The sequence below is a fragment of the Oryza glaberrima genome, chromosome 1 (assembly GCF_000147395.1).
Source record: "Oryza glaberrima chromosome 1, OglaRS2, whole genome shotgun sequence".
NCBI lineage: Eukaryota > Viridiplantae > Streptophyta > Magnoliopsida > Poales > Poaceae > Oryza > Oryza glaberrima.
Window position 1 is genome coordinate 25,876,590 of NC_068326.1, and position 71,109 is coordinate 25,947,698.

The following is a 71,109-nucleotide window of genomic DNA, read 5'->3' on the forward strand; positions in this document are numbered from 1 at the left end:
CCATGACAAATGTTGATATTTAGGAATGTGACCAACTTATCGATCATATGATAGGAAAATTCTATCTAGTTGATGCTGGATATGGAGCCAAACAAAGATTCTTGCCTCCTTTTCGTGATGTCCGGTACCATTTGAAAGAGTGTGATGAACCCTGAGTTCCTCTCGACACTCAAGGCTGTTGTTGGCTCGATCTTTCGATGAGTTGTGATAACTACGATTTGGGAGAAATGTTGATGATCCGACTACAACCGTACGAGACATTGTGTTGCGCCTTAGCGATCGATACACCTCTCCGTGGGTTGTTGATCTTGCCGGTGCAGATCAACCCTATTCCTGCAAGCAAATCGAAGAAACAAGCAAGAACAAGATAAAAGCAATCTGATATTGCAAATAGGAATTTAATACAAATGATAAGTTGGGGTTCCGAAGAACAAGCAGACGGACGGTCTAGCCGACACGCGCGCTGCAAGCAAGTAGCAATGGCTAAACTTTAATCTATCAAAACCCCAGAAACCCTGAAGGGGTAACTAGCTATATATAGGGGTGGGAGGACGACCTAGGGGTGCCTAGGGTCATGCTCCACCAGCTTGGGGCGCACCCCACATGGGCCCCACCTGGGCCGGGGTCCCAAATGAAGTTACAAACCCATAGGCCCATTATAGGTGACGCAGCACCTTGTTCCTGTGATTCCGGCCACACGAGATGGAATTCAGAGAAGAGGCTGGATCCGTTAAAAAGAGGGCTCCGAGAGCTTTCCATCAAGTATTCACGGGCCGAAAACGGAGGTCGTATGCAGATTCGGTGGCCGTTTGAAGTCAGCAGTGTAGTAGGTGGCCGAATCGGATTCCAGCACTTGGAGTACTTGATCTCGATATCTTCTTGTTCATCCATGATATGAGCAATGGTTGCATCCGTGGTAGCCATGGTCACATCAGAGTGGGGGAATAATCCGGTGCAAAATGAGAAGGAGTTGTTCAAACCTTAGACACTCATCCCTCCGTATAATGGTTGAACGTGCATTTGGGTCACTAAAGAGGAGGTTCAAAGTTCTAGATGATGCCACTCCATTCTTCCCATTTCGAACTCAAGTAGATATTGTTGTAGCTTGTTGTATTATTCATAACTGGGTCATAAATGACGGAATTGATGAGCTTGTAGCTCCGTCTGATTGGTCAAGTGAGGACATTGATGAATCATCAACCGGCCAAGCGAATGACCATGCATTGATGGTTCAGTTCAGGCAGGGTTTAGCTGATCAGATGTGGGCTGACCGTAATAACCATCATGGAGTGTAATATGTAGCTATGCAACTTGTATTTCTACCTTATTTGCTACATTTCATTTGTATTATGAACTTCTTTATTTATTTATTTCGTGTGGACAGCTTGTTGTAGTCCATTTGCCAAATCTCAGTTGTATGGATAAATGTATTGTTGTATGCTGAATTTCTGGTTTGATGAATTGATGAATGTTGAATTTCTGGGTTAATATGTTACTGGATGCTAATATTTTGGGTTGATATGTTGGTGAATGGTAATTTTTTGGGTTGATATATTGCTGAATGGTCATTTTCTGGGATGATGTGTTGGTGAATGGTAATTTTTTGGGTTGATATATTGCTGAATGCTCATATTCCCGGTTGATATGTTGGTGAATGGTAATTTTTTGAGTTGATATGTTGCTGAATTCTCATTTTTTTATTAGATATATTGCTGAATGGTTATTTTCTGAGTTCATATATTGTTGCATGCATATTTTATTGATATATATATATTACTGAATGGACATTTTTGTTTCATTTTATGATAGGTAGGAAATGGACAACAACAGTGGCAAGGGAGGAAGCACCCATGCTTCATGGACCTCAGCTATGTCCTCTTTCATGCTTTCTCACCTAGCTAATGTTGTTGCTGGTGGCACAAGGACCTCATCTGGCTGGTGGCACAAGGACCTCATCTAGTTTCAAGGCAGTCCATCTCAATGCATGTGCTAGGGCGGTTAATGAAAGGTTCAATAGTACTCTCACGGGTGAGCAAATTAAGAACCATTTGAAGACATGGCAAAGAAAGTTCTCGAAGATAAATAGGCTTAGGAAAGTGAGTGCTGCTGGTTGGGATGAGAAAAACTTCATTATTACTCTCGATGATGAGCACTATAATGGTTATATTGAGGTATGTGTCTTATTTTTTGGGTTCTTTGCTTTATTTTTATAACTTTTTATTGCATTTGCTTATACATTAACTTTTGTTTCATGAAGGATCACAAGGCTGATGCAGATTATTTTAACAAACCTCTCGCACACTATGGTGAGATGCTTACAATATTTGGTAGCACCATGGTTACAGGAAAGTATGCAAAGGACTTAGGAACAGAGGATGTCCAAGATGACAATGATGAAGAAAATGATGGTCCTGCCACTACTGATGATCGTGCGGAGGCATCATCTGCAAGTAAGCCAAAGAAAGCAAAAACACAAGAGAATGAAGATGGTGGGCTGATTGGTGCATTCACTAGTGTTGGTGACAAGCTTGCCTCTGCTATACTAAAGGTCGCCGAGCCGGACAATAAGCTTCCAGAAGGTTTATTTGACACATTGAAAACCCTTACTGGTTTTGAGGAGGTCCATAGATCATTTTACTATGCTCATTTGGTTGCCAACCCTCACATTGCTAGAGCTTTCGATAGACTTCCATTTGAAAACAAGATGTATTGGTTTGCTATGTTCATTAGTGAAAAGTTCCCTGGATCAACATAGGCTTCTTGGATGAGTTGGATAGTTCTTTTGGTGTTATGTGTTGTTGGTTGGCTTATTTACCTATTATATGTAAGACTTTAAACTGCCAATATGTTTGAGGCAGAGAACTTACTAGACTTAAAATTGCTATCATGTGCAAGAATTAAATGTGCTATTATGTGTAAGACCTTCAGTTGCTAATATGTGTAAGACTAAAATTTGCTATTATTATGTGTGGCTTGTATTATATGTGCAATGTGGAGCTTATACTGTTGCAGCAATTGGTATGGGCATACATGAAGTTTTATTAAATTCTTTTAATAACTTATGGAGCTATATTGTTTGCGAACAAATTCACAATGGTCATTTTCAAATAGTGTGGTGTTCATGAGTAAGTATTATTTTGCACTGTGTGGTATTCATGACTAGTTGAGGGTAACCTCACCAACTAATATCAATAGGCAACCCTATCAAGCATCCCACCTTCATCCCTCCATCCAAACAATGTATAGGATCATTCCATCCATTATATCCCTCAAACCAAACAAAAAAACAGTGCTCGTTCCATCCCTGTAACCAAACAAAAAAACAGGATCATCCCATTCTAAAAAATAGGGATGGACCTAACCCATCTCACCCTGTCCCCAAACTAAACACTACCTTATTGTACAAGAATTCCTCGAGCAAATTCTTCGCCTTGATCCTCTCCTTCTCCTCATCCGCTGCCATGTACTCCTTCGCCTCCATAGTCATCCTCTCGATGTCCTCCTTGCTCAGCTGACTCTGTTCCATGACCCTCATCTGGTTCTTATGCCCGTTCACCTTGTCCCTCGCAGAGACCGTCAAGACGCCGTCGGCATCGATGCTGAAGCACACAGACACAGAGAGCTTCACTCCGGGCTTTGCTTTGCTGTGAGCCCCCGGAAGTTTCGATCTCGCAGAGGAGAGTGTTCTCACTTGCTTGTGGCCTCTCTCCTTCGAAAATTGAGATAACAATACCTTTCTTGTGATTGGGCTGGATGGAGATAGTATTCTCCCTCGCCATGACGGGAATCGGGGTGTTCTTTGGTATCATCACTGCCATGGCGCCTCCGGCCGCCGCCACGCCGAGCGAGTGCGGCGTGGCGTCGAATAGGAACAGGTCCACCAAGCTGTCGTCGCTGCCGAGACTGGCCATGGTGGCAGCACCGCACGCCGCCGCCTCGTCAGGGCTGATGTCCTTGCGGAGCTCCTTCCCGTCGAACAGGTCCTGAATCAGACGGCGCACGCGAGGGATTCGGGTTGATCCGCCGACGAGGACGACGTCGTCCACGCTGCTCCTGTCCATCTTGGCGCCCGTGAGGCACTTCTTGATGGGATCCAAGCACTTGCAGAACAGGTCCAGGTTGAGTTCGTCGAATTGGTCGCGCGTAATGGTGGAGTAGAAGTCTGCGCCATCGTGCAAACGTTCGAGCTCAATGGCGGCCCAGCTCGCCGACGAGAGCGTCCTCTTCGCCTGCTCGCACGCCGCCCTGAGCCTCACCATAGCCCTCGCGTTGCGACCGACGTCTTTCTTGTGCGCTGCCTTGAACTGAGCGACGAAGTGTTCGACCATGCGGCCGTTGAAATCCCAAGGTGGGGGTCGCCGGCGGTCGCCCTGACGGCGATCTTGCCGGACGCGACGGCGAGGAGTGACACGCTGGTATGACCGCCTCCAAGATCAAAGAAGAGCACATTCTTGTCGCCCGCGATTTCGTGGATGCCAAAGGCGACGGCGGCGGCCGCGGGCCCGTGGATGACGCCGAGGACGTCGAGCCCCGCGACGGCGCATGCGTGTTTGGTGGCCCGGCGCTGGAGGACGTCGAACGACGCGGGCACCGTGACCACGGCGTTCTTGACTGGCCCCCGATGTAGGCCTCGGCCTCTGCCTTCATCTTTGAGAGCAGCATGGACGCGACCTCCTCCGCGGCGAGCAGCTTCTGCTTGCCCTTGTAGCTCGCGGCAACCATCGGCTTGTCGCCACGGCCCGGGACAACCTTGAACGGCCACAGCTTCAGGCCGTCCTGCACGGACGCGTCACTGAATCTTCTCCCCATCAATCGCTTCGTAGCTAGTAGACGGCAGGCAGTTGAATGTCAGGGCCGGTCGAAAGAGTACGAGACGATATGCAAAAAGACAAAGAAGGGCGATACGACAACGGACTCACCGAAGACGGTGTTGGTGGGGTTCCGGGAGGCCTGGCTCTTGGCCGCGTCGCCGACGAGCCTCTCCGTATCGGTGAACGCCGCGTACGACGGCGTGGCCCGCCCGCCATGTTCGTTGGTCACGATCTCCGCGCGGCCGTTCTGCCACACGGCCACGCACGAGCACGCCTTGCCGAGGTCGATGCCGATCACTGGACCGTGCTGGTCGCCCGTCTCTGCCATCATGAGAAATTCAGGGGAGCCGAAGCGATGGGGTTGGGGAGAGGTGACAGTGACACCGAACCACCGAGCAACTATTAAAGGAAGATTTGAGGAGAATCAATTAGGAGATGAACCGATCGAGAGCTGGGTTTGGGTATGACGCTTCGGCCTCTCAACGGATGCCCGTTGCTACCAGCAGCGTACGTTCGCATTTCGCAATCAAAGCGACCATGCATTCCACAGACGAACTCTAGCCAGCCCCGGAATACAAAACGCCGAAGATACTTCCTGGTCAGGAGATGACTCGTGTTCTGGAGCACGCTGCCTTGTTGCATGTACTTACTCCGTTTCATATTATAAGGGCACCCGCAATAGTTATTTATAGTCTCTTTACAAGAGGTCCATGTCAGTATATTTTTCTACTTGAAAAAGATTAAATGAAGAGAGAGAGCAAATCTATCTACTAACCTGGAGATAGTCTATAGAGAAAAACGAGGCAATGCATTAGAGAGCTATAGATACCCATGTAGACATACTATTGAGGTGGTTTACTATTAATCTAGTCTATTGCTGAGATGTACATGTTTCATAGAGAGCACCTTACTTTACCATTGCGGGTGCTCTAAGACTTTCTAGCATTGTCCACATTCCTATGTATGTTAATGAATCTAGACACATTCATTAATATTTGTATAAATATGAACAATGCTAGATAAGAAGCATTCAGGCTCAAAATGATGCGCTCCTCCAAACCTCAATTAGATAGACTCGTCCTGGTATACATGGCTGTAGAATGAAGTGAGATAGATCAAAAACCTGGTAAGCATGTGACTTCACTGGACGTCTAGAATTGTTGTTTTAGCTTGAAAAAATGTTTTATCCCGCTCCGTAAATTCTGATGATCAGTAATGGCATGCCGCTGGCTGTGCCCGACCTCATATATAACCTTGTAACCTACTCCCTCCGTCTAAAAAAAGACAAACCCTGTGTTTGCATGAATGGAAGTAAACATTACTCCCTCCGTCAAAAAAAAAAAGACAAACCCTGAGTTTGCATGTCCAGATTCAAACCCAGGGTTTGTCTTTTTCTGAACGGAGGGAGTAGACATGCAAACTCAGGGTTTGTCTTTTTTTGGACGGAGGGAGTAATGTTTACTTCCATTTTCAATGGAAGATTCATGTGAGGAATCTCTCCCCTCTGATAATTTCTTCAACAAAAAAAAACATTTTTACACTAAACAGTCTAAAGTTCTACCGAGTTGTTTAACAAAGAAATTGTTTTGGCGTATATGTATGAGATTCAAGCGTAGTATATAATGTGATGCTACTACTCTAAGCGCGACACTTTAGCACGTTAATTTGGTCTGTTTCAATTACACACCGTGGCAAAGTCTATTTGTCCTTAAGGAATGTAGTCTAAAAAGATATTATAATTGATAAGATACTAGATCAATACTTGCTTTTTTTTGATAAATTTGTGATATTAAGTTAAATCTGCTGTTTGATAAGATAGAAGTCGAATTTATAATTACATGTTATTGATTGATTTTCTTTTGAACAAAAAATAATGATAGACGAGTCTTCGAGGTAGGGATGTAAATGGGGCGGATAAGCGGATTTTTTTAGCCCGCTTATCTCACTCCTAGTTTATTTTTTCTTCTAAATTTTATACTATCATATGAGAAATAAACTAGCAAACGAGTTTTTACGTGGATAGCGTTACTATCACTTGCATCCCTACTTCGAGGTACGATCGAAAATAACGATCTCCATCGTTCTCCCCGGCCATATGCGCGATGCTTCCCCCAGCGTGCGTGACCGCATGTCGACCGTGGTCTTTTCGAAGGAACCACGTGCAGGTGCATCCTCTGCCTGCAAACAACATCTAGCTAGCTCTCCAATCCATGCACCACTCACGGTCCACGGCACGGTTACTCTTGCAACCAAAGCAGCGAGAAGAAGGTGTCCATATCAACCGTGCAAATCCAAGCCACCAGCCGCAACTGCAGCTAGAGAAACCCGGCTAGCGAGAGGCAAATTAGGACATGTTCAATGGTAGAGACGAGTATGGTCTCTTAAACAATACAAAATTATTTAGAGATCATATCTTTATAATAATTGAGACGGTAAATGCTCTAATCATTAACTCAAAAAATATTCCTTTTGTTAATATTCTTTCCATATTTATATCCTCATGCAACCATATTTCCATATTATAGTGACTAAGAGTCATTGTTAAGCCGTTGTCATGCATAACAATGATGTTTTGTATCTCCTCTTTCTCTTTCCTCCATATTAACAAGTATTCCTAATTAGCAACGCTAAGAGACCACTATTAAAAACCATTGTACATGCCCTTAAACCAGATCGAAGTTTGACGCCAGCCATGAGAAACGACGTGAACCTTTGCAAAATCTTACCGGCGACAACGCCTCCATCCATCGATGATCGATCACCCTTTGGCGTTCTCCATCGATCGTCTGCGAGACTGCGATGCATATATGCTGTGCCTGGGATGTGGTGGTTGGTCTCGAGCCTTGACGCAACATACGCAATCTGACGCTGACGGCCTGACGAGCGACTTGTACACGCACGTACTGATGCCGCCCCGGAAGAATTAAGAAGGACGTACGACTACAATTCCTCGGCCGGGGTTAGGTCGTGCTTGGCGTTTAATTTGTGGCAAATGCGACGTTGATTGGGCTGGCTAGCTCTTGATGATCATAACCTGCGGCACAGAGGATTATCCTGTTGTGCTAGGCTGACTGAAAGGGAGATGCCTCCCGAATCCGATGGAGGAGTTGCTAGTAGTACTAGCTTGTTGTTGATTGTTGGTGCCTGTTCACTTTGATGCTATTTTCAACTATATTATTTTTGATAAAGTTGTCAAGAAAATATATACGTTTAGTTTGTTGTCAAATTTGATAAATGCGTAAGAAATTCTATAAAATTTTGATAATATTGTCATCTTACCAAAATTTTGGTATTGCTAAAATTGATAAGGTTTATTTTGGCTATAATCTGAACAAGTCCTTGATGTTGATGGTTATGATATCTGTCTGATGATTCATTTTCTCTTACCATCGGAGACTATATATAGGACGGTTCTGTTGTCTTATCAAGTTCATTAATAGCATGTCTACTTTGGGCTTGTTGCTTAGCTCTAGGCTTAATCAGACGTACTGTAGGACGAAATAATCAACAAAGATTGTGTGTGCTCATGTATGATGTATCAATGGATAAAATGTCAATGGATATATGATATAGTAGTACAATATAAAAGCTTGCGAAGTCGTTTTTTTTAAAAAAAACTTGTACAATCGCATATTTGCTCCTATAGTTATAGTACTCGCCGCTAGCGGTGCAGGCTGATGACAAGCTAAACTTTCAAGCTATCCAGATCGTTCGCTTTTTTTTTTATAACCAAGAAGCCCTTAACAAGATGACACGACGATATAATCCACATAATTTTACAATTCCCTTCAGCTCCCAACAAATAACACACTTGGCGCGCCATCACGTTCCACACTATTGTTGATCATCAGACAAGCAAAGCTTTTGCAGGGTGCTTGCTAGTTAGTTGAGGCTTTACACCAACGTGACAGCGCCGTTCCTAGCTAGTAGCTCAGCTCGCTCTCCCGTTTTCCTCCCATGCACTTCGCCGTTGGTAAACTTTCGCGCAATTTGCATACGGCAATTTTTGCGAGATCAAAATTAATCTTTCCGTACCCGTTGCATACTCCTCGCCCCCACCTGGTTACGTACAGTACATAGCACCTTGCACATGCTCGAATGGAGTACTGTAGTACTCCACTCCTACTAGGGTAAACATACTAAACTCCTAGTACTAGTGTCCATCTAGCTGGAGCGTGCTAGCTAGGCCACTGCACAAAAGTTGGGTGCTGCAGCGACTTATACGAGGTGGTTACGTGTTGCCGTGCAACCAACCACGCAGTCGAAGCAGAGGGACGGCAGAGCAGGAGCTTTTCACCGTGGGGGCCACACACGGAGAGCCACTGTGTGGTGGGCCCGGTCCGAGGGCGGGGTGAGCCAGACAGACGGCAGTGTGCCGCACGGCGCACATCCACCACCCGCCGCACCGCCGGAAATTCCAGGTCCACCGTGTGCTTCGTTTTTACTGACCTCCTGGCCCCGCACGGAAATTCCCAGACGAAAATCCACCGGGGCCTCGCCTCGCTGCTACTCACACGCGGACCCTCGCGCGTGATCCCTCGCTGCAGGTTGGGCCCCCTCCGCCGGCGATTCGCTACACCCAGAGACCCCGACGCGCGTGTCGTACCCCCCGCGAGGAAAGAATTACCCGAACTACCCTCCTCTCGCGACGCATTCCTTCATCACAAAACGCGACGAGACGCGGACCCGACCCGTCTCTCTTTCTTTCTTTCTCTCTCTCCTGTGTTTTGTCTACCACGTTCTCAACCCACGCCTCGCCTGACTCCCTCTTACTTGTCTCCGCCGCCGCCGCCGCCGCCGACGCCGCCGTCTCGACGGCGACACGGCTGCGTGCCGGGCTGTTACGTAGGCTGCGCCTGCCTGTGAGTCCGCAGGAGCCGCGGTGGGCGGCCGCCGCGCGCCGACCGTAGGTGGGGTTTGTGGACGACCATGGCGGCGACCGCGGATCCGAGGGCGAAGCCGCCGACGGCGCACCACCTGAAGCCGTGGGTGCCCACCCCGACGCCTCGTTCCCACCGCGTGCCGTCCTTGCCGGCAGTCTCCGGAGGAGGCGGAGGCGGCGCTAGGCCCGCCCGCGATCGGCGCCGCTCCTCCTCCTCGTCGTCCCACCGACGGGGCGGCACCACCACCGACGCCGGCGCCGTAGATGAGGAGGAGGTGGTGGAGGCTTACGACGGCGGGCTAGAGGATCTACGAGCGAAGCTCATGGGCCACATCAAGGACGTCGCCGACCGCCTCCACCTTCCTCAACCGAAGCCGCAGCCTCGGTCGCCGGAGCCCGAGACGCCTCCGGCACCGGCGCCGCTCCCACCGCCTCCGCCTCCTCCACCTGATACATCTGTGGCGGCGGCGGCCAGGCCGTGGAACCTTAGAGAGCGGAAGCGCCGTCCCTCGGCCCGCGGTAGCACGGCGGCGTCGCCCACGACGGCGTGGGCGAGACGAGCGGACACCACACGGGGTGGCGGCGAGCGACCGCCGTTCGCGGTGGCACTCGCGGCGGAGGAGATCGAGGAGGACATGTACGCCCTGACCGGCGGCCGGCCGCGGCGGCGGCCTCGGAAACGGCCTCGCGTCGTCCAGCGGCAGCTCGATGTAAGCCCAATTCCCCATTCTACCCCTCACCCCCTCCTAATCTCCTAATCACCCTCATTAGAGAAAAAAAGAACCCCATATTTTATTGCTCTCCTCGATATGCTTTCAGCCTCCGCTTAATACTCTAATCAATTCTTGTTCGCGAGCGCGAGAATAATACCACTAATGATCCAGCTAATAATAACACTAGCAACTGTCTCGTGCAGTCGCTGTTCCCGGGGCTGTGGCTGACCGAGATCACCGCCGACGCCTACAAGGTCCCCGACGACTAGCACCACCACCCCAGCACCAGCTCCGGCTGGCCGGCCGGCCAGTCAGCTCCACACTTTCTTCATCACATCCTCCTAGCTTTATGAATTGAAAAGAAAAATGTAACTAGGTTTAGTGCGTCGAGTTGATGATAGGTACCTGTGCTGTGCTTGCAATGTCCCATCTTTTGAACTTTCTCCTCCTACGAAAAAAGATCTGATCGATCAGGGCTTTGGTTTCCAGCTGATGTATTTATGCACAGTGGAGCGCATGTGTGCTTGTATTGTTGTAATCTAGTCCTAATCCATCAAAAGGCTGCCATGCCTTGCACTGTACTCGATCTCTCTTCCATCTCCCAGGTTACATGGTTTGGTGATCGTCTGCTCAATGCAGTACGGCACGAGCTGTAGCTTTTCCTGGTTCTTCGATCGCTTTGCCCTTTGTTTTTTTTTTCCATATTTGTGTGTTCGATCTGTTTGAACTTGACATAGGTTTGATCCATGTTTATGCGTGTGTTCGTGGGGGGTGGTACACACGGTGGCCCGTAGTTATAGCCGTGGTTGGGTTAGGCTTCGGGTACTTGTGGGAATTGGTGGTTGGGTCGTTTTGGGATTCGTTGGCCCCCGCCACCTGTTGGGGTTAACGTGGGACAACCATGACGCGACGTTATCATCGTTGGAAGCTCGAAAAGGCTAGTCCAACTGTAGATTTTTCTAACCTGTTGTATCTCTCGGACGCAACCCGATCGCAAATCAGATGATGAAAACTGGAGAAAAGATCTGGAGATGGGAGCTTAGTACTCGTGATGCTGGCATGAGACACTACAGTTCACAAGATCGAGTGTGTGTGTCCCCAATCACCAGCATCAAATTCAAACAACGCGGTCACATTGAGGGAGAGGCAGGTGTGGCAGTACAAACCGCCATCGAAGCACGAGCCCATATGATTGGTCAGCCTCACACGACGTCCTTGGGCTTTAAATGAAAAAAGAAATGGGATGAAATGTGCCAGTGCCTGGACTGGTCGATCGAGTAGCAGCAAATGTCCTGTGTGTGTGAGCAATGTCCTGTGTCTGTGTGCGTTGCTCCTGCCATTTCGTGCCCTTAAATTGGAGGCTTGGATCTTCTGTAACGGGGCATGCGCCACGCACGGACCGACTGGAACTGGACTACTGGAGGGCTATCCGTTTTTCTTTTTTCAGTCCCGTTCGGTATGCGTAAAGCGACGGCGCCGGTACTGGGCCCAGGTGTCAGCCGTACAGGCTGCTAATAAATGGCTAGAGCGACAGGCAAACTGCACGGGCCTGTGGAGCCAGGTTTAAAGGAGGAGGCCCACATGTAAGTGTTCTTGTTCCGTGGGTTTTGTGCGGCCTTAGATAGAAATGGTGGAATCTTTCATATCTCGGGTATATGCATACGTATTTGAGGTCGATGGATGGATAAGCCATTTGTGTCACCAACACGCAGATGTCCTCATGTCCAAGTCCTAACATTCTCTATTTCTAATAAGAAGTCTTTCGCAGTTTATTAATTCCAAACATTTTCTCTCAATTTAAAGGATAACTATAGTAAGTTGATTATCATAAGTAAAATATCAGTAGTTTTTGAGAATTATTAGGTTGTGTTATACCCTCACCTTTCCCAACTCACCCTCTCATTTTCTACGCGCACGCTTCTCAAACGGTGTGTATTTTACAAAATATTTTATATAAAAGTTGTTTTTAAAAAATCATATTAATATATTTTTCAAAAAGAATGGACTGATACTTAATTAATCGCTAATGAGTCATTTCGGTTTGTGTCGGGATTAGTTCTCATCCCCAACCAACGAACGCAGTCTTATAAGTTTTTTTTTTCATCCGAGGTTATTGATTTTTAGATGCAAGATTTGTGGAGTTGAACAACTTTGTTTCAATTGTGGTGGCTAGCAATTCAGTTATGCACACAGTATGAATCCATAAAAATCGTCCTCTTTGTCCTTGCTATCTTGCTTATAGGTGTTGTTCAGCAATACGACTGAAGATGACTGACTGCCTTGAACCGCGCTACACGGTTGCAGCACAGCGGGTGCACTCCTGTTGCCAATGTTCCCGAAAGTCCCATAATATGTGACGATTCTATGAATACAAATTAAGTATTTTGTGCACATGTGATCAAAGTAGCGAAGTGAGCACAGGAACATATAGACTTTTAAGGTATAAAACTAATTATAGCCAAATTTATCCCAATCTGCAAAGACTAGTCAAATATGTATTTTCAAGGACACACGGACATCCATTTGTATTACTCTCTCTTTCGTGAGACAATTAAGAACTACAAATTACAAATTAACTTGTATCTCTCCAAAAATCTAAAGATGCTTTCGTTGTGAAAGGTTAGGAACATTTCCCACCCAACACGTAAAACGGAGCGGCAGATTGTGTTCTTTTAAGGGATTAGGAATCCTTCTCCCTCGACAAGCAAATAGAGTAGTGGATTAGCGTATGATTAATTACTACCTCTATCCCAAAATGTAACTATTTCTAACACAGTAACTTGTCTCAAAACGAAGCTATTTCTTTACCTACCCTCTTCTTTCAACCAATCACAACCATTCTCTTCACTTACTTTTTCTTCTCCACCAATCACAATCCTTTCTTCAATTATCTCCACCTACTTTCTTAGTAACCGTGTCTACCTTAAAAAAATGCTTACATTCTGGGATAGAGGAAGTAAGTATTAGCTTAAAAACACAAAAATAAATTAATATGATTTTTAAGACAAATTTCCTATATATATAACTTTTAAAAACACAACATTTAGCAGTTTGAAAAATGTACGTGCTGAAAACGAGGGAGTAAAAGTTAAAAAAATTGTGTTTCTAGAAATCCCCTTGTCACGATAGATTGAAACTAGTGAAGTATTCTGAAATCTGAATTAATAGTGAATAAGTATGGTGGTAGATTCGTCACACCTTAGTACATGAATCCATTCATAATTAAGGATTTAATCCTAGCGTTCACATATGAAATTGTGTATGTTCTTAGTAAAAAAAGAAGTATGATTATAAGTATGGGTCCGCTAGCTAAGATGATTGGGATATCCAGCGGCATGTTGTGGCCCAAAACGATTCATTCAGATTGGTCGACGCTTTGGAACGTTGGAATATCAGTTTGGCCTTTAAAAAACCTGACTTTTCATCGCCAGCACGTGCCCTTCCTTGGTTCCTTGCAAGTGGTTTCTGGTGCCATCACGGCACGCCGTTTCGCTGGACAAAACGGCGCGACGTGTCACGCCGTGACGTCACGTAGGGTCTCTCTCCGACTCTCCGTCACGATAGTACTATACTGCCACGGTCTCCATTTGGTGTACGACGCGACCCATATGTGGGGCCTGTTCGACAGCCACATAGGGAAATGCGGCGCAGAGCCTAGCGAGCTGGTCAGACCGGCGGTTCCACTGCCATGTGGGCCCGGTGCTCTGCCGCCGGCCGCTCACGCACGCTCTCGGTATATATATACGTCGTGGATCACGTAGCAAAACAGCCATGAATGAATCAGGGCTTAACATGGGATGATGATGGTAATATGCTACTGTTACCGCAAAAAAAACATGCATGGATGGATAAGCCTAATTACAATTATACTAATTTACTCTATCCGTTAGAATTTTTTAGAGAATTTAAATAGATGGACATATGATTTATTGTACTCCTGTTAATTACAAATTGCATCCCCTATATAGGTCACATATACTAGCAGGTATTTAAAAATACGTTAACTACCCTTAGAAATATATTCCATCACTACCATATTAGTTAAAAAAAAACATTATCTCGAAGAAAATTTGGTAAACCATGGAGATTGGCAGTAGGTAGAACAACAGATTATTCCGTCTCCCTTTTTATGTGTTTATTTATTGTTTTCATTGTTACCGTTTCTGTAAAGTTACATACTCCTTTCTACTAAATAAACAAATATATTACATTATATGATACATCCTAATACTATCCATCTAAATAGGATTAGAAATTTAGAATGCATCATATGTCATACTAGATTTGTTTATTTTAAAGCAAATAAAGGATGCAGTAAGAAAGTGGGACAAGTACAACTACTGCCTGCATAATGTGGTATGCCGATCTTCATGTCATGCGATGGTTTCTTACTAAACTGTCAACTCTACTCAGGGAACCACGACAGGTTAGAATCGTTAGGCCCCATTTGATTCAAAGGAAATTTATAGGCATTTTAGAGGATTTTATTCCTATAGGAATTTTTCCTATATAGCCCTTTGAATCAAAGGAATGGATCCTATGAAATCCTATAAAATTCCTATGGAATGCCTCTTCCCATGCAAGTTTTGGAGAAAATTTAACATGAGGTAGAACCTCTTGGTAATTTTTCTGAGTCTGTCTCTCTCATCCAATTCCTGTGTTTTTCCTGCGGTTCAATCAAACGGTCATTCCTGTATTTTTTCTGCGTTTTGCAATCCTATGTTTTACACTTACATTCCTATCTAAATCCTACGTTTTTCCTATTCATATGTTTTCTCAATCCTGCGATTCAAAGGGCCCTTATGCCGCCACCAAAGTCAATTCGATCGGTGGGGATTGGGGAAAGGCATAGGCTATGCCAGCGCGGGAGTGCCAGACAAGGACAGAAGAGAAGACAACCTGATCATAGCCAGACGGGCTCAGGATTCACCTTGTCGATCGCGGGCTCGCGGCCTTGGTGCTTCCTCCTGCGTACGGGCCTCTCACACCGTACGCTGTTTTAAACGAATCGATCGGCAGGCGGCATGGTTCTGGTAATCTGGTTGGTGCCCTGCGGAGCGGCGCGCGTCCGTGTGTGCGACTGTGCGGTGCGCCGAAACTGCCAACGTGCACCGAGTACGCGGGACGAGCCAACTGCAGTGCATCACGGACTCGCGACGCTGGGCTGGGCCGCCGGCCGGAAGGTGCAACGGCGCAAGGAGAAGGATTTCGTTCTTCCGTCGCGTGGGCGCGACTGCAAGAGAATGAGAGATGGGGGTCGCGTCGTCGCGCGAGTAATTAGTGAGTTACCATGCGCAGCTGCCCCATGCTCGTGACGGAGTTGAAACCACGACTATTATAAGGAAGTAGTAGGGATTAGAATGTCATTTCACGGCGGTACCGTGGTGGACGAACTCCTGTTGTTACCTAAACGCGCACGGTTTACCATCCGACGTTGCCAGTTCCTCGTCTAGGTGTGGTTTGAGAAGTTCCAATTACTTGCGCACCAAAGACTGCCACAGAACGTACACACAGTAAGGGCCCCTTTAAATCGTAGGATTGAAAAAAACGGAGGAATAGAAAAAACATAGAATTCTAACAGGAATATAAGTGTAAAACAGATGATTGTAAAACACAGAAAAAACATAGAAATGATCGTTTGATTGGACCACAGGAAAAACACAGGAATCAGATGAGAGAGATAGACTCAAAGGATTCTTACCAAGAGGTTCTACCTCTTGTTAAGGCCCCCTTTGAATCAAAGAAAATTCATAGGAATTTCAGAGGATTCCATTCCTATAGGATTTTTTTCTATATAGCCCTTTGAATCAAATGAATGGATCCTATAGAATCCTATAAAATTCCTATGGATTGTCTTTTCCCATGCAAGTTTTAGAGGAAATTTAATATGAGGTAGAACCTCATGGAAAGAATCCTTCGAGTCTTTATCTCTCCTCAAATTCTTGTGTTTTTCCTCCGGCCCAATCAAACAGTCATTTCTATGTTTTTCCTGTGTTTTTCAATCCTCTGTTTTACACTTATATTCCTGTCAGAATACTATGTTTTTCCTATTCCTTCGTTTTTTCATTCCTGTGATTCAAAGGGGCCCTAAGTTTCCTCCAAAACCTATATGCAACAAGCCATTCCATAGGATTTTTGTAGGATTTGGAAAACTTCAATCCTTTGAATCAAAGGGCTACATAGGAAAATTTCCTATAGGATTTCAATCCTATGAAATTCCTTCATAATTCCTTTAATTCAAAGGGGCCCTAAGTGTGGTTCCTTTTTCCAGTTGTAGGGCCCTTTGAATCACAGGAATGAAAAAACAGAGGAATAGAAAAAACATAGGATTCTGATAGGAATGCAAGTGTAAAACAGATGATTGCAAAACACAGGAAAAACATAGAAATGACTGTTTGATTGGGCCACAGGAAAAACACAAGAATTTAAGGAAGATAAAGACTCAAAGGATTCTTTCCATGAGGTTCTACCTCATGTTAAATTTTCTCCAAAACTTACATGGGAAAAGACAATCCATAGAAATTTTATAGGATTTTATAGGATCCATTGCTTTGATTCAAAGGGCTATATAGGAAAAAATCCAATAGAAATAAAATTCTCTAAAATTACTATGAATTTCCTTTCAATAAAGGGGCCCTTAGTACAGGTCTCAGTCCGTGTCTCTCCTGCTGCTGCTATCACAATTCGCAAGTTGTCTGCTGGACCACACAGCACCAATATACTTTGGGTTTATCGCCAGTAACTGCCGCCTTATCATCGACATTTTTATTAACGCTATGTGTTGGTAATTAATGGAAAATGAGGGGGGCGATCCGGCATAGACAACATTCAGCACATTCGCATGACCAAGCTGTACTAGGATTGCTTCCAACAAGATCGACAAAGAAAAAGAAGGTATGCTTCAAGCATAACTCAGTTACACTAAAAAAGTTTAAATTCAGGCAAGTGCGCTTCCATATGCATGCGAGGTACTTACTACAAGTTATTTTCTCCATAAAAAGGGTTTGCTCTCCGTAACTCCGTTTACTTTCTTCAATACCTTATTCCAAAAGAAGTAAGCTTACGTTGTTATTAATTTAGACAATGTTGAAAATGCAGGACATTTGGCTCTCCGACATTAATAAAGAAAAATGTTTCAGACAGTGCCTAACGGGTATAACCATACAAGTCAACACGTCAAGTGTTGTAGTCAATTTAACTTTAGATTAGCGAAACTTCTTCGAGAGGCAATATGGATAACTTTGTTTTTTTTTAAATACGCAAGGAGCACATATTTGTGTTAAGAAGAAATAAATGTATGTACAAAGCGGGCCAAAAAAACAAAGCGAAGGGGACAGGGTACAGGAGGAGAACCAAAAACCAAAGGAGCCTAATCTCTAACTAAATTTTGTGACCCATCTCCACTAACATGGGCTACCAAAACAGGGATTACAGCTCTAGCTAGCCGCCACAGCTCTGCTTCACCCGTCATAACCCTTGCAACCTCCGTCCAAGTTCTGCTCTTCTGGTTAAAGACTCGATTGTTTCTTTCCTTACAGATTGTCCATGCAACCAACGTTGCGATGGTGTTGAAACCTCATCGATGTTCCTTGACCATCTTCTTATGACAGTCACACAACCATGAGAAGAAAGAGTGTTCATTGAGCGGTAAACACTCCGAATGCCCGATAGCTCTGAGCGCACCCCACCACAGTTGCTGCGACTCCGGGCATGCGACCAAGAGATGATCAATCATCTTTTCGCATTGATCACACAGAACACATCGATCCGGGTGCAACAAACCACGGCTCCGGCGGCGGTCCGCTGTCCAGTAACGGTTAAGAGCTACCAACCAAAGAAAATAGCGACAGCGAGGGGGCGCCAAAGATTGCCAAATTGGCTTGTGCTGGAGACGAGTTCTTCCAAAAAAGAGAACACGATAAGCCAAGCGGGAAGAGTATTCTCCTGAGGTCTCCCACTGCCAAGATAGAGAGTCCGGTTTTTTCAGAAAGCTGCACTGACCGAAGGCAATCCCAAAGCTTGAAATACTCTAGGATCGCTTGAATACCTAACGCCGAATTGATGTCCTAGATCCATCTTCTGTCAGTCATTGCCTCGGCCACCGTGCGATGATTCCGGAGACGAGCAGGGACGACTGCATAGATAGCCGGCGCCAGCGACCGAATGAAGGAACCCTACAGCCAACAATCCTCCCAGAACAGCACCGAATCCCTATCCCCCATCAAGCATACCATAAAAATCGATACTAGAATGGATAACTTTGTAGTCAGGCCAGGTCAAGATAACTACGTGCTACTGCAATCTTGTTTATTGCTGGGTCAAGTTACACTGTGCTAGAAAGCAGACTTAAAATATTTGGTCAAGCATTGCCTTCAAATTAGAGGTGATACGGAGCCACATAGGTGAAGCATATATATATAACTCTACTCCGATGTCAGTTGGACTGGCTCCATCACCATCAGTACATTCTTTATGAGATGCACCTTGGGCGTCAGAATCAGATCAGTGAGTTGTCATCCTAAAACCAGATTGTAGGATGCATCGTGTAAACCAGATTGAAATAGAATAAAGTGTGTGAGTTGTTGAAAAGGAAGTGGCTATACGATACATTTTCAGTTTTTTTTTATAAAATCTTTCAACTACAAGTATAGTGTAATTGAATCATAATTACACTATAATTTATATGTAACCGGTATAAAATCTACTTAAAAAACGTGTGCCCGATTGACTAGCCCCACACTCTCCTTCACCTGAGATCGTGGGTTCGAAAACCCCTCAGCACCCACATGTCGCAAAAAAAAAAAATTCCCTACTCCCTTGAACAAATCTTAATGCAATCTGATGATTAACAAATTGAGAGTTTTCAGGAAAAAAAATTGTTAACGGTTTTGTTTATGACGCCTGTAGCCCGGCCCTAAGATTTCTCACTCTTGGGCTCACCTCCCACAATTTACTAATTTTTTGATCAGCCAAACAAGAAAATGTGATGTTCCATATTGATATATCACGGAAAAAAACTAACAAGACTATAGCATAGCCCTGAGAGGCTATAATCAGGAAAGAAAACCACAAGCCATGCCTCATGCCTATAACAAGATCGTTCACTAAGGGAAACAACCAGGAGAATGACAACCCGACGCACCTGACTGGCTTTATACACATCAAAGGGTGAGAGAGAGAGGGGGAGGGGGTCAAGAGAGAATGGATCCACCCTCTCTCGTACTGGCCCGCCAAGGCGCCAACATGGTCATCTTGTGGCGGTCCACCGCAAGAGGATAGTCGTCTAGAAAAGAATGTGGTAGGAAAATATCCTTAATGACATTTTCAATAAAGTTGCGACGCTGAGAAAGACGTTAGCTTAGGGGTCACTGCAGAATTCCACCTTGACCACCACCCAAAAATTAAATAAGGTTGCTTATGCTAGAGCAACCTCGTTGCAGAAGCACTATCATGCATTTGAATGTGAGAAATTTGATAGTTTATGAAAAACAAAATTAGTAGATGACCATTATTCAAAATGCATCGCATGTTTGGTTCACTTCTTTTTATAAAAAACAAAGATACAGTACCAATTACCCCCTTAACCTATCGAGATTGATCGGATCATCACCTTGACTCGAAAACCTAATATTTTACACCCTAAACTATATAAATCGGATAAATGATCCCCCAAACAGAGTTGTGAACGGTTTGGACTTAAAATACACATGTGGCTGTCCAACATGGTGAAATTTGATACGTCAGCAATGCCGCACGGCTGCAATATGTGCATGACCGTCCTCTTTCTCTCTCCCCCCACTAAATTTTTCCCCTTTGTCCCCGAATCCCTAGCACAGGGTGGCAACGACTGTGGCGATTATATTAAGCCATTAAGTGAGGTCCCCAAATCCCCTTTCTCATTAAGCCATCCGCGCACCTCACTTTTTTAGAGAGATTTTATATTTGGATGCGCACTTAACACACACCAAAGACATCACCCTACACACAATACACACACGCAAGCACGTCTTGTACACTTCAAAATAGGCAAATTTTGCTACAGGACACTGCTTATATGTGGTTTTAGTTCTAGGACACTGTCTAAACTAACTTGTGGGAAAAACACTTCATAAACATGGTAATTTGCCAGTAGACATCACGCCGATTAAAATAATGATTTCCGGTTGAAGAGAAGAGAGAAATAACGTGAAATATCAAAAATACCCTTAGACCCACATGTCAGCTTTCCATCTCTCTTCCTCTCTTTTCTTTCTCCCTTCTTCTTCTTCCTCCCGGTAATGAGGCCGGCCGGTCCACGTCATCATCGTCTTCCCAAATGCCGGCATATGGAAACAAACAATTGAACACAGCACCGGCCGTCACGTCTCCCTCTTTAAAGCGCGCACACACATATGGATGGATCAGCAGCGAGCTGCACAAGCAATAGCAATACATCGCCAGCAAGAACACGAGCTATCTGCATTGATGGCGGCGGCGCACTTCGTGTTCGTCCCCCTCATGGCGAGGGCCACCTCATACCGGCGGTGGACACCGCACTGCTGCTGGCCACCCACGGCGCGCTCTGCACCGTCGTCGCCACGCCGGCCACGGTGGCGAGGGTGCGCACCCACCGTCGACTTGGCCTGACGGTCCGCCTGGAGGCCGTGCTCAAGGAGAAGTCCGGCGAGCTCGCATTTCCGAGGATAAGGCAGGTGTTCATGCCGAACAACACGCATGCCATCGTGCGCCGCGCCGTGCGCTCCAACCTCGCCATGTTCCTGCCGCCGGGATGGGCACGTGCCCGGGAGGAGCACATGGAGGGCTACGTCAAGAGCTACCTCGACATGTCGTGGGCGCCCATCGTATCACGCCTCGCCGCCGGTGCCGCCACCGCGGCGGCGACAAAGCCGGCCGCCGTGAGCGTGCTCCGGCGGCAATGAGACCCGCTAGCGGCGTTCAACTCGGCACTGGAGAACGCCTGCAGCGTGCAGAGGTGCTGGAAGGTGCTCAGCCCGGTGCTCCGCCACGTGCTCCAGCGAACCGTGTCGGAACACGTCGTGCGTGTATCGCCAGTGTCTCGAGGAAGTTGAGACGCCCGCCGCTGCGTGCACCGTCAAGGAGCTGGAGTGCCAGCTATCAGAAGGAAAGGAGAAGAGAGATAGGAGATAGAGCTGACATGTGGGCCCAAGGGTATTTTTGACATTTCACATGATTTCTCTCTCCTCTTCAATCGGAAATTATTATTTTAATCGGCATGTTGTTCACTGGCAAATTACCACGTTTATAGAGTGTTTTCCCCCAAAAGTGAGTTTGGACAGCGTCCTAGGGCTAAAACCACACATAAGCAGTGTCATGTAGCAAAATTTCCCTTCAAAATATGGCCCAGGCTTATCACTAAATACACAAGTCTGTGCACTCTAAATTTGTAGTTGACATTCTGGAAACGTACCATATGCATACAAGTCTTTCGTGTACATATACACAAAATATCAACAAAACTCTTGAAAAAAATATTTATATACACTCTTATATTAGTAGTATTATATCTACATGTAAAATCTCACCTTCAAATTCATTAAATATAGGGAGAGAAAAAGAAAAAATTGATAGATTCACACTTAAATATATCAAAATTTATTTTTTTTATCTTTTTCATTGCGGCTAAAATATTATGAATTTGAGGTAAAGACTTTACACATTAGTGTAACACTATTGAAAGTACATGTACAATTTTTCTAGTACTTTCGGTGAAATTTGTTAGTTGGTGTGTACAGTTTGTACATAGGAAACTTGTATGCACGAGATATATTCCCGTGGAATAAATCTATTTTTCCTTACTTAACTATTGCCCTTGGACAAATCACATCCCTCAATTGTAAAACCGGGCATATGACATCTCCCATCTTTAAAAATCGGTGCAAAACTTCTTTAGTGGTTAGGTAAGCAGTTTTTGCTTACGTAGAATGTAGGACCCATATGTCAGCGACACTCCTCTCTTTTCTATCCCTCCCCCGAGGCCGGCCACACAAATCCCGTCGGCGGTGACCACAAGTCCACAACCTCCCTCGCTACCTTGTCATCTGCACCGCTGGTCCTACATGTCATGTGCCGCCATTGGCCATCCACACCCTATGACATGAAACCCAAGCACGCACGGCGCATGGCATTGACGCCGTGGAGGAGTGAGGAGCCACTCTGCCATCGTGGAGGAGTGAGGAGAGGGCTTCGGCGCCAACGAAGTAAGAGACAAGGAGCTTCTCAAGGCACGCCCGCTCCTCCCGGTGAACCGCCAGCGCCAACACATCCGATCCGGACACCACGCCATGCGCACAGGGAGGAGGATGCTCCCGTCGCCCATGACAATCGCTGATGTGTCCACCACGAGGTTCTGCGTCGCACCACCACCACTAAGCATGTCGAATGGGGAGCTGGTCATGTGTCGTGGACGGGGAGCTCGTCGGGCATAGCAAGTGACCGGCGCGGCCGTGCGACAGCGTCGAGGCACACCCGTTCCTCTCGGTCGGCCGCCAACGCCCCCACCTCCTCCACCATCGACCGTGCGCCAGTGCTGGCATCGATCGTCATCACCGCATCACCTCTTTGACCAACATGTCCACCATGCCGAACGCTGCTACTTCCATAATGGATGTCAGGCCATCCGCACAGGGAAGAGGACACCCCCGCTGCCCACGGTAGCCACGGTCCCACCACATGCTAAAACGCGAGCAACATCGCCGTGTTCACCGCGAGGTCCTGCATCCCCCCACCACTATCGAGCATGCCAGACGGGGAGCTGGTCATGTGTCGTAGATGAGAAGCTCATCGGGCACAGCGGTTGACCGGCACAGCCACACAACAACATCAAGGCGCGCCAGCTCCTCTCGGTCAGCCGCCAGCGCTAGCATCTCCGCCGTCTCCACCATTGGTCGTGTTGGCTTTGGCTAGCGTCGCCATATCACAGATGCTGCCACTTCCACCACGTAGGTTGTGCCATCCACACGGGGAGGAGGACGCCCCTGCCGCCCACAGCAGCTACAGTCCCACACGAGACCGAGGAGCTGCTTGCGAGGGTGGTCGGGTGTGATAGCGCGGTGCCTAGCGAGGCCATCGGCGCATGTGGGAGAAGAGGGAAGATAGGAAAGAGAAGGGGGGAGAGGTGAAGAAGAAGATGAGATTAGGTGAAAGTCACTAGCATATGGTCCCACCTGCTGAGCAAGTCAACCACAACCAACTTGCCACGTCAACAGAAACTACTTCCTAAACCACCAAAGAAGGTTGTTTGCACTGGTTTTCAAAAAGGGAGAGATGTTATACCCGGTTTCGCAATTGAGGGAGCCGATTCAATCAGGATCAAGACATGATGGAGGCAAAGTAGACTTATTCTTATTCCCGGACATCCTTGCCAGATCTAGAGCCTGTTCAGATTGTAGCCAAAATAAACCTTACCAAATTTTGTCATTGCCAAAATTTTGGCATGACAATATTGCCGAAATTTTGGCAGAATTTGTTATGTATTTACTAAATTTGGTAATAAATTAAACGTAGACATTTTTTTTGGTAATTTTGCTAAAAATAATAAATAGGTATGGTTGAAAATGTCATCAACCTGAATAACCCCCTAATATTCAAATGGGCTAAATATGCTACACCACCAAGCAACTGGCTGACTAACCGGCCGCAGTGGGCCGCATGCCATCTTAGCCCACTTCTACTTGTGGTAGAACCAGCTGATTGGATCAAGTTGATAATGGGCTGGTTTTGGGGGTGTCAGCCATGCAAGCGACAAAATCGATACAACTTCACAAGAAAAATTAAGGGAAAGGGTTGGGACTGACTTACCTTTAGAATATACGTAAAACGTTCAAGAAGCAAGAGAACAACCCTGGAAAACAGCATTTTTGAACGCGTCGAACGATGAAAGAATACAGGCATAAACGGATCATGAGATATTGAATCGGATCAATCTATAGTTATATACTGTATACTTATGCGTCGAAGGGCTTCAGGGGGCAGAAAGGAAGGTGCATGTAGCGTCCATTTTGACAGCTTACACTAGACCTAGTAGATTGCAGCTAGGCTTGACAAAAATGAACTAGCTAAGGGATGAAAAATATGGTAGCTATGCTACAACTACACGATGTATTGTAAGTCTATATTTACATATGCCAAAAACGAAGAAAGAATAATTCCCCACTAGTTTGGCGTAGAACAATCTGCTGTATCGGTCTTGATAACTCTGGTATTATAAGAACCACAGGAGCCGCATTTATGGTACAACCAGTGAAATCGAGACCTCCCTTTTCTTTCACAATCATTACAAAGTATATCCTGAATGAGTAAAACAACAAAGGAATAAATAACGCAGCGGGTGAAAGAGCGAAAACCAAGAATAGAAGATCTGGGATACCTGACACCGATCACGGTATTCCTCAGGAAGCTCTTCAGCAGCCAGCAAGGCGTCCAACATGCCAAAGTACACCTGTATATCGACAAAAAAGAACATGTATATTCGTTAAGATTCACAAGCGTGTTTTCAAATCTAGACTGCTAATCAATAGCACTCATTATGGCATGACATATTGTAGGAGATACAGCTAAATTGTTTGGATAACTCCAAACAGATCACAAATCATCCAAGAAGCAATATATTCAAGATCCCTCAGCAGCATGAAGCCTATAACAGACTAGGTTAAGAAACATAGTAAATCATGAATCTGGATCACAGTTCCGTAATATTTGGACAGAACACTGTAGGGTATCACATGTACAGGACAAGATATCGCATTAAGTCATCTAATTGCAGCTAAAATTCAAACAACAAAAAATGAAACTAGCAGTATTTGATTAGTTTCACATATCCCCACACAACAAAGATCAGTTTCTCACAAAAATGAAAGAGACTGTAAAGTTTTCTTTTGGCCTTTATTCTTTGTCTGCAGGCAAGCAAAATATTCTGCAAACAATCATCAAATGATGGTACTCACAGTAAAACACCCTCACCCCCTAACTCACAAATCACAATAAAGAAACGAGTTTATAACTGAGGGACTGGTAAACTATAGCCCTTAGGAGTCATCAGGACTAGTGCAGAAAAAAAATCCTTTATTATATTAACAAACAGAACAATGTTGTTGTTTTATTTTTGTAGAAAAGGTGCATAACATTAGTATGATAATAATGGTGCTAATTTCTTGTTCCATGAAGGCAGCTTAGCAAATACTCTCTAGATTTGCACAAGGAGAAATAAGCACTTTCACCAAAGTATGCAAACTAATCAAGCATAGAACTCATGTCATTACTGTAAAAACAAAATAGCCACAATATTGTAATAGTGATGTAGCTTACCGCCATATCTCCCAAGGATTTGCAGCAGATAGGACAAGTGTAGTGACTACAAGTGTATGCCTGCAATTGATAAATTGATTAATTAGTCAGACTCATTATTGACAGTGTGAAGATAATGTCAGCAAATTGCATCATGATCCAACTAGATTTAGGGCCTGTTCACTTTGATACCATTTTCAACCATACCATTTTTTTGGTAAAGTTGCCAAAAAAATGTCTACGTTTAGTTTGCTGCCAAATTTGGTAAATACATAAGAAATCCTACCAAAATTTTGGCAATATTGCCATCTTGCCAAAATTAATTTGGTAAGGTTTATTTTGGCTATAATCTGAACAGGCCCTTAACACACCTGAAAGCAAGCTGAATGCATGAAATGGCCACAGGGAAGAGCTCTAACTGCCGCGCTTGATGTAAATAGGAAATCACAGCAGATTGGACAGTTTGTCTCTAGCCCTTTCTCCCGGCATTTGTGTTCTGTTAATTTCATCCCAAGGCAGCAATTGCACTTCATGCAATGGAAGAAATCAACACCAAGACCTTTCCCAAGACGGCACAAATTACAAAATGGGCAATGATAAACAGTCCTGAAAAAGAAGTCCCAGCATTAGAAGAGCCTTATTGGTGTGCCAATCAGAATGACTGCAATCCAGATTTTGAATTCCAAAGTGTTCATGGTAAATGAGAAGACATAATAAAGGCACATGAAAAACTGAGATTTGTCCTGTGCTTTGGAAGCACCCAATTACTCAACTTAGGTGCTCTGGAGCACCGAAACGCACACACACACAGCAAAAAAGTCATGGAAGTTTTTGTAAGATAGGTAATGGTGTCATCTATCACTCTGCCAAGCATTAAAGAACACATGATTTGTTTAAGGATATTAAAAAATGAATTTCAGTTTAAAAAAAAAGCCTTTCTGTTTCTTTTTTTTTCTCGGAAAGCAGGAGGGCTGCATTTCATTGAATTAAGAAGGAAGAAACATACCTACAAAGAAAAAGGGAAAAAAAAAAGAGCACAACTATTCCATCTGTTCTTTTAAAACAAATCACAATGTGGCAAAATTTGTTCTAACTAGTTCTATTTCATTTTTGAATAAAATGAACGAGCCTAACTATTCCATCTGTTTGATTGTTTTTGTGAAATTCTCACACATCTCAAGATTCAAAACTTTGAAATTTTGCCAAATGATTTGTCCAAAAAATATATAAACTGAGGCCCCATTTCCATTGGGAACACAGAATTTCACAGAATGTTCTCAAGGATTTAACAGTTAAACTTGGGGAAAAAAAACATGTGCCCTAAAGGGGTGGCATTCAAGACATGAGATGCATATTTGAAAGTATTATCTTATGTCTAAAATTTTTTGTTCTTAACGTTCTATTGTACAACAAAATAACAGTCAAAAGTTCAAAGCTGGAGAACCATTTCTGTTTTAAAACAATGGAGATACCTAGATATCTAAAAAGATAATAAGGAGACTAATAGTGAAGCAATATTTTAGTTTGTAATGAAGATAGAAAAACACGGCAGTTATTTAGTGCCAACCCAGAGATATCTCAACAAACTCCGTCTTAAGGCACATTTAATAAGTCTGTCAGTGTAGTCGAGAAATATTACCTTTCATCATCAAAAAATTTGCAGATGTTACAGTAATACTTTGCCATGGATAGCCCATTGCAAGACGGAGTTTGACAATTTGGACCAACAGGTTGAACTTTTAAGCATACCATGCACATCATCTCCTGTGTCGCTTTCCTACAGGTAGCAAACAAGTTTGGCACATTTTACTATCTGATATGATTGGAAGGTCTATAAGTCATCAATATGCCATAACAGATATTATACTAACTGGCTTTGCCAGTTCTTATTGCTTTTTATCATCATTCTATATTGTTTTTATACATTGCAGCAGAGTTATGCCCCGTAAAAATTAGAAGAGCAGAAAGGTAACAGAACCAAACATTTCAGCTGAATCAGAATCTCTACTTGTTACACCATCTTAACACTACAACTATGGCTACCTATCAAGCTAAGTTTTTGTTCATCTGCATCAACTCATTTCAATATAACCAATCGATGAGCATAATCGAACAACTTATTTTATGCCACATTAAACAGGCAAAGCCATAAAAATATGAATAATAGTGTGGGAGAAAAGATATTTAAAGGATACCAATAAAGGAGATGATCAAACACACCATTGTGCTTATGTCTATGAAATTTAACTGCAAGCTCTCTATTTTCTACACGTTTATCTTCTTTTTCAGACATAGGGTAGCCAACTTCTAGCAAAATCAGGTATACTTACTCTAGTATGATCAGGCAACATAAGTATTCTACAATAGTAAAATGATGCAGTACAGACTCTACCTTTCCATCGTATGATCACTAATTTTATCATGGCAGAATCTGCAAGTGAACAGCTTGTTGCAGCATGCAGCAACAAGCTTGCAGTTCCTTTTGTAGTGCTCACAACCAAATATTTGCTTCTCCTGGTCTCGATATGAAGGAGCACATCCAGGGATACCGGCACCTTCACTACACTCTTCTGATTTTGGCTCTGGTAGCTTCTGCTGAGCAGCTATCCAGCGACTGAAATATACATAATTATGATCAGATTTTTTTTCTATAAAAAAAGTTATTGCTGAAATATTCGGATGACAAACCTGGTCATGAGATTTTGGATAAGATAGGCCTTCCGCCTTGGGTCAAGTGTAGGATCTCGTGAAACCTTTCGCACCTCAGCCTCAAGTTCACTCTGGTTCATTCGAAATATGTCCTTCCATCCAGGCTTGAACATCTGATCATTCTGGTCAATCTTGTCCTGTAAATGACTATCTACAAAAGGGCAAAGAAAAGGCAACTGAAAATATTTTCAAACGAAAAAAGGGAAACGAGACTAAACAGCCATCAATAAGTCATGTTTATGATAAGCTTTTCTCTAGTATAACTTTACATCCCACTGACCCACTCTACCAGTTTGAAATATGGATAGCCTATCAGGGGCAATGAAACACTTGATGAATTGTCTTGAATTTTTATTCTAACGCGCCCTAGAAATTAGCTAGCTATAGCTTCAATTCTTCGTAGTTTGAACCATAGCAAAGAGCCAAAGATATATTAACACTTGCTAGATCTTCTTGTTTTTTTTTAAATGGTTTGGTCCAACTCTAGCCCAATATGTATGTATAATTCATTCAAGCAACGTAGAGCCTCAACTAATAGATACCGATTTGCCCCATTTTTTTTAGAAAAAAACATGATATTTATAATGTTATTGTAATGAAGCTTGCTTACCATAACTATTCAAATATATGTGATATTAGAAAGAAGGGCCCAATCCAAGTTGCAAATACTCCCTCCATTTCAGGTTATAAGACGTTTTGACTTTGATCAAAGTCAAACTACTTCAAATTTGACTAAGTTTATACACAAATATAGTAATATTTACAATATCAAATTAGTTTCATTAAATCAATAATTGAATATATTTTCATAATAAATTTGTGTTGAGTTGAAAATATTATTATATTTTTCTACAAACTTGATCAAACTTAAAGCAGTTTGACTTTGACCAAAGTCAAAATATCTTATAACCTGAAACAGAGGGAGTAGCAATAAGATAACAAGATTAGAAACCAACTGCACTAACCTTCTGGAGCAGAGGATGCCTCTTCTGAAGAATCAGATGATGTCGGAGCTCCCTTCCACCACTCGTTTAGCCACTCGCCAAACATTGTATTCTTAGTGGCCTGTTTCCATGTATCCAGCATCATGTTCTGCTCTTCCTGAGTAAGTGCTGAAGTAACCCAGGGTAGCATCGATTGGAGAACCTCAGCACCAGTTGAACCAATTATACGACCTACAAGCTTATCCTGTTCCTCCACAGAAAAATGCTCATCAAACAATGGCCACAACTCAAGTTCTTCTCTATGGACATGATTAGTCAATGCAGCCCGGATAGACTTGCACATTCCTTGAAGCTTTGTGGCAAGCTCGTTGTACTTTCTAGTCCAATCAATCTCATCAGAGGAATTAAAATCGTTTTTCTCTGCTTCACTGACTTCAATGTGGGGGTGGGTCAACCTCTCATGTAGCTGCGAAAGCTCAGCGAGGGCATCAGATATATCTCCAAATAATTGTTCTTCTTGCTTGTGGTCAAGAGTGTACGAGTGACTGACATTGTGCAATGTCTCTCTTGATTCTAAAGCAGGAAAAACAATTTCATCCTCAGCATTACTGTGTGCCCTGTAAAGACCCCACAATAAACGGAATCTTCCAATGAACTGGCGAAGACAAGACTCATCACCATCAATGAGCTTTCCAGATTCAACATCTAGGTACTCTAAGTCCTTGCGAATTGCTTTATGAAATTTGAATATAGTATCGATTGGCCTTGATATGCCATCTGAACAAGATAAAGATGCATCTGTCTCCCAAGAAAAAAGGCTTGAATATAATGAAGGAGCAGAAGAATTGTATGATAGAGAGCGAAATGACTTTGCAGAAGCCAGCGATGAACTAATAGCAAGATTGCCAGTTTCTACTCTCAACCCAGGAATACAGCAAGGTTTTTTGCTACATGGATGTGCTTCAGTGTCATCAGTCTGAGACAAGTCACTTCCATTAGTACCAGGAACAGATTCTGCATCATTTCCTCGCTTTCCTGGCCTAGAACCATTTTCAGTCTGCGGATGCAGAGAAGCATCTGTATTGCTACGTGAAGCACATGGACAGAATGGCCGACATTTTTCCAGTCCATCAACTTCATCCAATAGGCATCTCATTTCTCCAGATGTTAAGCATAAGTACTCCCCAGAATTGGATTTGTCCTCTGAACGAGCTTTGCATGCCCAACCAGAGAAAAGGGTAACCAGTGCTGTTTCCGATGATGGTGCTGTTTCATATGCATTGTTTTAGTTCAGTGAATTTTGAAGTTCTTTACACATAGCGAAATGTATTTATACTATAGCATACAATAAATCAAAGTAAAGGGGTAACCTGCCAAGCGCATATTTTCAAGAAAAGAAGATGCCTCCTCATCACTCAGCTTGGACACTAACCATGGGAGAACACGTTCTAATAACTTCAGTGGCATCACACATAAACTTTTATACAGAAGTTGCCTTTGCTTCTCAGGAGAGAAAAGCATCCTAGCTTGAGGAAGCACCTAAGTTAAGATGAAGATGAGACAACCAATATAGCAATAATTAAGGCAGTCTAGCTACATTGAGGCTTTCTAACCTTGGTTTCTTCATCACAGAAGTGTTTCTCAATTGTCTCCATTATCTGATCAGCATGTGAACACAATTCAGAGTAAAAGTCTAGTGCAGTTGATTTTGCTCCTGCTATTTGGATTTGCTGAATTAAACATCTAAAATTGTTAAACCGGCGCTCTTCTTCAGCATGCTCATGCACAAAGGACAGCTCACTATCAACTGCAGGAAACACAACCTGATCCTCGGCAATACTGTAGGCCACAGAAAAATGAATGTGATGAAACTAAAGAGGAATTTAGTTCTTTCAAGTGAAAAGCATACAGGTAATCAAGAAATACATGGTTCGATACCCAACAAGCTACTACTACCATGCTGTAAATACATGCCACATATAATTCTGTCTGTACAACAAAATGAATAATAACTAGATGACACCCCATGCATTGTTGAAGGATGTTGGGTGTGTATAGCGGAGTTGCAATTGCAATATCTCGAACTGAGAAAATGACTAATCTGATAGCCAAAAAAAAAAAAAGAACTAATGCAAGCTGGAAAAACCATGGACTAATCTGAAACGTCAAAGTACCATCCAAGGATGTCAAAGGATGATGTGGCTTCTTGTGGTGACTTCTCTATACAAATAGACTAGGTGGGTTGTAACTATATAGAAAGAAAGGCTACAAATGCAAATGTCTCAACAGAAACTTGATAATCAGAATGTCGGGTCATACTTCTTCCCCAAGCATTTGTAATCACTACTCACTGGCTACTTTGGATGGAAATCCAAGCATTTGTAATAAAAGTGAACTTCTTTGTTAATGAAGACATAGGTTTATCCCCAACTCATGCAGTATTAAATTTGATATCCAGGAGTTATGTAATTGCGTTTAAGCATACAATCCTATGCTATGGTGACATGGTGTCATGGTGACTATGGGTCAGTGTGCCATTTTTGTGATGTGCTGCAAAGTTGCAGAATCTAGTTATTTAAGAGAGACTAGTAGATTATCACGTTATACTCTTCAAAAAGACAAGATGATGGCTATTAATAAATCCACCAAATGTCTATGTAACAAGAAACATAAGCCGAAATCATACATAACAAGTAGGTTGATGCAAAGGAGCACCGAATACTTGTACATCAACAAACAAATGGCACAATAAGTCAAGAAATACCAACCTGAATACACTAAGAGAAAGGTAATATTGAATAATTAAGTAAAAGATCATTACTATAATTACACAACAAGCCCATGATTCCATCAATAAGATGTTCATAGATCAAGATATAAAATTATGTACCTGTGGAAGATGCACACATCTGCAATAAACTGCAGCCTTGCATTGAAAGATGATATATCAGAGAAATTTCCAGATTGCTGCATCCTTCTTGTCTCCTCTGCTATATCAATTAACTCTTTACGGATAGCATTGTGCCAATACAGAATCTCATCTATGGGATGCCTTTCAACCTGACCATCAATAGATTCTGCATACTTTTTGTTCCCAGCTTTAGAATCTTCATGTGAAGAAATATGGTTATCTGCATGATCAATGGAGGAGGCATCCTTGCAATCACAGGTTGCTTCTGAATTAGACTTGGTGGAATTCTCTGTTACTTTTCTCGTTGTTTTCCCTTCGATCCACGCGAAGACAACCTTCCCAAATTTGAAAATTAAGATTTAATGCATGATCAAATCAATGACAAAATGTAATAAGCATGATATTATAAAAACCTGCTGAAGGAGTTTCTCTTCAGGTACTATTTTACATAAGCAGCTACGGATATCTTCATGTTCATCAGATGAAACCGAAGACGAAAGCCAGGGGAGGAACTCTGCCATCATATTTACAGGAATGTTACATAAGAACTGCCACACTAGATCAGCTTGCTCTTCATATGAAAATTTCTTCGTAAGCAATGGAAAGACCTGAAACAACTTCAGATGATCAGCCATAGGTAGGAATGAATGGTAATAATCCATACACTGAGAAGCAGAAACATTTGGACCTTAGCTAATGCAATGCAGTTTTGTACGATAACCTGCTTTTACAAGTTCTTTTGTCAAGACTGTTATAAAGAACTTTAACAAAGCTTCTACACTATAATGAAGCCCCTCTGAACTACAAAAGTAAAATGGTACCAAATTAACATCCTGGGCCCTTAAATCAGATTCCTCGGTTCAGTAACCCAGCATGACAACAAGAATTGCATGACCCTGTCACAGGCAATAGGCTACAGCTACATTCTTCCATATGACCACTCAAAAAACCAGGCTGGACACTCATGTTGGCATATGCAATTAACTTAGATGCACTTGGCAAGCTTTACTAGGAATTGGAAAAGTAAGTTAATTCTCAGGTGTGGCCTTACCTATGGGTTATGGACTCTGCTGTACCCTTGGCAATGACCACAAAATAGAGAGGATGGGAAAGGAAATTGTTGGGAGAAAAGGTAACAACTAGAAGACAACTACATCACTGCCACCATTTCTCTCCTACTTGTTTTTTTTTAAGGTCAAGAAAAAAAAATGGAACGGTATAGTTCAAAATCTTTGCAGTACAGGAGATTCCAAGCTCTCAAACACTGTCAAAAGGGCAAGGTGTTGGACAACCATGTAATACGATCTTTGCTAGGGAACTTTTGAGTCTCAACCAAACAAAAAACAAACCTTAATACAATGTGAGAACATTGCCCACATGGTTAGGACTACTTTTCAATACAGAATGGTGATAGAATGAATAGAAGAACCCACTGATTCTATAAATATAAAGAGGCTGAGCACAAACTGTTTTTCATTCAGTAGGATGTGATGCAATTAATTTCATAAGAGATTTTAAAATGGGGATATTGTACCGACCTGCTCTTCTTCTTTGGACATATGTTGGGAGAGACATGTTTGAATGGCCCCTGTACAGGATGCGAGTTCCCTTCGAAGACTATCATCATTTTGAATGTCCAGCTGTAGCAGAGCAAACAGCTGGCTGAAGAGATCATTTTCCCCTTTGTGCTCAAGAGAATAGGTTCCTGCGACATTCTTGACTCGGATATCAAGTGCTGGAAAGATAACCTGCAATACTCAGAACAAAATATATAACATGAAGAAATTGTTATTGATTGCTGCCATTTAGAAGGAATAGAAGATTTTTCAAAAAAAAAAAGCTACAGAATATAATGTTAAAGCAGTTACAACTTACAGCAACAGAAACGTTTTTGCACTTGAACACATAGACCTCTACTTTTGGCAGCAATTAAGGCAAAGAAGGTAAAAGTACCTTTGTTTGTCAGCTAAACCTCCGCCACTCAAACAAGGGCAGATAAAAGTCAATCTCCCCTATTAGGGGAATAGGTATTAAGCATTTTATTAAGAGGTTGAAAACTAAGACAAGATAATCCTATTCAATCTGATATGTGATAAATGTGAAAGTTACTGTGCTCCAATCAACACAAAACATCAGTGTTATCCATAAATTAGACAGAGAAAGGCACACATGATGATATAGGTCGAAATTCCCATCGTGATTTCAATTAAACAGTGGATTTCGTGTAACTGTTTGTACAATTAAGTCAATGTTTATTCATGACATAAACATAGAAATGGCCACAGTGGCAAAAAAAAAAAAACAAAAAACGTTCATACTAGCATGACTATCCTCTAGGCTACCCAACCAAAGCAAGATCATAACAAATTCCAACACCATGGTATGAGCTTCATCCAATTTCAGATCCTACCAGTGTTCGCCACATTTAATCCAATAGCACTCAGTTCCTCCAAACCTAAGGAAACAATTCCGCAACCCTAAACCCAAACACCACCAAAATTGGGATTAGCCCACGCGTTTCCACGCCCAAATCCAAAGCTGCTCGACACCACAAAAAAACACCGAAACCATAACAAAAAAAAAAAAAAAAGCTCTGCACGGGGGGAAGCATCCGTACCGCGTCCTCGGCGTCGCAGTGGTGCTTGTAGATGTTGACGAAGAAGCGGCAGCGCTCGGCGAGCGCCCCCACGTCGCCGGCGCGCTCCGTGGCGAGGCGCACGGCGGCCACGTGCAGCCCCTCGAGCTCCGCGCGGATCGCCTTGTGGAAGTAGAGGAATATCAGCATCGGCGCCTCCGCCGCCGACCCCGCCGCCGCCGAAGCCGTAGGGGACGGCGACCGCGGCATCACCGCCGCGAGCGTCCCCTCCCCCGCCATGGGCGTCGGCGTCGCCATCCCCCCGCCCCTCCTCACCTCACCTCACGAGAGGCTCGGCCGCGCCGTGGTCTGGGCACCGTGGCCGCGCGCGCCTAGGGTGTTCGCGTCGCCTCTCCTCGCCTCGCCTCGTCTCCCCCAGCCTGTGGAGAGGGGAGGAGGAATGGATTTGGCGTCGCGTTGGCCTCTTGCTGCGGGTCTCTCTCGTTTCGCTCGCTTCGCTGCGCTTGCGCTGAAATGGATTTCTCTTCTCTTTTCCCTTCTTTTTTTTTTCTCCTCCCCGTCTCGTATCCACCCCCTCCGTCCTTGTGTTGTGTGGTTATTTTTCTGCCAACCTACCACGGCGGCCGGCTTCGTGCGTGCGGAGGATGATCGCTTTGTTGCTGCGGCTTCTTTTGTATGTTTTCGTAGCGTTTGGTTGGGTCTCAAGATGGAAGGTTTTCTAGATTAATCTATGGGTGATGCACAAAGAGGGGAAGCTTGGAACCTGGAAACAGAATAAAAACTCACCCTGAAAAGGGGCTTGGCCATTGATTTGTGCTGCCTGCCCCAAGGAAAATGAACACAAGAAAAAAATACACGGTAGTATTTTATATAATAATTTGTAGGGGATCATTGTTTTAGAGGTGATCGGAGAAATATTGTGTGATATTACGTCTTAGAAACCAATATCTATTAATTTGATTTAAGTGAATTGTTATTATGGCTTATACATATACTAAAGGATAACATGCTTCCTCTCTTTTAAAATATTGGAGTATGATGTTTTAAAATTTTTGACATAATATTTGATCACTCATCTTAAAAAAATGCAAATATACTAAAAATATATAAATAATGCTTAAAGTATCTTTAATAATAAGACAAATCACAACAACTCAATTAGAAGTATTGATGGGATATTTTTGTAGGGAGGAAATACGGAAATGATAAGTTTTCTGAGTGGCCATTCGTCTATATTATTAAAAATGTAGTAAAAATCATAAAAAATTATAGATCATACTTAAAATATCTTTAATAATAAAACAAATCACAACAACTCAATTGGAAGTATCGATATGATATTTTTGTAGGGAGAAAACAAAACAGGATAAGTTTTCTAAATTATTATTACTCAAAACCCATTCCAGTTAACCTTTCCGTCAATTTTCCCGATCAATTTTGTCACAGAAAGTTTGTCTACAATTGCCGGTGCAATTGCCAAGGAGAAGAAAAAAAGGAAAAAGGTGAAAAAGAGCATGATCTAGATCAGATTAGGAAACAACATTAGTGGAATGCGGTTGCTTCCTCCACCTCTCAAACAGACTGAAGGAGACTACATGAGTAATATATTTGAAACAATTCCCTTCTTCTCCACTACCATTACCATGTACAGTATATGACAATATGATATGGTTCTTGTCGCCCAGATTGTGGGGGAGAGACGGATACATATCAGCAATTGCTGCAACCCTCACCCATAATCTTGACCATGCTTTTTTGGTGGTAGAGCGGTTTATCAGTTGCTTAAAGAACTCCCAAGTGCATCTTAAAAGTGAATAAGATAGGTCGAGCTAGAAACAGAACAGATGATAGTCATGCATGTAGATAACATTCCTATGTATTTTCAGTGCTGGCTGTGCTACCATCATACCTGTAATTAGGTTTCTTGGTTGATATATGTTTCCAAAGGGGAATAACAACATAAACTTCCAATATCTTCAATTAATGTCAAGCACAAGTACAAGCCGTCTAGATCAGAATGAATATCAAGCAGTCTGGCACGACAGAAGCTAGTAGGATCCGAGTGTGTCCCTGAATCGATCGTGGTGCTCGATATGTCTAGAGACTGAGAGTCTAGTGGGAGGCAAAGGCATTGGGTAGTCTTTGATCGATCAGATTAAAGGTGATCGTGTCATCATTCATCAGCCAATACATTGTGTATGCCTTGCATGCACAGGCTAGCATTTTTCTCTTTCTTTCTTCTTCTGTTCCCTTATGGAACTCTAAAAGATCAGCATATCGTTTTTTAATAATAGAATTCATTATTAACCAATTATTATAAAGTTTACAGGACAAACGACTGTGGATTACCAAGTCACATTTTGATTAAAAATAAGAGAACTATTTAAAATATCATATCTATGATTGATGAAAATCTATATAACCATTGTTCCTTCAAAGCAAGAATCAGCATATCCATGCCAATTGATGGGATTAATTTCGATTGGATTGGGAGCAGGACGTCTCGATCGAATGAAGAAACAGTTTTGCGCCGGAAATTTTCTGCGTGGGTTTGTGGATCTCATCAATCCTGCGCAGGCGTGCAGCAGAAGAGGAGTGCTTTGATTTTTCATTCGCAAGACTTTTGACTTTCAGTTATTTACACCAAGCAGCAATAGAATTATCTCCGGATTTTGTCACCTGCGTCGACGTGATCACCGTCCACACACATTCTCCACTCTATTTTTCTAAGTGGCATCAAAAATTTTACAGTACTTAAGAGTACTTAAGAAAGTACCCAATTTTTACAGTACAAATTTTGATTTTACATAGAAATTACATAGAAAATTTAATGCCTCGAGATACTTGGTAGCCGGAGTACTAAGTTTCTCTAAAAACATGATATCTCTCAGCGTTTTCTTAAAGATCGTAAAATTACCCATCTATATCTATGTTATTTCGTAATGAAAGTTTTGCCCGCCCACTCTCACCGCTTACAATCCGGATATAAAAATTGAACCTTGTCATAACCAAGATAGAAAAAACCAAACCAAACCAAGCCAAGCATATGGTGAAATTGTTGGTCCGTCTCTCTCCAAGATCCCTTTGTACACTGGGGCACCTTACTAGTTTTAAGTAAAGTTGAAAAGATTATGATGAGAAATGTGCTTTGACGACATGTGAAATAGTATTTATTTATTGATGCATAATAAGATGTCGCCTGCTTGATGCATGACAACACATACTTAAGAGCAGACAAAGTAATCAACAGTTGACAAGTCATGGAATTTAACCGTTTACATGGACCAAATGTTCCCCGTCGCATACAATTAAGCTGGCGCATTTTATTACTCAGGAATGTCCCTATCACGATGACTCATGGTGTGCTAGCTTAGCTAGTAACAAATACAAAGACTGAAGGAGTATTAATTTCCTGCACGAACAAGAACTGAAATCTTTTATGCTGTTTCTGGTGATGATAATACGTAGTAAGATCGATCGAATTGACATTATAGGTACTATATATATCTGTTAAGCACACCATTAGCACACGCAAAAATATACACAAGAAAAAGCTTAAAACGAAGAAGTATTACAATTGGAACTGTAAAGCCCCTTGCTATGAAAAAAAAACAGATAATTGTAAAGTCTAGTCTAAGAAAAAAAAAGAGGTAACCATTTCCGCCGTTTTTTTTTTGCCTAGAAACTGAATATTATCACCATTCACGTTTCTAATTAAGGAAATGTTCACAACGATGTTTAGAAAAATACTATATGAACACCAATCATAAGTTTGTACAAAGAAAATACGGGATGATAACTCAAAGGTATCGTTTGATACATGATAGATATCGGTTGATACCTCGGAGATACGGTTCAAACATGATACCTTACTATAGTATTCCTCTTTTAAAGAAACTTGACATGTTAACCCGTAATATTTTTTGACAACCCTTGCAGTAATTTATTATAAACCAACGTATTACTACTTCTACTGTATTACCTAGTAATCGAAATATCATATTAAATGACCACCATGCCTGATTGCCCCGACTACTACTAGTAGTACCTAACGGCAAGTGCTATGGTAGATGTGACTATCACCTCTAAATTTATCTATTTTATTCAATCATGAACTAAGAGGCAACTCATATAATGTATCACCTCTAGTATACAAATATTAATATATCTAATACTCTCACATCCTTCTTGAAATTTGTGTGGAGATTACCTCTTGATTTAGGGGTGGCTCATCATCTCTCTCCTCACTTCTCTCCTCTACATCATCACTCAATCTAATGTGGCATTTTTAGGGGCAACATATGGGTAATTATAGTACTTGCCCAGCAAAGGTCTCAATTGCTACCACATCACGGTGCCCAAATGCCTCGTTTGCGTGTACAATCCGCGCGTGCCCGTGGCAGCATCGGGCTCGCCCCAAGGAAGCGGGAGCCGCGCGGAGGCGTGGCGGGTGGAGGCACGTGGCCTGACGGGCCCGACACGAGCCGATCACGAGCCGCGATACGTCGGACCACACGGCCGGTCGGGCCCACCGTCCAGTCGTACCATACGGCCCTACCCGACGAAAGCACTGGACCCCCAGCTCGGATCTCTGACCGCGACGTATCAAATAAACTACTCGCTCGGAAGCGGAGTTCCAACGACCCGATAGCCAACGAGCAACGCGATTGGCTGACTCATCCATGAATTGACGAGTATAACAAAGTACTTATGTAGTACACTATTTTTTTAATAATGGAATATAATATCTCGGCCTTTGCTAAAAAGAAATACAGCCAATTATTACAAAGATCAACTCCAGAAAAAAGTGTAGTTGCTAAAAAGAAATACAGCCAATTATTACAAAGATCAACTCCAGAAAAAAGTGTAGTTCAAGACAAATTAAACACACCAAATAAGAGAAGAGAAGACCCAAACTGAGAAAAGCAAAACAAAAACTCAATCTATATAGTATATTATATTGATACATCCTAAAGATAAACCTTTATCCATATTTATATTATTAGTATGTTGATTGGATTTTTATAAGACATAGAGAGTAGTACGTAATACTATAGTAGTATTAATCTTTATTTAGATGGAAAAGATCTGAATTACTCGTCTAAACTTTTAAATTTTTACAGTAGTTCGATTTACCCCCTCAAACTAATACCTAAGCTTATCAACCGGAGAAATTATGCCCTAACCGATTTCACAACGGTATCGATCCTACGTGACGCACGCGTGGCAACGGTTTAGTCATGAAACCAAAGAAATAATATTTTTAAAAAGTATGACGAACCCCACATGACATCCACTACTTCATCTTCTTCCTCCCCCCCCCCTCTCTCTCTCATGTCAATCGACGGTGTTGCAAGCTTTCACATCACCTTGCTCATGGCCGCATTGCCCCTACCTCAATTTCCCCCTCCTCTATCGCTTCCGTCCAAACCACTCGGTGCAGATGCCTAAGTTTATCTAGAGCTCCACTCTTCTCAACCATGGCTATAACGATGGAGGAGGCACCTCCCTCTCTCTTTGTCTCCCTTGCACGCGCGCTCTCTCTCCGCCGGCACTGATAAGGGTACATTTGGCCATTTCAAAACAACTGTCACCGGACTCTACGATGTCAGGATGGGGAGACGAGGGAGAAGTTGAGGCTACCACTATTATTGGCAATCTAGGTGACACGTGACGACATGATAGCTAGCCGAGGGAGGCATACCCTGGTAATGGCAAAATGAGCTCGCTGCCACCATATTCATCGAAGAGGGCAAGATTGGAGGCGTCCATGAACTTGGAGCATGGGGGCAGACTACGAGGACAACATTGTGATGACAATGGTGGCAAGTTGAGCAAGGACAAGGAAGAGTAGAAGACACCGATGAGCAACAGGCGACAACCTAGGTGATTCACGGGCATAGATCTGGAGAGAAAACCAAAGGAAAGTGGCGACATGACCATGTGAGCATGGTCTCACTCCATGGGACGATGATTGACACCGCTACATGCTCCTCCACGACGATTGCCGCCGCCATGGGCTCCTCAAGAGTTGGAGAGCGGGCACCTTGCTGATGCCCGCCACTGGTTTGATAATATGCCGCAGCAGGAAAGGGAATAGAAGGAATGAGCGAATGCCATGTGGGTCCAACGTTATTTTTTTCCTTCACAGTAAGCCATGATGACTGGACCATCACATAAGTGCCACGTCATTCCAAAACAGTTGGTATTAGACTTAGGCCATGTTTGGGGAGTTTAAGATTCTAAGAAGCAGTTGATTAATAGTCAGCTTTTGAGAATTTGGAAAAACTGAGTTTCCCAACTTCTGACTTATAGTTCATTGTCTGGATTTTGTAACTATGGATTCTCATAATCTAAGTGACAATTTGGACTATTTGGGGAGTTGAAAATTCTGAGAGAAGCTACAATTGTTAGAAACTCCTCCAAACAGGGCCTTAGGAGATACTAATTTGTTTGGTTTCAGAAGCTTAAGGGTGTCGAATATAGTTCAGGAAAGGGATAATTGGACTACCACAATAGAGGATAAATCACTTTTTTTTTCCTATTTAGATTGCCAGTGCAATATATATGGCCTATTTATTTGTTGTTATTTTTAACCCTATCATTTTTTTTGGTAGAGCAATCAACCGAACATATTCTTACCATTTCTACCTTACTAAAGTTCGGTAATTTTGGATGCTTTCACTCATAAAATCTCTACCAAATTTTGGTGAGGCTAGAATTAATGTGTCAAAATTTAATAGAGTTGAAACTAACAATTAAAGTGAATATGCCCACAATCTCTTTATCAGGACTATGTTTTAAGCTATTCTGGTAGACTGGTACTATAGTACCTATGAATCTTGATGTGCTCATTCTAGCTTATCAACTAGATTTGCCACTTCTATTGTGGCTGACTAATCACTCTTATTAACAATTGGCATTTGGTTCAAACATTGTTACGCAAGTACAGTTCAGCTTTTAATACAAAACAGGTGGGTTTTCTTTTTAGTTAGGACAAGTACTCGAAAACTTTCTGCTAACACACACCTCTTTCCTTTGCAGAAACATGGAGTCTCTTCAGAGCACATGCATCCGGTTAAGCAGGGCTCCCTGATAGGTCCATCTTAACTAACTTAATTTAATTTAGGGACAAGTCATACATGCTAATCACCCCAATTAACAAAGTTCTTAAGCATAATCGAGAATGTTTCGTCGCGATGAAGCTTGCAAGACTGTCTAAACACGTGTAAACTATATTCCGCATTGGCGCAGCTAGGGGTGGATCTAGCATGAGCGCGGTGGGGTCTTAAGCTTCCACTACTGACGTGAAGAGTATAAGAGCCCTCACGAAGACTTTACTAAAATTTTTTTACCATATGTAGATCGGAGGGGACTATAACTCTATCTAGTTTGCTCAGATTTTACTATTATTTTTTTCTAGATCCGCCATAAGAGCGCCACGAATCATGTCGTCCCTCCCTGGTAGTCATGATCTGGGACAAATCATCCTGTGCACGGTGGATTAACTAATCAAGCTGCCATCTGATTGAATCAGGCTCACGGATTTCTCATTTCTGGCAGGCTCGACATGAACCGATTGACGACGGTCACTTGGAACCGGTGAACGTCTACCACCAGCTGACTTTGATTGACATGCGTGGACGCGTGAGAACCATCATTTGTCGTCAGGCAACAATTTGCCTAAGATTCATAAGTGATAGTACTACGTAGTACGTGCTTATACGACTCTAATGCAACTGTTTATATATGATGACGATGAATTGATGATGATGATGACATGGGATGCCTAATGCTTTCACCTATACCCAGTCTGATTCCATACTCTCGAGTCATTGAGCCGTCCATCGTTTTCCTGTGATGTCGGCTTGATTCGTACCAGTACAATCTCATTCTCAGAATTAAAGCGTGCTCAAGTGGGACATGAACCCGGAGGCGACAATTGACCGGCCGGTTTTTAGGAGATCGATTGGTACTCTCGCGGGCTTGGTAGCCAGTTCAGATTTCAAGTGAAGATGAACAGCTTCACTTGTGGGGATTGAACGACTAGTATTAATTCTCTTGATTCACCAGTTCGTTTTCTCTGTTGCTCTTTTTAGAAAGGGGGGGGGGGGGGGGGGGGGGCTTGGAAAAGTTTTTACAGCGAAGGCAAGCAGAAGAGTCAAAAAGTTCGTACGACAAATTTTGACAATGTTGCCCAACGGATGATTGTTGGCCAAACACGATGACCGATTTCAGCGTTCGGCCGTCGCAGTTTCTTCTCCTTTACATTCGTGGGATTTGTCCACATCCTTTTGTTATTGTAATACTACTAAAATGTCATTCCTACAATGAATGCTCGTCATGTACCAGGTATATGATGAGCAATCCACCCTCCACCCTCCAAGGTTCAACTACAGTATACAGTATATGTTATTCTTTCATCCTAAAATTCGAATACCATCAATTAATAGATAAACACCAACGATCTTTTCCATCTATCTCAGAATATAAAAACTTATAATTGGATGAAACATTTTAATCTCTAAAAGCCAGCTTCAGCTGATCCTCCACCCATTTCAGGTTCAGGGCGTTTTCGCCGCCACGCTGATCCATCCAGCAGATCTCCAACTCAGATCACGAAAAAGTTCACCGATTTTCCCCCAAAAGGAGCAGCGCTGACCACAGCAGCAGCGACGGATAGCCCACAGCAGCAGATCTCCACGCCGATGGTTTTGCCCTTGCTCCTCCTCCGATGGTTTATCGCCGTCCGCTCTTACGCGACGTCACGTGACAAAAGTACGGCGTAATTACCCCTCTTCTTTTATATCGATCCAAAACGTACAACCGCTCACGACAGGTAGCTTCCATTTAACACATTTTTCTGTTCAATTTATCGATCCAAAACGTACAAAAACTCACGACAGGTAGCATCCATTTACATATTCTGTTCAATCTTCTGGTTTCAGATAGATTTATATACTAATAATTCGATCCTTCACGGTAGAGAGTTTTGCATATGCAGCTGCAAGTTGATGAAGCTGTTTGCGTTGACCCCCAGATCATAGTACGAACAAAAACATAGATAACCATCAGGATCCAGAATTCAGATAGCGTCCAAATGCAGTACGCAGGGGGGGTGGCGCCCGAGGATTTTAGAAATGGAACAAACTGCTGGCAAAGTGGCAATGTAGACGCCAGAACATCGATGATTCACAGTATGTATTAAAAAAAATGCAAACTGGGATAGGTTGAAGGAGCCATTAGTAGTTTATATTTCATCCTAAAGGAGGGTTAGGATTTGAACCAATTGATAATTTGCGGCACCAGAAGCAGTAACACGTCAGAAGCTGTATTGACATCATCATTCTGATTTAGACAACGTTTGGGAGTTGAGATAGACATGATTGCAAAAAAGAAGAGCCCCAGCCAATAGTTTCCCAGGGCTTTGGCTGTGCAGATGCGAGTATCAAATTATCTAGATTAGACCCTACGTGGGCCTCAAGTATCTACAGTACAATAAGACCTATTCACAGCATCTGCAGGAAACAACACTGAAAAATCAGACAACCTGCTGCACGTTTCTTGGAATTTTTGCTGAACTATTCTGCTCCATGACAAGAACATTGGCATGGAGGGATGATTTTGCTGTTAGAACACAAGGGATCTTCAGTAACTCACATGTTTGCTTTCCTCTCCCACCTTTCTTTAACATCAAGCCTGAAAGATACAATGCACGATTGGTAAGCACCAAAAGAGAGATTTCTTTTCAAAAGAACAGGTGAGCTAGCTGAATGCCTCGTGAGCATTTGCCAACTGAGGTCAAAAAGAAGTGTCACACCAAACTGCACTACTATCCTACCAATTCCACCAGATTTATGGTGACAATCAGTTTTTTCTTGTTTCTTGATTTCTTAATGACAAGTGACTAAGTGAGAACATCTCATGACCATCAGACAAAGTTCATGATACAAAAGATCACCAATAAATACCTTTCACTAAATTACAGTGTGAGTCCTCCCTACCACATTCCATCCACATAGGGAAGTTGGAGAAGCTAAACTTGACCCTCTTTGTTAAATTCAGAAAATAATAGTATAAATTCAGCCGGGGGAATTGTGCAACGTATATGATCTTTCTGAATGATGAAATATGACTGTTCAGTGCATTTAGTGTTAATAAAAGCTAAGAGTAAATTGCATCAGCGGTACATGAACTTATCAGGTGGGTGCAATCTAGTACATGAACTTGTAAAATGCTTGTTTTGATGCATGAACTTATCTGGTACGTGCAAACTAAGGCTAAAATGGCACAACTAGACTGAATTTTCTATGTTGAACATTATAAATTATAAATTAGTAGATAACATGCATGCACATAGTACAAAAGTTATATTTGTAAACTTAGTTTCCACTTTATCTTCCTTTGTGTCTATCCTTGCATCATCACTTGGATTTTTATTTTTTATGCAATCATTATGCCTTATTATATGTTTATCCTTCTTAGACACATGTTTACATAGAGTTAAATCAACAACAAAATCAGCAAGATTAACCTTGCCGTGCGATTTTGACCTTATTCGCACGCACCAAACAAGTTCATGCACCAAAACGAGCGTTTTACAAGTTCATGTACTAGATTGCACCCACCTGACAAGTTCGTGTACCGCTAATGCAATTTACTCAAAGCTAGATATGAAAAGGTGCACTCGAATTGCATGGGTGCTAAAGCTGAGTAAGTAACACAACAGAAGTTGCTACACACTATAATGATAGAATTGTACCCCCAATGTAACTTCCTTTTGTTCCTTGAGGGAAATGATGATGCAAGATCCTGCAAAATTAATTAATGGGGGTAAAAGCAGAAGTCAATCAAATTAGTGTAAATCAAGTCAACCAAATGTCTTAAAGATGTCAAAGTTATAAGCACTACCACCTAACATCAACTTATCAACAAAGCCAACTCAGTTGGGAATCCATGTCAAGGAAGCAACTCGTAAACATTTACTCTATCAATTTGACATACATATTGTACAAAAAAAAGGCTAGTGTACATGTAAGCTAACAATAGATTTTTATTTGCAATTCTGTTGCAGAGTGATCTATATGGTGAATATTATGTAATCAACGGATACTTCACGTACTTTGATGCTAGTAGAGTTTTCCTGCTTTTGCAGCAGGTACTTTTACCTATAACTATAAAAGCAATAAATTGATTTTTACCATTTTTTTATTGAATGGTAGTTGTAGGAATTAGCTAAAGTCAAGGCAAAGCAATTCTTTCATCACTTGAACACATTTCAATACGTCAAGCCAATTGGGTTGTTAATCTAAGATTCTGTAGTAGTGTAGAACTTCATCACTACAGTATGTCATAAAAACCAAACCATTACTCTTTTTTTCCCCAAGGACAACAAAACAACGGAAAGAATAACTTGCAGGATTCCAGGGAAAGGAAGATAATCTCCACTGTCCAAACACAATTTCCAATAGTATTAACCACACATACCACTTGGGTTCCAGCAGCTGATGCTGTATGCTGTACATCTATAGCAACATTGCCGATAGATTCATCCTTATCCACGATACTACAATCACTGGTCACCTTGGTATTCTTCTTTGTGCTTCCTAACAGATAAAATGCGATGATCAAATAGCTTGGAACAATTGACAGGCGGATAATAACACAAAGACGAGTGCATATAAATGTGTGTGAGAGAGAGGTACCTCTAGATTTCCCTTTGCATTTTGGTTTTTCCTTTATTTGCAACCGTTTCTTGTGTAATTCCTGTGACGCTAAACAAATCAAACAATAGACCCGGTAGAATCAGAAGGAAACAATCAAATGCATGAACAGCAGGCCTTACAAAGGAAACCATCATGGCCAAGAGAAACACTCGCTCAGAAATTTGTCATGTTACTTATGGTTATGAGAAGGGAAATTATGCAGTTGAATGTCTTTTTCTTAAAGAAAGGGCCATACTGGATCTTTACTAGACCGATAATCCAAACAAATAAATTTTGAAACCAAAAAACACATACACTCTAGGTCTCTAGCACCGGTAACTGATAGGGTGTGGATATTTTCTGTTCCAACCAAAATTCTAGCATACAATCTGCATACTCCAAACTCCATCAGAACCAACGAAGCATTTCCCTGCTCCGAAAAGGAACCAAAAGTTCTCCCTGAAATCCATATGTTCATTAAAATCAAAACCAACTCATAGCTTATCAGGCATTCTCGCCGTTAGCATTGACGTCAACTAAAGCCTCTAGCTAGAAGCCTAGAACATTATCGCCTAAGAAATAACAATAGCATGTCTCCTCCTAGTTAATCGTTCCTGTTTGAGTACACTTTAACAGTCTTGTTCATATACTTAAAACACACAAAAAAAACTCAAACATTGGCATATCATCAAAGTAACATGACCTCAATTCCACAGATATCTTCACAAAAAAGAAGCACTAATATGTTCCTTTGTGCATCAACAAATAAGGACAAACAGACAATTTTCTTCCCATGCGGATAGCGATTAGCGAATTAATCGAGCTTCTGCGTAAACTACCGTGACTTGGTCTTTCGAACGGATTCCGAGTCTGGAACTCTGGATCAAGAAAAAAAAACCAGCAAAATGTAAAAGAGGGAAACCTTGAACTTGTCGAGCCGATCTTGTGACAGCTTGGAAGGCTTGAAATCCGGGTCGAGGAGCCTGCTAGATGCGAGCGCGTCCTCCTTCCTCTTCGCCCCGTCGCCTCCATCGGCGTCTCCGGTGCCGCCTCCTCTCCCAATCTGGTCCTTGCTCGCTGCTTCCATGGCGGCCGAGAGGAACGAGGGCAGATGAGTCGTATTGTGGTTTCATCCAACCATGGCCCAAGGCCGCTTAAAAGCCCAGGCCTGGACAGAAAAAGCCCATTTACGGGCCTGGTCGCATGCGCCCATGGAAAGTTTGGGCTTGTCCGGATCATTGTCAAGTGGGGTTGGGAATCTCAGTGTACCTTATCAGCGTATGATTAATTAAATATTAACTAAAATTTAAGAATATAGTAATATGGTTGTTTACAATAGTTTTGTTATAGTTTTCTTTAAAGAAAACTGTATCATTTAATAGTTTGAGAAATATGCGCGCGAGAAATGAGAGAGTAGTAGATAATAACCTAACTATCGAAACCACCCTTAACGGTGAGATATGACAATGCCAAATTTTGGAATAGAATGACCGTTCGAATTGTTTGTTAAAAATTGGCATGTCTAAAATATTGGCTAAAAACCAGTAAGAGCCTATGCGTATAAAATATAATAACTTCAAAATCTACTGTGATAGGGTCTGTTTGATACAGCTCCAACTCCTAAATTTAGCTTCAGAAGTTGGGTCTGCAGTAGAGTTGTGGAGCTGTCTAAACCCAGCTCCACTACTTACTACGAATTTAGACACAAGGAATGTTCAAATTTATAGTACTGGAATGTGTCATATCTAATTCTATATTATTATATTTTAGGATGAAAGTAGTATTTTTTTTTGTCCTTGGAATTTCGAAAGAAAACTGAGCCATCCTAAGGAAACCACAATGTGGTGAAATAGTGGAAAAAGTATTTAATGAATCCCTATTACCAGGTAAGATACATTATAAATGTGGTAAACAACTAATACCAGGGTATAAACTTACTAACAGGTATTAGCATTTTATGGTGGGTCATATCTATTTTATTAAACTATGATATGGCTTATGTTTGAAGACTTTTTTTAGGTGAGTCCCACCTTATTAACCACTCTACATAAATATATTTTTTTTGTCATTCCAACCTACTATTATCACCTAAGAACAGATACAATAGCAAACTATAAGCCAGCTATAAATATATATCAAGGAGATAAAAATAGGAGAGAGAATGGCAGTGGGCTACATATTTGTAGCTATAGCTACAGCACGGACTACAAGACGCAATGTGTATATGACAGTTGGGACCAGATATCAATAGTGTAGTATATGTTATAGGTAACTATTACTCCCTCCATCCCTTGACGTCGTTGACTTTTTTAAACATTTTTAACTAATTTCTTATTAAAAAAATTTAACTAATTGTTAATTCTTTTCCTATCATTTAATTCATTGTTAAATATACTTTTATGTATACATATAGTTTTACATATTTCACAAAAGCTTTTAATAAGATGAACGGTCAAACATGTTTTAAAAAATCAACGGCGTCAAATATTTAGAGACGGAGGAAGTATATGTATTGGCTATTAAATTGACTATAGCTGATTTAGAGTCAGTAGTTGGCTATACTGTTAAACTTGCTTTAACACGGGTCAATCTAAACTACTATCTCCGTCCCATATTACTTGTCTTTTTGAGTTTTTGTTTGTCAATGTTTGATCATTCGTTTTATTCAAAAAAAATTTAGAATTATTATTTATTTTGTTTGTCAATTGCTTTATTATCAAAATTACTTTACATATGACTTATCTTTTTTTATATTTGCACTAATTTTTTAAATAAAACAAATGGTCAAACGTTGCAAATAAAAAGTCAAAAATGTCATCTATTACGGGACGGAGGGAGTACCTATTTTGTAGTAATAAACAATGAGAATGCCGTAAGGAAAATGCTGAATTTTGACGAGGAGAAGAGGAGACACGTGGGAGGGCCACGCGGGGGAGAGCCATTGATGGGGGAGCCGGTGGTCAAGCGAGTTTATCCCCGCGAGGCAGCGAACGTGAAGCGACCTGGTCTCCCTCTCTCCCATATGCCCATCAACGCCATCATGCGCTGCCGATCTCCTGTCGCTGGCCGTCGTGCATGCATTGAACCAAGCGAGGAACGGTCGAACGAAGGGGCCGAGGGGAGGGGAGGGGAGGGGGGCGAGGCGAGGCCGCCACCGATTGGGAGTCACACTCATCACAGGTCACAGCTCCTACTATCCCATCCATTTCCGGCGGATGAAAGGGGGGAGAAAATTTGTCGCGGAGGCCGTGCAGATGCTGGTGCCTGGTGCTACGCGGACACTTGGATTCATGCATCTTCTGTGCCGCCGTGCGTGTGTGTTCTCGTGGGCTGTCAACGTGGGAACTGGGAAGCTCATTATCCTCTAACATCTATGCAGAGGGAGAGGAGAATATATGGGGAAAATTCACACCACGTTACTCCCACAGGCCACAGTCTTATAGTAATATCTCTCCATTTCTTTTTGTTTGACACCTGTTAGTTCAAAATTGAACTAATCAACATCATACATTTGGAAACAGAGGTGGTAATAATCGATCTTAGTATATTTGAAGGTGGAGGTAATAACAACTAACAGCTGTTTCTCTCCTCTGTCCGTAACATGCTACTTATAAGATGTTTTGGGTTGTGTAAGCTAAAAATTTTAAGCAAATTCGACCAATTTTATTCAGAAAATGTAACAAATATTTTCAAAATTTCAAATAAATATATTGTAGCTATATATAGAATAGCTATATGTGATTGATATGGAACGAATGAAGTAGCTATCTGTGAATGCTATGGAATATATTACTTAAAATACGTCTCCTACAAACATGTGTAATACCTCCGGTATTTAATTGATGATATTGATCTTTTCGATGATATTGATCTTTTCGCATGCGTTTGACTATTCGTCTTATTCAACAAATTATCAATTATCATTATTTTTTTACTTGATTTATTATTAAAGAAACTTTAAGCATAACTTAATATATTTTATTTATTTACACAAAATTTTTAAAATGAGATAAATGATTAAACATGTGTAAAAAATTTAACAACAACATCTATTAAAAACTGAAGGGAGTACTAGACGCACACTTATAATTTTCAAGCAATGGGCATGACCAAATACCCGTAAGAAAATGAACTGGGAACCGTGTTTACTTGTGGCTTATTCATTTTGTTGCTACTTTCAACTCTACCAAATATTATCATAACCAATTTTTGATTTGGTAGAAAATCAAACATATTATTACCAAATGAACCTTACCAAACATTGGTAGTTCTAAAAATTTCCACTCTTAAAAATTCTAAATTTTGGTAAGACTTTCGCTAAAATTTTTGATAATGCTATAATGTGTTAAAAATTAGCATTATTAAATGTTTTGTAGGATTGAAAATGACCATAAAGTGAAACAATTCAACACCACTATTGTGTATTTGTATACTAGTATTGTATTCCAGCTCTTTTATTTCTCGTAGAATGATATCGATAATGCTATAAAGAACCTGGACCCGTCAACGTATGTGATGGACTGGACAGTACTTGTCATGCTACTGTAAAGTGAAGAGATTCTAGCTATAGGTTGTATATCTACTCCCTCCGTCAAAAAAAAAAAATACAAACTCTGGTTTCCGTGTCCAACGTTTAACCGTCCGTCTTATTTGAAAAAATTATATAAAAATTAAAAAGACAAGTCACGTATAAAATATTAATCATGTTTTATCATCTAACAACAATGAAAATACGAATTATAAAAAAATTTCATATAAGACGGACAGTCAAAGTTGGACACGGAAATCTAGGGTTTGTCTTTTTTTTGGACGGAGGGAGTATGTTGTACAATTGTTGAATTTTCTGTTTGGATTGTCTGGCACTTTTTGGAGAAGTTGGTTCCTTCAACAATTAGGTACATGACTTTATCTTCTTTGGTATATCTAAGAACAAGTCAAAGAGATGCAAATAAGTTCATGGGGTCCACGACAATTAAAGTTGCAATGCAATAATTTTAACTAGCAAGTTATCAATGCTACCCAGAGCTATGACCCGTCAAAAGAAAATTCCAGAAAGAAGTTGTTTCTTTGAAGAATAACTTACATTCCTTTCAATATTCTATCGTTAAGAAAAAAATCTACCAAGTCATATTCTCCAATTAATAATCCAGCTCTGTTTCTGAAATAACAAACAATTTTACAAAGAAGAAATTCCAACAAAACATGCATTATCCTATACATTTAGGCCCATTTGAATCACAAGATTGAAAAAAAAAAGGAGAAAAACACATAATTCTAATAGTAATGCAAATGTAAAATAGTTGATTGAAAACATAGGAAAACATGCATGAATTGATGTTTGATTGGATTGCGGGAAAAACGCATGAGTCGGATGAGAGAGATAGACTCAAAGAAAATTTTCCAAGAGGTTAGAGCTCTTGTTAAATTTTCTCCAAAATCTATATGCAATGAGCCATTCCATAGGAATTTGATAGGATTTGGAAAGCTTTATTCTTTTGAATCAAATGGCCCCATAGAAAAAATTCATATAGGATTTGAATCTTATTAAATTACTATATAAAATCATTTGATTCAAAGGGGCCCTTAAGTTTCTGTTCCGCATGTTTGTTATTTTAAAGCATATCCAACAATTACAAATAGTTCAAGAAGCCAAAGAAGCCATGTTTATTGTTCAACATTTTCAATAACAAAATCCAGTCCACCCTGGAAGCCATAACATCCATATTGTTTCGATGATGAGAAGAATAGGAATTTTCCAAATGAACAATTGTCAGCAAAGTCTTTTAAATGGGCTAGATGTGTATTTCAATACTATCAGCGCAAATATATGGTAAAATGATCATCATCACTGATGAGATACGTGTGCTGTCCGAAAACAAAACAGAAACATGTGTATTTTACATATCGTGAAATCTATTTCGAGAGCGCTCTCGGTTTAGCTCTATAGCGCGACGCATCTCAGAGCTGTCTAATTGTGCACGTTGTCATGATGTTCATCCATGTGGGTGTCTTTTTCCTTTCAACTAAAGTTCACGTGGGTGTCTTTTTCCTATTCAAATAAAGTTTCCTCTCAAATTACTTATCCGATCTACAATCCGATTACACTATTGTATTCGTTATAATTAAATCTTCACAACAAGATCTTACATGATTATGTTACGATGCAAAAATATTTATATTTGTAAATTACTTTTATTATATACATAAGTTACTTTTATCATATATATATATAAGTTACTTTTAGATTTAACTAAATTACTTCTTAGACATATAAAAGTAAATTCAATAAAGTCTAAAAGTAATTTACATATATTCTAAAAGTAATTTAAAACAAAACAGAAGTAACTTTGTCACGACATTAGAAGTAAATTCGTTGTAGGGATAAAATATGACTTTTTTAGTTAATTCCATAATTTGTGCTGATTAATTTAGTTTCTAGATAGAGTCATGTTTTTATCTTTACAACGAATTTACTTCAAATGACATGCCAAAGTTACATTCGTTTTGTTCTAAGTTACTTCTATAATATATATAAATTAATTTTAGACTTACTGAATTTACTTTTATAGTTTAAGAAGTAACTTGGTGAAATCTAAAAGTAATTTAGACATATCATAAAAGTAATTTGTGATTTTTTCATCAAAATATAATCATGTGAGATCTTGTTGTAAAGATTTAATTGCAATAAACACAACGGCATAATCAGATTATAAATCGGATAAGTAATTTAAGAGAAACTTCTCTAAGAAGGAAAAAAATACGTAGATATTGAGTGTACTAGTAGCTTTTTTTGGAAAGAAAGGTGTCTCTCTATAGCACTATCCAGCTAGCACTCTCGGTGTAGTCGCGTCCTTTATATATACCTAGGTTCCTTGAGACATTGTCTCAAAGTATAGGGTTCTCAAATTTACTCAATCATTTGTTTTATACTTGTATTATTTTTAAGAATAAAATACGCGAACAGATCTTAAACTTGGCCCGAGGTGTTAGTTAGATCCATCAAGTTATAAATTGCACATTCAAAAACATAATTTTGGTTTAATGTATCAACCATAGTCCAAAACACTTTTGATAAGCTATGGTTTTTGACGTGGTTGTCCACAATGGCTAAAAGTTTGCATTCGACCCCTTCCCTAACCACGGTGGTAATAAATAGTAAGCATTTAGCCCTTCAGCTACAACACATCGAGATCAATTATTTTTAGCCCTTCAGCTACTTTTAACCATGATTGCTAAAAGTTTGCATTCGACCCCTTCCCTAATCACTTCAACTCTTCGGATTGAGTGGTGATGGGCACAATGGTGATTAGAGTGGCGGAGATCATCAATAGTCAGAGGTCCTTGGAGTAGAGATAGACAGTCCCCGTCTCAACAATATTCTCGATATTTTCCTCCGATGACTTGAAGACAACGAGCTGCTTGGAGCATCCACGACAGTGATGCCAAAAATACCACACTTTTCCGCCATCCTCCCCTCCTTCCATACATTTAGCCTCCTTCCTCCCCTCCTTCGCCACGCCTCGTGTATCTCTACGCTTCTGCATTTCATGCCACCATTGATTCCCCCCCCCCCATTTAAAACATGAGAAGAAATAGAGTAGAGACGGTCAGGTCGGGGACAAATCCGCGGGGAGGGGGGTAATTGTAAAATTGTTTCTGTTGTGGAGCTTCGGAGGAGCCAAAATACAAAAGTTTTATCACCACCATCATATTGATACCCGAGACATGTCAAAAGTGATTTGGAGGACGGATAATACAATAATTAAATCTAAGTTTTAAAAACCAGCAATGTATTTTACTCTTGTTTTTATTTATTATATTCAACTTTAAGTACAGTGTTACTACCCACCAACCATAGGTCCATACACCTTAATGCTCCTACCAGTTGGAGGAGAGCCTCATCAGCGGCCATGGCGGCTGCCAGCCTCAGCCGATCCGCGACATTCCTGTCCGGGTGAGTCCAACCGCTTCGCTCCTCTCGCTAAATCTCATCCCCCCAACTAAACAATAATCCAAAGCTAAGCACATCACAGGAGAAGAGGAAAAGGTTCCTCAGTAGTGTGTGTTGTCTGTGCGTGAGCTCCCACCTCCTTCCCTTCCCCCTCCCCACCAAACCCCTCTCCGATCCAAGCCTTCCTTCCTCTCTCTCTCTCTCTCTCTCTCGCATGCCGGCGCGCTCCCCGAGGCGGCGGCGCTGCTGACCATGGGCGGCGTCACGTCCACCATCGCGGCGCGCTTCGCCTTCTTCCCGCCCACGCCGCCGTCCTACACCGTCGTCGCCGACGCCGCCACGGGCCGCCTCGCCATCCCCGAGATCTCCCGCCCGCCCGCGCGCCGCCGGCGGAGGGACGGCGGCGGGGACGCCTCGGCGTCGGGCGCCGCCCCCGCCGAGGACGAGGACGGCACGGAGGTGGTGCGCCTCCGCACGCGGCGCGGGAACGAGATCGTCGGGGTGCACGTGCGCCACGAGCGGGCCTCCGCCACGCTGCTCTACTCCCACGGCAACGCCGCGGACCTCGGCCAGATGTACGGCCTCTTCGTCGAGCTCAGCCGCCGCCTCCGCATCAATCTCTTTGGGTAACCAACCCTCTCTTCGTCCTCTCGCTTCAGCACGTTTGCTTTGCTAGTTTTAAGCTGGATTTGGCCCGGGAGCTATACGGTCTCCATTAGGGGAAACTAACTTGGAGTTGTTTCGGAAAGAGGCGTGCTAGCGATGTGTTAGTCATTTGGTGCGCATTTATTACTTAGATTTGTTGTTCCTATATCTTTGATTGGTTGTTATAACTATGCTAAGCGATGGGTTTCACACTGATCTCTGGACCTAGTTAACGGAAATTGCCCTTGTGACACATGAATCAGTCTGAAAAATGTTTGGATCACACACAAATGGACATGACATTTAGTGGCCGATGAAATTGGGAAATTCAGTTGTATTTAGTAGAGGCAGTTAGCTGCATTTGTCTTCACTATACATATAAAATTGCAACCAAGGCAAATTAACTCTTTTCTACTGCAGCTTTTTGCCAAACTGCCCCCAATGACTACCTGATCTTTTTATTATTACTGTTATAAGAAGATACTACTTTAGTGCAAATTTGGAGCAGGAGACTTGAGATTTTGGAGTCACAACTTGTATTGTTTAAAGATAATAAAAAGGTTAGGGACCTAAACTTAGTGAAGTAGTTGGCAAGGTGCAAGAGATTGTGAACACCTAACAGGAAATGCAGAGTTTCTTCTTTCTTTTTTTCAGTTTTAATAATACCAGAATATCTATTAGTTCTACCCTAAGAACATGGTCTGTTCTATTGTACCGGTGTACCCTACATTGTGACTTTGCCAAGAAAGCAAGATAATGTATTTTGTGGTGGTAGCTTGGATTTTACACAAGAAACCTTTTTGATGATGAGATGGTGTGTTGTATTTCGAGGCATAATTAGTGGGTCTGTCTGGGGGATCACCTATAGTGGTTGCCTTGTGCAGAGAGATGGGCATCATATTTTTTTTTTGGATTCCAATTTCCAAGAGGGAAACCCTCACAACCACCCAACATAATTCCCACTCTATCTGTTTGGAAAGTGCAGATTGACCGTTGATTCTGTCACAGATTTCCTTTCATGATCATAAATCGAAAACTATTCTATAGTGTTTTTTTAGACTGGAACTAATCTTGTTATTGCAGATTGATTGCAAAGCACCACAAATCCTCTTAGTCAAAAACTCTAGGAAAATTTGATGTACTGCATTCTCATGTAGTATAAAATTATATCCTGTCATAGTATTCAATCTCTTTCAATTGCAGAATAGGCCTTTGTAGATTGGTGCTTGCTTTATTATCAAACATAACACACTAAATAGAGTAAAAAAATAGGAGAATGCGATTTTCTGAGCATCATTTTAACAGACACCATATGTTCAACAGGTATGATTATTCTGGATATGGGCGGTCTACAGGGAAGGTATCCTTCAGTTCTTATTTGTTGGTTGCTTCAATTTTAGCTTAAGTAGCAAAGCTAATATTATACCTAACACATCTTAATGGACAGTTTATTCTTCCATTGAACAGCCCACTGAGTGTAATACATATGCAGACATTGAAGCAGCATATAACTGCCTCAAGGAAAAATATGGTGTCGCAGATGAGGATATAATCTTGTATGGTCAGTCTGTTGGGAGTGGTCCAACCATTGATCTTGCTTCTCGTTTGCCAAATTTGCGAGGTGTGGTTTTGCACAGTCCCATTTTATCTGGACTAAGAGTACTATATCCTGTCAAAAGGACATATTGGTTTGATATTTATAAGGTAAACTTGATTTCTTTTCATCTCTCCCTGGAATTCTTGTTTCTGAATGCTGATGTACTTTCCCTCCATGTTGTAGAATATTGACAAAATTGGCCTGGTAAATTGCCCAGTGCTCGTAATTCATGTAAGTCCAATTGTTTTACTGTTATATTCATTCCCACTAGTTGCTAGTTACTTCATATGTAATAGATTACTCTAGTGCGTAGAGAACCTGAAGATAGATTACTCCTCTTTGAATTTGTTGTGAAATAGAAGATTCGTGCCTAAATACTCAACGAGCCAATTATGGTAATTAGACAATGAAAAAAAAAAGAACAATCTAGAAACACAGTTATGAAGGCTAACTGACGTTCTGTTATTGAGTTCTGTCATTTATCGTCAGAATTGCCATCTTAGAATTTAGGTGCTCTTGTTGTCGTAACTGAACAATTCTAATGCTTACATCAGGGTACATCAGATGATGTCGTTGACTGTTCCCATGGAAAGCAGCTGTGGGAACTTTGCAAAGTAAAATATTCACCGTTGTGGCTAACTGGTGGTGGCCACTGCAATCTTGAGCTTTATCCTGATTATATCAAGCACTTGAAGAAGTTTGTGTCAAGTCTTGGCAAAAAATCATCAAAACCTGATCTTAAAGAGATAACGATGAAGGAGGGTGCTTCTAGTAAAGATTCAGAACCTGCAAGCTCTGAGAAACCCCAAGAAGCTCCAAAGTGCTCCCAGATCTCACGGAAGAGCTTAGATAGTCGAGTTGGGAAATCAAAAACTGTGGATGTTCCTGAAAAGCCACGAATGAGCTCAGATGATGTCGACAAGTTCAGGAGGAGAAGATGTTTGGTCTGGTGATATATGATGTGATCCTCTGCGCGGTTCATGTAGCAGTAGCTGAATACAATAGCATGAAAATCGAGCAACTGTATTACATCGTATAGCGAGGAACATACCAGCAGTTCAAGCAGTTCTTATGCCTTACGGGACCGGAATATGAGCTGTTAAATAAGGGAGAAGGATCAGTATGCTGCTGGAGTAAATTATCATATATCCATCAATGAACTGAATCTCAACAATGGTAACATCATGGGTAAATTAACACGTACGCCATCATCCTGTTTTGCAACGCCAGTAGGATTTCCATCATGTAAAAGTGTACCATTATTGTCTGTAATCATGAGGGACAAAAAACTGAAAATTTGCTGCCGCTTTGTGCACAGTCTAAAGCCTTGACACAAGGAGCAAGATATTCCAGTTGGTGTTCAAATGTGTGTTGTGAAGCCTGCTAATGGGTTAAAATCCAGGCCGCATCCACCCCAATCCACCTCCTCTGCAACCAGTCCGCTCCACTTTCTCATCTCTAACATCCAAATTAATCCAACCCTCACCAAACCAGTCCACTCCACTTTCTCATCTCTAACATCCAAATTAATCCAACCCACAGGATGTTTGAAACCAAACCAACCCAAACCATTGTAGCTAAGTGGATTGAATCCATTTCAAACCCATGGACTGAGACCACATGAAACCGCCGCTGCCGCCGGCGGAGGAACATTGACGCAAACCCAACGAACGCATGCAACGGTAGTAGCTTGTCGTCGTGCTCGATCCGTGGCCGCGCGCGCCCGCCATGTCCAGAGACTGCGTGATGAGTGAGCAGCTGGCCTGTTCGACGCACACGACAATGGCTGCCCGCCGCCGTGCTCGTGGCCGCCCGCCGCCGTGCTCGCATCCATGGCCGACGCGCACAACAACGGCGGGACGGAGCTACTTCACGACACGGAGGTGCGCGGCGAGCTTCTTCTCCCGCCGGTAAGGAATAGTAGCCGATGAACCTGACCTCCATTGTCGCCAAGCTGAGCTCGAAGAGGCAGCCATGGTACAGCCGGAAGAGCACCGCGCCGCTGCTCTTGGCGAAGCACTCGAGCCGGACCTCCTCGTCCACTGTCAATGGCGGCGGCATCTCCTCCGGCGCGGCTGACTCCACCACCCTCGCCAGGTCCACCGCGGCGCGGCGCGTCCACCTCGCCGCGCCGTCGTCCTTCAACAGCGACGACGACAGCGGCCGCCTCGCTGCGCTGTCGTCCTTCGACGACAACGATCGATATCTCGTGGCACCTCGCCACGGCCAGGCTGAGCGTCCCGTCCGGCTACGACACGAGGAGCATCTCCACGCTCAGCTTGGCGACGTGTTCGAGGTACGAGGGATGAGGGAGTTTGATCTGCGCCGACGGCGATGACCTGTCGAGGCGGAGCGCGGGGACATAGCAGCCGAGCTCCGCGGCGTTCGAGAGCACATTCGAGAGCACAGCCAGCAGCGCAGCGTCGTCGCTGTCTCCATGGATCGAACCCACTCTAGCATCCATGGATTTAATCCAAGTTGGACCCGAAATTTTATACCCAAAACCAAACCAACCCAAACCGTTCTCACATGCAGTCCAAACCGCCCCAACCCATTAGTCTCGTCAAACCATTTCCATCCAACCAAAGCCAGCCCAAACTTGAAACCAATCCATTTTACCCACTTCAACCCAACCCATTAGCAGGCTTTGTGATGTTTGTGAGTTTGTCGGTTTAGCTAGCTTCTGATTAAACTCTTTCCGTTTGGGAGCACAAATGACTCAGATTGTGACTGGTACCTTATCTCTAGGCATCATGCAAGGCCATACCAATCCCAAACTGTAACATCCACTAAGTATATATCCATATGTATCATCCATCGGTCATCACCACTCTAAACATCTTATGTACATTCCCTCTGTTCTGGTAGTCCAACAAACACATATGCACACATCACCAGGGAAGCCTGGAAAGTGGGGAAAAAAAAGGTCTCGCACCTCTCATACAACAAGCACACGCCTCAGCGTAATAGCAGTAACACACATATTAAGCCTCGGTGGCAAATATACTGATCTAATCTAATAACCCGCTGGTCACTGGCTAGTGTTAGGAGTCGTCTGCCTGCTATCCCACTGAGCATGCACCGTGTCAGGAGATAATGGCGGGTCAGGGCCCTTCTTGTCTTTGCCTCCATCTTTCTCCATCACGCATAGGTCCTGTACCCCCTTGAGCCCCTCGAGCACCTCCTTGATCGGCGGCCTCATCTCGCCGTTCTGCTGCAGGCACCGGAACGCCAGCTCGGCGACCATGGTCATCATCTTCTTCGTCGCCGGGTCGGACTCGTAGCCGAGCTCGAGGTCCACGAGCTCCTCCAGCTGGCTCTTCTGGATCCTGTTGATGGCCATGCCGGCCAGGTTGATCTCGTTCCGCTGCCGGGTGATGTCCACCGCCGGCTTCGACGAGATGAGCTCCACCAGAACGACGCCGAAGCTGTACACATCGCTCTTGTCGGTAAGCTGGTAGCATTGGTGATACTCCGGATCCACGTATCTGCAAATGCACAAGAACAAAATTGAAAAAAAGGGCATATTAGTTAGGCGTAAAAATACGAGAAGCTCTTGGACAAACTAGTTGATGCATCGTATCATATCACTGCGCCTGGACCGGTGAGGCGACGTGGACGTGACACGCTGAAACGTGACTGCTTACCCTGGGGTGCCCTGGGGAGCGGTGGAGACGTGCGTGACGTCGAGGGGGAAGAGGCGGGAGAGGCCAAAGTCGGCGACCTTGACGTGGAAGTCGGCGTCGAGGAGGATATTGGTGGTCTTGACGTCGCGGTGCACGATGGGTGGCTCGATGGCGTGGAGGTACGTGAGCGCGGCGGCCGACTCGACGGCGATGTTGAGGCGGAGCGGCCACGAGAGCGCGCGCTCCTGCGCGCGGTGGCCGTGCAGGTGGTCGGCCACCGTGCCGTTGGCCACGAACTCGTACACCAGGAGCAGCTCCCTGCTCTGGCTCGACGTGCACCCGTAGAACATCACCAGGTTCGGGTGCCGCAGCCGCGACAGGATCGCCGCCTCGTTCACGAACTGCTCCACCCGCCGGTAGCTGTTGTTGTACAGCCGCTTCACCGCCACCACGCGCCCGTCTCGAAGTATCCCTACATTGATACGTCAACATTCACATTGTTACTTTGTAAGTAAGCATCAAAGCATGAAAAAGATGTTGCCGTTGTCTGTCACAATGTATGTGTACCTTTGTAGACGGTGCCGAAGCCGCCATCACCGAGCTCTCTGTTCTCGTTGAAGGAATCGGTGGCCTCCTCGAGCTCCTCGTAGCTGAAGAGGTGAGTCTGCAGGTCCTTGACACTGCCGGACTCCATGTCGCCGCCCATGGAGCGAGGTGTCCCGCCGGAGCCGCTGTACTTGAGGAGCTTGGAAGATGAGTTCACCTTCTTGTGCTTTCTCTTGCGAACGAAGAAGACGATGGCTATTAATCCAAGAGCGAACATCGCAAATAATCCCCCGCCAACCACACCTGAAACAGCAGCGAAAGAAGTTGTAAATCAGTTCAGGCTGTAATTCCTGTAAACCAAAATCAGGATCAGCATTGTTTTGAGGAGTTTTTGCACCTAAATTTTCCCCCGGTATAATTAATAAACGTTAGTTGTACTGACAAAACAGAATGAAAATGCTCATTAATTGATCTGTATGTGAGTTACCTGCTATAATTTTGATCTTCGAGTTCGATCCTGCATATAATAAGCAAAAAACAAAAAAGATTTGTCAGGAAAATAAAATTAAAATGCAAGCTGAATGCCTACTTTTGGTTTTTTCGATCAAATAATTCTTTGTTTTGCATCTGCTGCTGATGTAAATAATGTAATACAAATTATAAAGAGGCATTTTGGGGAACTTGACCATGTTTGCTGTTTTCTTCTGGTAAGACTGTCTATAACTCTATATAGCAACCTACAAAGACTGGAAACCTTGCACATAATTTAAGGGATGGCTTTATACCTTTTGACTACACGTTTGCAGCTATGAACTATGAAAATTTCAAATTTGGTACTAACATAAGAAGAAGATCCATGATCTTTTCTTTTTATCTTTTTTTCCTTGTTGAAAAAAAACTATTTTCTTTTGTGAGGATATGCTGCATCACGTCATGCTAGATAAAAAGATTAGGACTTTGGAAAAAAGGTTGTGGCAAAGGGTACATGGTTTTCTTGTAGGTAAGATATCAACATCAGAAAAGAACACTGAAGATCAGTTTCGAGAATGAAAAAAAAAGGAACACAGAAGAAGTCATAAAGCCAAGCAAGGCATACTCATTGTACGCTTTACAGGAACGATCAGGAACATTTCACCATGACGTCGTAGCATTGGAAAAGCATCCAAACAAAAGATCAATTTTCTGTGTAAAGTCATGGTTCCTGCCAACATTTCCAGGTTTTGAGCCTTAAAAGTCACCTGACCTTCTCTTAGGTTAGGTTAAAAGATGAGTAGATCAGCTCGACAGAAACATGCATCCCAAAGACCGTACACAAACAGTTTGAACCATATATTTTTTTTCTGGTCCAAAGTAATTGCATAGCCCCATATCTGAAGCAAGCAGATGTTAACTTGTCAATTGCAACTCCTAAACAAAAGATACTGCCTGTGGCTTCGGTGCTCATGTAATGAGTAATGTGAACACCGGAAGTGCAGGTCACAACAATCAATTCAGGCTTTATTAATTGTTTTTTTATGAAAAAGAAAATCAATTCAGGCTTACAGGCATTGTGCCTTTCGTTCGGAAAGTGTGTGATAAGATGTCGACCTCCGAAATTAACAAGACTGGGAGTAGCACACATCAACTTTTGCTGTGTGTCGACAAGTGGACCGCAATTCACCGCACCAAACCCATTTATTCGTCGGTTAGCTCTTGCCGGGAAGCGTTATTGTACTTAACAGAAGGAGCTGGAGTACTGAACTACAAACTGTTCTAACACTCGACTAATTATGTGTGTTGAGCCCACGTAGTATTGTAGCACCGAAACTAATAATCACGGAACGTTGGCACACCAGCAAGATGCACTCGAACACTAAAAATGGAATGATTACTAGTAGAAGTGATTGGCCCAGCAGAAAGCTGCACTATAGACAACTAAAAGCGGTAGTATGATAAGTAGAAAAGATCAATCAAAATTCTGGTGTCATATTTAGTTGGTGCAGGGCTGGAAGTTATACTTTCTTTGTAAATAAAGAAAAAATCAACAGAGCTCAACGGTTTCTGAATTCTGAACCGGAATGTGCCCCCTTTGAATTGGAGGAAAAACAAAGTAATTGAAATCATATACTATTCATGTTTTTGATTCGTAGAAATGAGAAAAGGAAAAAAGTAAAAAAACTTTCCTATTCCTACGATTCTAGAGAAAAAACGTAGAAAATTTAATATCCACTCTAACCTCTTGGAAAACTTTCTTCGAGTCTATCTCTCTCATATGATTTCTGCGTTTTTCCTATGGTCTAATTAAACGGTCATTCACATGTTTTTTCTGTTTTGCAATCCTCTATTTTACACTTTCATTTCTATCTTCTCTTTTTTTTTTTATCCCGCGATACAAATGGCCCCTAAACTCTGAAGCAAGTAAAGCTGCTTGACTGCTTCGCTGCGCATCTAGTTAATCTACTCCCTATTAATATTTCTTTTCCGCGTCACCGTACAGAAGCAGACGTGATCGTCGTAGCTAAACGGGATTAGCAACCGCTAATCAAATAATCTCCGGGACCTACGGATCGTAATCAAGGAGATTTATGGAGAAACGGTGCTATTCCACCATCAGGGCCTTTAATGCTTCATAGTGCGCCTCCGTCGAGCGAAGAGAGGTACGCGAGAGTACGAACTGGACTGACGCACTTAATAAACGCTCCGGTCCGTTTCACACGCTGATATTTCTCGGCATGATCTACTCAGACCATGACTGCATGAGTGCGATTTTTGTGTGAACTGTGGAGGAGGCTATCCGAATGTCGCGTGGATTAATCGCCAAGCGACAGGCAATGTGCTAATTAACCAAGTAATGATTCGCCCGGAAACTCACCGTACTAGTACTTATACTAGGCTTGGTTTTGATGAGGAAAAAATTAACGGCTTACCGGCCAAGCGCAGGGTGGAGTCGGATATCTTGCTGCAGGCGTCGCTGTCCACGAGGCCATTGGCGCAGAGGCAGCCCAAGAACTTGCCGTTCTGGTTGTAGCCGCACTTGCCGCTGGTTAGCTCGCACCGGGAGCACCGGTCGCTCCGGTCCCAGCTCATCTGGAACCCCTTGCGGAGCGACGCGATGTAGCCGTCTTTCCTCCACGCGGGATCGTTCGCGTCGGACGGGAGGGAGCCGCCGAGCACGGGCACGCCGTACACCGCCTCGCACCCGCGGTGCCACATGTCGCCGGGAGGCAGGGGGCTCGCCGGGAGCAGGAACGACTGCGTGGGCGCGTCCTCGGAGTTCTCGCCGCAGGTGAGCGGGTGGATGCTCGGCGGCTTGGGTGGGGCATTGGCTGCCGGCCCGAAGGCGCAGCGGAAGAAGAAGATGAGCATGCCGACGGTGTCGGCCAGGTGCAGCGACGAGGGCGGCGGCGGGATGGTCACGTTATGGCTGACTACGGGGCAGGTGCCGTTGGCGACGTCGGCGTCGGCGAGGGAGACGGTGAGGCTGGCGTAGTCAATGCGCGACACCGTGTAGCTGTCGTTGCCCAGCATCATGACGGCCTTGTCGCCGCCGCAGATGATCTCCAGCCCCGGGTACCCGCAGAACGTGGACGAGTTGGCGTACTTGGGGAGCGCCCTGGTCGCGTTGGAGAGGTAGAACGGGTACCGGACGATGACGCCGCCGCAGGTGATGGAAGCTTGCGCGCCGCACATGGCGGTGTCGTAGGTGTCACCGGTAGGATCGCCGCGGCAAGCGGCGGCGACGAGGAGGAGGAGGAGCAGCACGCGGCCACCGTGGTGGCAGAGGCGTGACATGGCCGCTTCGTTGCTCTATTGGCTCAAGGTTTCTTGTGTAGCTCTGCGTCTGCGCGCTGCTTTTGGTTTGGGTTGGTGGCCCGTGCACCGCGCGCGTGCCCCGCTTATAAACCAGCGTGACGCACGTCGTGCCAGGAGCAAGGGCGCAAAGCTGAATTCGTTTCTGGGGTGAAGGGGGTGGGTGGGCGGTTACTAGTGCATACGGCACATGGCTATCGATGTGGAGCCCGTGGCAGCAGCGACACGGCAGCTTACGGCCACTCTCGCGAGTCACCGAGTTACCGTCTCTCGTCCTATCCCTGTCCTTGTCCCGTCGCGACTCGGGTGTCGGGGAACTTCACCTTTTTTAAAATTTTCGTCAAAGGAAGATGCTCTTCGGTCTACGATATTCTTTGGTGTCTTGCTTCTTCCGTCCAAAAATAATTATAGTTTTAAGTTTTTATTTATAACGTTTGACTATTCGTCTTACTTAAAAAATATAAAATTATTATTTATTTTGTTTACGACTTGCTTTATTATTAAAAATACTTTTAAGTAGAACTTATCTTTTTATATTTACACTAAATTTTTAAATAAGACGAATGGTCAAACTTTACAAGCAAAATGTATGACATTTAATTTGAGACAAAGGTAGTATACTTGTTTTTATCTAGAAGGGCTGATGATTCACTAATTTGGTTGGTAACGGTGTCACCGGCATTAGCAGCATAACCGGAAATCCTAATTCGCGTGAACACTTCATGGTCGTATCACGACCAATCCGAGGCTAGTGTTTAAGGATGTGGGAAGAAGGAAGTGAGGGATTAGATTTAGAAGGATGATTTGGGAGACGGCGAACCAACGTATATGAGCAGACAACACTGTCATAGCCCATAGCCATGGGGTTGGTTGTGGGTGGTGGGACAATGTTTGGTGGCAGGGGCAAAAACAAGGCAAAGGCGGGAGGAGGCCGGCCAAATAGGGCCGCGTGACATGTTGATGCCTTTCGGCGCCGGGGAGGACGCACGGTGGCAATGGTAAGGGGGGAGAGGGTGTGGGTGTGGAGAAAAGAGTTGGCTTGGTTGCCAGATCAGTCTGGTTAGAGGGAGTAGGAGGGGGCTCACTAGAGGGAGGTATTCGCTGTCTTCGTTGCTAGAGGGAGGACACTCGCCTGCCCCTTCTCTTCTCCATCGGAGGAAGCTTGCCAGAGTGAGGATGAGGGAGTCTGCTGGAAGGAGGTGGAGAAAGCTTGTTGGAAAAGACGGTCACTGCTGTCGTCGCTAGAGGGAGGCCACTTGCCCGCGACTTCTCTTCTTGCTATGTTGCATGCGCTGATGGGTGGTGCCTCTCGTGTGCAATGGAGCATTGGAGAGAAAGAAAATAAGGTGGAAAGAGAAAGGAGAAGAGCGAGCCACGCGAATGCTCGCCCATAAGAGCCCCCCCCCCCCCCCCCCCCCCCCGAGCGCCCCCCAAACACCAACATAACTCAACTTCTCAAACACACAAGTTCTTGAATGATAGTTTTAGTGGTATTTTTGTAGTTTTCTAGTGGCAGTCTTGCAATAACGATTCAAAGCAGTGGTAAATTTGCAATTACCCCTAAATTTATCTTAATGTTAAAACTTCAAGCATTGATAAACTTGGAAAATACTTAACTTCAAGAAAAAGACATGCATAGTTTTGCCTTGGAAATTACTTCCATAACCAATAAATTTATTTTGCAGATTTATTCTAATAAAAAAGGCGCATTTGCAAATTTGCCACTGTTTTTTTCAATTTTGCAAGGATACCACTTGAATGATAGTTCTAGTGGTATTTTTGTAATTTTCTAGTGGCAGTCTTACAATAACGATTCAAAGCAGTGGTAAATTTGCAATTGCCCCAATAAAAAATGTGGTAAAGTGGCACCAAAAATAAAAAAACAGTCAAACAACGTGTAGTTATAGCCAGAGGAAGTTACTTAGCAAATTAGCAAAGCAATAAATCAGCTGGTGTGGGTTTAACGTTACCTACACAAATTCACGGGGATTGCCATTTAGTACAACTACGTTCCAAGCACATACGTACATTTCTGAAAACTTTTGTAAAAATACTTTCCTGCGAAAAACTTTCATCTAAATTAATAAGTGTACACATGGAAAACTCAGGTTATATATTCCGTACATCCACCATCGTGAGAGACTAGATGGGATCGTGTGGAGGATAATACCGAGTGTTATTATTTAGGTATGGTCATTTAAGGGACTGTTTATCTAATGTTCGATAGAAAATCTGTCTAAAAATCTATTAAATTTAATTATAATATATAAGTGATGTGTAGTTATAATATAATTAGGGTATACGTCACATGTGCCTATACAAAACCCTCACCCACTCAGTGGGAGAGGGATGCACACGTGACTCTTATGTCGGGGATTGAATTTGCGCAGGAACGTGATATTTTTCCTTGCATGAATCTCAACTTAGCTCCAACGGATTAGCACGAATTTTGAGGCACATCTAATTGTTAGAAATCTACCAAATATAGCTAAAAAGTTTGTCGGGTAGGAGAAAACTGTAGACTATCCGAATAGGAGGGGTTGTTCGTGTTGTCCTTAAAATAAACCTTACTAAATTTTGTCAATGCTAAAATTTTTGGTAAGTTGACGATATTACTAAAATTTTGGCAGGATTCTTTTATATATTTACCAAAGTTTGGTAAGAAATTAAATGTATGCACATCTTTAACAACTTTATAAAAAAATAGTATGGTTTGAAATAGCATAAATCTGAATAGCCCCGAGAAAAACAAATTTTCTAGGATTTGCTGGGCTTACTCAGGCCGGACTTGGGCCGGGTTAGTCAGCTGCTGTTCACAATATCTAACACGGACTAGCGAAGTACCTTACGTACACGGTACACGCGGGCCGCCGCCACGCGCATCGCTGGCTATGGAGTCCCTCTCCCGTACCAACGCCACGCCATGGAAAATAAGCGCGCGATTGGCAACGAATTGGTCCCGCCGGACGGAGCTCGGCTACAAATCTGCTGACCGTTCAAGCCTCCCAACTCAATTAGCCCCTCTAGTTCCTGGGCTCGTGGCACGCCAAAATATATCGTGAAGGAAGACGCAAGCAGAGGAGAACAGCAGGGGAAGGCGTAAAGAGGAAAAGGAGACCACGGAAGAGGAAAATACCAAAAGAAGACGAAGGCCCAAGATATCAGCTATTATTCAGGTCAGGACTCGAGGAAAAGGATCGTGTTTAACGGCCATCTAGATGGGCACGCTTGTGAACGTGTTAGTTCTTCGTCAAGATCCGATCAATGTTAAAAATCTGTTCTTCGGAGGACAAGGAAATAGCAACAGCTGACTCTTCAGCACATTTTGCAGAAAAAAAGGATTGCCCTCAGATCGATGGAACGCAGTACGCAACGATATGGAGTAATACGTATCAACTGGAACTGACCAAACTATTTATCCCCTTTGGCCTTTGCAAAAAAGAAGTATAGATCGAGATACGTATGGCTTACCGGTGGTTAAGTCGCTGGCACCGCACCTGAGAGAGCGCACTCGTCCGTTTGGGCACAAGCAGCCGATGAATTCCCTGGCTTGGCTGAAACCGCACCGTCCTTCGGACTCCTCGCACTGCGTACAATTGGGGGGCCTCCTGCTATCGTTCACTGACAACGCGAAGCCCTGAAGAAGAACCTGCCCGTATCCACCCTTCCTCCATGCGTCACCTTTTGGGTCCATCGGTTCATATTTGACCACAGGAACTTCGTAGATTTTCTGGCAAAACTGCGTCCAGCTCCCAGGCGGCACTTGATCCTTCGGAAGCACGTAGGACTGTCCAGTGAGACCGATAAAGCTGCAGGTGATCGGATCGGTGTTTTCCGGTGGGAGGAAGAGATTCGGGAAGGAGCAGCTGAGAAAGAAGACGAGGTAATCGACCGACATGCCAGGCAAGAACAGCCATGAGATCGGTGGGATCGTCATGTTGTGATCGACCCTTGGGCAGCCGCTGCTGTCGTTGACGACCTCCTGATCGACCAGGGACACGTTGGTGATGCTCCCGTTCCCGTAGTTGATGTAGTTAACCTTGTACTTCTCGGCGCCGTTGAGTTGCAGGATGGGCTGCGCGTCGTCGCAATCGATCGCCAAGCCGGGGTATCCGCAGTATGAGTTGCTGGACCCGTTGATATCTTGCGTTTCCTTAGCGAGGTAGAACGGGTAGCTGATACTGACGTTCCCGCAGGTGGTTGGTTTCTCCAGGCAAATCGAGGTGTCGTAGGTATCACCGGAAGCATCGCCATGGGAAGCGGCAACCAAGAGGAGCAGCAGCAGCAGCAGCCGCCGGCGGCATAGCAGGAGAGGCATGGCTAACGAGCTCAGAGAAGGCGTTTTTTTTTTTTTTTGGGGGGGGGGGGGGGGGGGGGGGCTTGCCTTTAGATTAATTTTGTGGTGGACTGGTCGTTGCCGCCACGGCGCGTTCCGGTGTTTATAGGTCGCGAGGACACGGCGAAATTCTCAGAAGGCTGCAAACACCGGTGGAGTCATGACAGGGACATGGCGGCACATGATGGGAATTGGGAGGCTCCTTGCTTGACCGCGATCATTTGGGTCTCGCAAAATGGCCAGTTAGTGCCGCCCCTCACTGTTGTTGTTGCGTGGAGGCTCGCGTGTTTTTCAATTGGTTGACGTCCTGGAAGGAGGGTTCTTGGTGTCCGATAGTTATGGCTTTTCTCTAGAAGATCTGCGTTCCGAGAAATTACTAGTTCAACGCTGTTAATTACTCTTCTCGAACAACATGGACCCCGGCAATGCCCCGTTTCACTCTTACCTATGGGGGTCTACTGCCTTCTGATCGAACACGATTGAGCACGCTTTTGTCCAACCCCTGAAGCACATCCAGCCATCCAGGACCAGGACTCCAGGAGAAACAACATACTCACCTGACCCCCCGAGTCGTTCGATTGATAAAAGGTCTCTCTAGTCATAAATATTTGTTATTTAGTAGTATAAGATTTAGTCAAACTTTAAATAACTTACCTTTCTATATTACGTTAAGTTAATAAAACCTAGCTATGATATTATATGTACCTGGCCAATAAATCTAATAATCACAGTGACTGCGCAGTTATCACCGTGAACAGTGGGAGAACCGAACAAAATTTATCAAAAGAAATTAAATTTCTTTGATCTTGGTAGGATTACTGGGCACTTACCATTAGTGCACCTTGGCGGTGACCAAATGGTAAGAAAAACCCTTGCTTAGAGCCATCCGACATTGATCTTAGGACCCCTTAAGTTTGGCAGGTTAATTTTTTAATTTCTTTTTCTTAAGTTAAACTTTTCTATCCAATTATTTCAGTTTTATTGTTTCATATTTTCTGACTTCAGTTTTATTTCATAGATTAGTTTCAATATTTTCATACTACCTTTTCATTTACGATTTTTCCCCTCTTTGGCTATTTTCCAATTTTTCAGATTTTCTAGGTTTTGGAAGTGGTTTTGCAGGGGAAGCACAAGTGGTGGGGATGGGATAATTTGTTTTGTGAACTTCTTTGAGTAGTTCTCAAAGTAGCCTAATCTTTCTAGATAATTTGTAAAACAACCCTCCTGACTTATTTGCATTTTCTGCCATACTAGGCTTAGTGACGTGGGACAACTCTACCGTGGTTGGTGACAAATTACCATCGCTAATCCAGTTGCTCCTGGTGTACTTTGCGGACGCTGCGCATCCGCAGTGCCCATGGCTTATCTTTTTTGTTATTGAGGGATTTTTGTTTTGAAAAAAAAATCTGAAGATAATTAAAACTCTCTAGGGGTGGTTCACCCAAATTAGCAATAGCCAATTATATGGTCACACCAACTTGTAACGTTTTTAGACGTACAAGAAAAAACTTGTCACTCCAGGATGAGTTCAATGCTGATTAGTGATTACCACCTACCAGACCATCTTCTCAGTCCTACTGGTCACTTATAGCAGACAAACTCTCTCTTCACACGGTACGGACCTCTGCTCTATAAAAAGCTCCTCTCTTTGTTTTGCCAGCGCTGCAGGCCACCTGATGAATCTCTTTTCTCGCAAAGGTGTGGATTTGGCCCAAAAAAAAAAACTAAGCAACTCAGGTTAATCCGTCCTTGTCGAGTGAGGAAATTAGCAACCAGAGTTTCTAATTCTCTACCTACCCACCAAAACTAGGCGATTTTTTTTTTCGATTAGATCAAGTCAAGAACATAACATCGGCAAGGGGCAGGCAACCACACCGGGAAGGAGGGGGTAACGACTACGAGATGCAAATTATACCAATCAACGAGATATTGGAATGCTGAGACGGCATGCCAGACGATCGACTAATTGTTGGCTTTGCAGAAGGGAGGGGAAAAAAAAATGAAGGATCGGCATCGAAAGACTTACTTGATGTGCAATCCGTTCT

General features: G+C 43.0%; 6 protein-coding genes and 1 pseudogene across 8 annotated transcripts in view; 2 read left to right on the forward strand and 5 right to left on the reverse strand.

Moving 5' to 3' along the window:
- Window positions 1-3,126: 3,126 nt before the first annotated feature.
- Window positions 3,127-5,452, reverse strand: LOC127759994 (heat shock cognate 70 kDa protein-like; annotated as a pseudogene).
- Window positions 5,453-9,496: 4,044 nt separating this feature from the next.
- On the forward strand, window positions 9,497-11,108 carry LOC127768810 (uncharacterized). Its single transcript, XM_052294465.1, has 2 exons — window positions 9,497-10,403; window positions 10,610-11,108. The coding sequence occupies exons 1-2, from the start codon at window positions 9,741-9,743 to the stop codon at window positions 10,673-10,675; spliced, it is 729 nt and encodes a 242-aa protein (XP_052150425.1). The 5' UTR covers window positions 9,497-9,740; the 3' UTR covers window positions 10,676-11,108.
- A 13,192-nt stretch (window positions 11,109-24,300) lies between these two features.
- LOC127772341 (zinc finger protein BRUTUS-like) lies at window positions 24,301-35,590 on the reverse strand. The gene is made up of 14 exons (XM_052298375.1): window positions 34,891-35,590; window positions 33,812-34,021; window positions 32,687-32,881; window positions 32,253-32,608; window positions 30,976-31,201; window positions 30,733-30,901; window positions 29,384-30,628; window positions 28,398-28,569; window positions 28,102-28,323; window positions 27,349-27,486; window positions 26,081-26,315; window positions 25,731-25,790; window positions 24,793-24,864; window positions 24,301-24,713 (listed from the first exon to the last, which is right to left on the reverse strand). Exons 1-14 carry the CDS (start codon window positions 35,164-35,166, stop codon window positions 24,579-24,581), a joined length of 3,711 nt encoding a protein of 1,236 aa, XP_052154335.1. The 5' UTR covers window positions 35,167-35,590; the 3' UTR covers window positions 24,301-24,578.
- Window positions 35,591-44,120: 8,530 nt separating this feature from the next.
- On the reverse strand, window positions 44,121-47,684 carry LOC127766191 (uncharacterized). Its single transcript, XM_052291265.1, has 5 exons — window positions 47,497-47,684; window positions 46,575-46,635; window positions 46,357-46,475; window positions 45,632-45,681; window positions 44,121-44,568 (listed from the first exon to the last, which is right to left on the reverse strand). The coding sequence occupies exons 1-5, from the start codon at window positions 47,659-47,661 to the stop codon at window positions 44,526-44,528; spliced, it is 438 nt and encodes a 145-aa protein (XP_052147225.1). The 5' UTR covers window positions 47,662-47,684; the 3' UTR covers window positions 44,121-44,525.
- A 6,831-nt stretch (window positions 47,685-54,515) lies between these two features.
- LOC127762495 (uncharacterized) lies at window positions 54,516-58,132 on the forward strand. Its single transcript, XM_052287015.1, has 5 exons — window positions 54,516-55,151; window positions 56,494-56,530; window positions 56,638-56,874; window positions 56,951-56,998; window positions 57,322-58,132. The coding sequence occupies exons 1-5, from the start codon at window positions 54,778-54,780 to the stop codon at window positions 57,718-57,720; spliced, it is 1,095 nt and encodes a 364-aa protein (XP_052142975.1). The 5' UTR covers window positions 54,516-54,777; the 3' UTR covers window positions 57,721-58,132.
- A 1,459-nt stretch (window positions 58,133-59,591) lies between these two features.
- The window catches only part of LOC127762448 (LEAF RUST 10 DISEASE-RESISTANCE LOCUS RECEPTOR-LIKE PROTEIN KINASE-like 1.2), a 19,864-nt gene continuing 8,346 nt past the window's right edge, over window positions 59,592-71,109 (reverse strand). The window contains exons 1-5 of one of the 3 annotated variants that reach the window (XM_052286980.1): window positions 68,200-69,101; window positions 61,427-61,456; window positions 60,961-61,242; window positions 60,415-60,865; window positions 59,592-60,255 (exon numbers count right to left, since the gene is read on the reverse strand). In XM_052286980.1, coding sequence (XP_052142940.1) covers window positions 59,799-60,255; window positions 60,415-60,865; window positions 60,961-61,242; window positions 61,427-61,456; window positions 68,200-69,046 — 2,067 coding nt within the window. In that variant the 5' untranslated portion in view covers window positions 69,047-69,101 and the 3' untranslated portion in view covers window positions 59,592-59,798. Of the gene's footprint in view, window positions 60,256-60,414; window positions 60,866-60,960; window positions 61,243-61,426; window positions 61,457-63,845; window positions 65,298-68,199; window positions 69,102-71,109 lie in introns of those variants that run through there. The other 2 variants (XM_052286972.1, XM_052286988.1) reach the window with 2 other exon arrangements.
- Window positions 70,885-71,109, reverse strand: part of LOC127762505 (LEAF RUST 10 DISEASE-RESISTANCE LOCUS RECEPTOR-LIKE PROTEIN KINASE-like 2.7) — a 1,141-nt gene continuing 916 nt past the window's right edge. The window contains 2 exon segments of the mRNA XM_052287020.1: window positions 70,885-71,062; window positions 71,065-71,109. The exon segment at window positions 71,065-71,109 is cut by the window's right edge and continues 916 nt beyond it. Coding sequence (XP_052142980.1) covers window positions 71,027-71,062; window positions 71,065-71,109 — 81 coding nt within the window. The 3' untranslated portion in view covers window positions 70,885-71,026.

Coding starts and splice junctions, on each gene's coding strand:
- LOC127766191 (XM_052291265.1), bottom strand. CDS start 47,661: ATGGAAGCAGCGAGCAAGGACCAGATTGGGAGAGGAGGCGGCACCGGA. Junction 46,636..47,496: donor ATCGGCTCGACAAGTTCAAG/GTTTCCCTCTTT, acceptor TTAGCGTCACAG/GAATTACACAAGAAACGGTT. Junction 46,476..46,574: donor ATGCAAAGGGAAATCTAGAG/GTACCTCTCTCT, acceptor TTTATCTGTTAG/GAAGCACAAAGAAGAATACC.
- LOC127768810 (XM_052294465.1), top strand. CDS start 9,741: ATGGCGGCGACCGCGGATCCGAGGGCGAAGCCGCCGACGGCGCACCAC. Junction 10,404..10,609: donor TCGTCCAGCGGCAGCTCGAT/GTAAGCCCAATT, acceptor TGTCTCGTGCAG/TCGCTGTTCCCGGGGCTGTG.
- LOC127772341 (XM_052298375.1), bottom strand. CDS start 35,166: ATGGCGACGCCGACGCCCATGGCGGGGGAGGGGACGCTCGCGGCGGTG. Junction 31,202..32,252: donor GATGTGTGCATCTTCCACAG/GTACATAATTTT, acceptor TGTGGCCTACAG/TATTGCCGAGGATCAGGTTG. Junction 28,324..28,397: donor ATCCAAAATCTCATGACCAG/GTTTGTCATCCG, acceptor TGTATATTTCAG/TCGCTGGATAGCTGCTCAGC.
- LOC127762495 (XM_052287015.1), top strand. CDS start 54,778: ATGGGCGGCGTCACGTCCACCATCGCGGCGCGCTTCGCCTTCTTCCCG. Junction 55,152..56,493: donor CTCCGCATCAATCTCTTTGG/GTAACCAACCCT, acceptor TATGTTCAACAG/GTATGATTATTCTGGATATG. Junction 56,999..57,321: donor GCCCAGTGCTCGTAATTCAT/GTAAGTCCAATT, acceptor TGCTTACATCAG/GGTACATCAGATGATGTCGT.